General features: G+C 36.3%; 1 protein-coding gene and 3 non-coding genes across 4 annotated transcripts; all 4 read left to right on the plus strand.

Annotated features, from left to right (window-relative positions):
- The first annotated feature begins 14295 nt into the window (after nucleotides 1-14295).
- On the plus strand, nucleotides 14296-31100 carry LOC145113254 (uncharacterized). The gene is made up of 7 exons (XM_079049366.1): nucleotides 14296-15018; nucleotides 15113-15361; nucleotides 15479-15623; nucleotides 15888-16180; nucleotides 24057-24148; nucleotides 29954-30064; nucleotides 30944-31100. Exons 1-7 carry the CDS (start codon nucleotides 14296-14298, stop codon nucleotides 31098-31100), a joined length of 1770 nt encoding a protein of 589 aa, XP_078905492.1.
- Nucleotides 20100-20296, plus strand: LOC145118218 (U2 spliceosomal RNA). Its single transcript, XR_013713183.1, has one exon. It is a non-coding gene; the product is annotated as a U2 spliceosomal RNA (small nuclear RNA).
- Nucleotides 31101-47568: 16468 nt separating the features above from the next.
- LOC145118219 (U2 spliceosomal RNA) lies at nucleotides 47569-47765 on the plus strand. Its single transcript, XR_013713184.1, has one exon. It is a non-coding gene; the product is annotated as a U2 spliceosomal RNA (small nuclear RNA).
- Nucleotides 47766-66013: 18248 nt separating this feature from the next.
- On the plus strand, nucleotides 66014-66210 carry LOC145118220 (U2 spliceosomal RNA). The gene has a single exon (XR_013713185.1). It is a non-coding gene; the product is annotated as a U2 spliceosomal RNA (small nuclear RNA).
- Nucleotides 66211-72089: the final 5879 nt, after the last annotated feature.

A 72089-nucleotide genomic window follows, 5' to 3' on the forward strand; every position in this document is an offset into this window, starting at 1 on the left:
AGGAAAGTGTTGTAAGACTGCGGGGGTAGACGTAGCATTCACTAGCGGTCAGATGGTGTGGGAAGTGCTGTGAGGTTGTGAGATGATTTGTAGTATTCACGGATTCTTACAGACGATCAGGTCAGGGTGGGCCTGTTCGCAAGATTGTGGGTAGACCATAGCATAATCGGAATCAGGAAAACGGTAGGTCGTTGGAGACCAGACATGATGTAAGACTACAGTATTGTAGTAGCGTTCACTTTTCGTATATTATTGGATGGCGTCAGGTTGTTAGGTTTCTATGATCAATGGATCAAAAGGATTGATGGAGCCATGAGTGGCGATATAGTTAGGGCGGTTATTGCTAGATGAAGTTCCTTCGGGAGTCGCGTGCGGCGACTGTGAGATTACCATTGGCTCAGCAACCGGTCAGGACTTCGGTATTCCAGATAAGTTGGGACCGGGGAGGTCTCAGTGGACTTCGGAAGCAACCAGAAGACAGCCTACTGTTTCGGTCAGTTTCTGTGATCAGGGGACATTAACTACTTGGGTTTGCAGGTGTGCGAAAAGTATATGTAAGCGTTTGTAGATCTATGTGCGGGTATTAAGTATGCTGCTATGTTATAGCAATCAGTAGGCCTGTCCCCAAGTATTGAACATGCTGATGGAGTATGCTGAAGACTCTGTATGGGTTTTGTTAGTTATGTGATCAGGTTCTGAGAATATATGTGTTATGGAGTAGCAACTTGTTCTGCAAGTGTATAGTGTAGGGTGAGGTTTCGGCACTGTGACGTTTGTTGGTGTTGTGAAGGACATTGTTTAGGCCCTTTTGGGCAATGGAGGAGGTGAGTGCCTCCAGGATGGACTGCTGGGCATCTGAAGCGACGACAGCGGTGTCGATAGGTTATCGGAAGCATTCCAGTTATAAGCTGAGGGCCGGAGAGGGCGTACCAGGCTCATGTTGTGGGCTCAGAGGTAATCCAGACCTATGCTGAGGACCATGTAATGACATTCCAGTCATAGGCTGTGGGCATAAAGATTGTGTTGGTTATGTCGCTGGTAGGAGCGCGTTCGAATTGGATGTATTGTTGAGATTCGGGGGACTTGCACTCGGTTGTGACGAATCAGAGGATGGTGGATGAGACGTAAGGATAGATCCTTGGAACTCAAGTTATGAGTAGACCCGAGTCATGTCATAGAGGTATTTCAATCTAGGGTATTCCATCCTGAGGATGACCGGACCCTATGATTGATTGGACCTGATATGTTTGGTATTCCAACCCGGGGGTTGATTGGGCCAAACATGTGTGGGGATACGAGGGTATTCCATCCTAGGGATGTCTGGACCCGTCGTAGGCATGCCGGTATTCCAGACCGAGGCTGATTGGGCCAGGTATGAGTGTTTGTACTTGTTAGCTGGTTTATTATGTATGATATTTAGGGAGCTGAAGGACGCTTTATCCTGTCAGCACAAAGGGGTCGCTTCAGGAAGAGGGAAAGTTGGGTTTCCGATACTTTGGATCATCAGGATTTTGCCAGGTTGGCAAAGTGGCAAGTAGAATAGACCTTTGGACAAAGGGTCAGTTGGATTTCGCATCGCCTTTCACGTTTTGCAATTGCGGAAGTGCATGACGGATGAGGAGGCAATAGTATCATTGGATTACATTCAGGTTGATGAATGGTTGAATTATGTTGAGAGGCATGTGGCCATACTGGAGAGGAAGATGAAAGTTATGCGGAACAAGGAGATACCTTTGGTAAAGGTATAGTAGGAACATCGGAGGGGTTCCGAGTAGACATGGGAGCCGGAGGCTGAGATACGGGAGCACTATCCGGAGTTGTTCATCGCAGCGGACTTCGAGGACGAAGTCTAGTTCAAGTGGGGGAGAATTGTAACGCCCCGATTCTCAGGTATTAATATTGTGGCTTTAATTTTCAAGTTTCAAGGTCTACTCGATGAGTTGGATGCCCTGACTCGTCGAGTAGTAGCAGGTTTGGGACACGTGTTTAAGTGACCAACTCGCCGAGTCGGAAGAGTGACTCGACGAGTTGGAGCTGGAGGGTGAAACCCTAATTTCCGGGGTTTTGCACCCTATTTAAAGAATCATAAGCCTCCTTCAGCTAGGGGTGTAAGTGAGACAAGCCAACTCGTGAGAAACTCGAGACCGACTCGGAAAATACTCGAACTCGACTCGGCCTTAATCGAGCCGAGCTCGAGCTCGAGCTACTCGAGTACCTTATCGAGCCGAGCTCGAGTACTAAAATACTCATCTCGTAAGGCTCGCGAGCTTAGTCGAGCTTAGTGTAATTTACATATATGCCATTTCTTTATAATTGTTCATTTATAGCATACATGTCATTTCTTTATAATTATTCATTTATGACATATATGGTTGATGTTATATTGATATTAGGTGATTAATAGTGGTTTTTTTTTGTAGTTTGGACATTTGCATGTGGAATGCTTAATATTTCTTACTCAATTTAGTGATTTTGATTTTTTTTAAATATTAGTCGAGCCGAGCCGAGCCGAGCTCGAGACTGTCGAGTATTTCACGAGCCCGAGCTCGAGCTTAAAATCAAGGTTCAAGTCGAGTTCGAGCCGAGTTTCGAGCTCGAGTATTTTAGTCGAGCCGAGCTTCAAGCTTGGTAGTATTCGGCTCGACTCAACTCGTTTACACCCCTACCTTCAGCCTCTTTACAGTCCCTTGAGAGCTCAGCAAAACCCTAATGCGTGTGTGTGTGCTCCATTGTGTGTTTTAAGCTTTGGAAGAGGATTATTGGGGAGAAGAGCTTGGGGAAAACAAGTGGATTGAAGCAAGGAACTCGTGGGAATCAAGATCTACTTCAGTTGGTATATTTTGGGAAGGTATTAAGCAATTATCTTAACCCCCATTTCATTCTAGATCTCTTTTGGATGGATTTTAGGGCTTTTCTAGTATAATAAGAAGCCATTCATGGGTATAAGCTAAGATCTAAAGTTGTAACTTCAGATTTGGACTTTCTTTGGACTCTAAGTCCATAAAGTTTCAGCTTTGGCAAGCATGAACCTTCCCTCTAGTGTGAGACTTCTTTGCAAGCTTGGTTTTTGTCATTTTAAGGCTTTAGAGCTTTGCATGCATGTAAAGTTTGCAACTTTACATGATAAACATGACTTGGGAAGCTGGATCTGCAATTTGGAGCCTTAGCATGGCTTAAAAAGCCTCTGTATGGATGAAGGACTGAAGGAACTCGGCGAGTTGCATGAACAACTCGGCGAGTCCGATGAAGATTGCCTTGGGCTCGGCGAGTCAGTCGATTGCTCGGCGAGTCGGTTAGGGTTTTCCCGACCTTTGGACACGTATGAACCCGACGAGTTGTAAAGAGGAAACTCGACGAGTTGGCCAAGAGAGTTTGCGGCCACTGACATTAGGAACTCGACGAGTCGCTCAAGTAACTCGGCGAGTTAGCAAGTTATGCAAGGAACTCGGCGAGTGGTTGGTTGTACTCGACGAGTTGAGGTCAACATGGACTGTTGACCGTGACAGTTGACTTTGACTTTGACCAGGGTTGACTATTGGACTTCTGGGGCATTTTGGGAAATTGGAAATTTACAAGCATGGTTCTATGGTGCATTCAGGTGGTGGAGTTGGACCGGCAATCCAAGAGCTTGGGTTTATCTTTGAGTTGACAGTGCGAGGTGAGTTATCCTCACTATAATCAAGGGTCTAAGGCACCAAGGCCGACCCTTTGGATTGTTATCTGGTTATGTTATGCTGGTATGATCTGTTAGATCAGTATCCTAGAGGGTAGGATAATATTATGTGGTATGTGGTATGATATGTTAGATCAGTATCCTAGAGGGTAGGATAATATTATGTAGTATGTGGTATGATCTGTTAAATCGGTATCCTGGTAGATAGGATGGTATTATGTGATATGTGGTCTGATCCGTTAGATCAGTTGTCGTCTATGGACTGTTATGTGATTATCTTTTATATAAATGCGCACATAATTGTTTGGCGGTTGAGGCTTATCTGCTTTGTGCGAAAGCCAATAGACCTGGGCATTCCAACCTGTTGGTTGTGGGCCGTGAGTATTCCATCCTGAGGATGATTGGACTCATAGTATGTGGGCATTCCAACCTGTTGGTTGTGGGGCTGGGGTATTCCATCCCGAGGATGATTGGACCCATAGTATGTTGGCATTCCAACCTGTTGCTTGTAGGCCTGGGGTATTCCAACCCGATGGTTGACTGGACCCATAGTATGTTGTTTATGATTATATGTGTATTATTGTGGGTATGAGTATTTTGGGGGAACTCACTAAGCTTTCGAGCTTACAATTTCAGTTTATTGTTTCCGGTACATCAGGGGATCGCGGCAAGGCGAAGGCATGGTCATACAGCTCCTCATGAATTGTTTATGTTTCTGGGAAACTCTGATATTATACATTTTGAAAACAAAGTTGTAATGATTTTTAATGATTTGAAATGTTTTTAAAAGTTTTAAATTGGCCTGAATTTTATGGGTGTTACATTATTAGATGTTATAATACGATTTAAAATCGTCACAAATTTTTTATAAAAAATAAGTGGAAGAAAATATTGTTTCATTATTAATATCAATAACATAATTATCTTTAACATGTATTTTCCAAACTTTTAACTATGTAATTTTATTTTGTGCAAAGCGCGAATATTGACCTAGTAAATAATGTATGATTCAAAACTTTTACACCAAATCAATTGGGATATTTTTTTATTTCCTTGGTACGCAATGTTTATAAGGAACGAGAAAACGAAGTCAACCCATACGGATCAACCAAGACCACTAGTACATTTATATGGTAAGAAAACTCAAGTCGAGGAAGGGAATTCAAAATCTTTTGCCTCAATGTCGGTGGGGAGAAGGGGAGAAATGTAGTCAACATGAACATATAATGATTTTTGGATCAAAATTATCTCTTGATTGTGCTGGACTTTTCATGTATGGTTATTGGTTGTGTTCATAATGTGAAACTCATTGAAAACTTATATAAGGTGTGGAGTGAAGAATGATTTAATATGATTAAAGTTAACTATATTGGTGGCATGTTGGTGTGAATTGAATTTAAGTCTCAAAATCCTTGCATTAAGTTCAAAAAATATGAAGAGTATATTGGTACTTTAAGGAGATGAGTTTGTTAACAAATAACTTTTTGGTTGATTAAAGGATGGCGTGACTTGAAATTGAGGACCTTCCTTTGTGTGCTTATACATCTGTTGCGTTCAAGAAAATTGCAAGTTCTTAGGGCGAAGCTATGTTTATTGATGGGGATAAAAAAGAAAGACACATTTAATGGACGATTGTGTGTAAAAACCAACATAAAATCACAAAAATAGCAGAGTGTGTTACGGTGGTAATTGAAGAGATGAAGTATACAGTGTGCGTGAAATTGATTAGATGGTGTGTTCCAAACATTTAGAAGAATGTGGATGATATAAGTCTACAAGAAGAATACAATGACCCATTTGATGGTGAGGATGCGAGTGAAAATGAGGAGGAAGATGTTTTTGTCGAGGTTGTTTAACCTACATATAAGCAAACACTAACAGTTTGGATAAAATTTATAGAGGTGGATCAAAACAAGTAGGAAAAAAGGTATACATAAGAGGGATGCCATGTGTTTTGAGGATGATAATACTAATTCAGACTAGCAAATATCTTAGAAAGAGATGGTCATTGTGAAACACATAACTAACGATAAGGAAGGATAAATAAAGTCAAATAATATCAATGAAGATGGAAGCTCGTCTCAATCCATGTCGAAACCACAAGGATTTGATGGGGGTCTATTTCATTATGTTGTTGTCGAGGGATTCCAAAAGAAAACCGTAGTCGAGGAGCATGATTTTGTGTTGATAATTCATTGGATAAGCCGGTTAATTCATCCTTCTACTCAGCCACGTCCAGATTTATTTGAAATGGTGTAAATCATACATTCTATTATTGAGAGAAAACATGATGGATACATGAATATTATTTCTCTTTAAATGTTTGTGGATTAGGAGCACTTTTAAATGGAATAAATACATGAAGTTGTGTAAAAAGCATATTGTTATATTTTTGGGGATTCATAAACATGTATGGTCCCTTAGATCTTGTAAAATTAAAGATTATTTAAGGAAAGGGGTATTACTATGCATTTGGGATCCTTCGGTGGTTGTAAAGGACATAGTTACTTGTAAGGAATACATTATCATTATCGAGGTGGAGTGAGTGTTTCCTAAGTTATAATTCTTGATGATCAATGTGTACAATCCTCATGATGAAAAGGGAAAGAAGGCACTTTGGGATCTCATCTGGTCTTTCTAGAATCTTGGTGTATATTTTAATATTATTGGAGACTTTAATGAAGTTAGAGACCCATTCGACCGGGTAGGTTTGATTTTTTCATAAGCTATGATAATTCATTTAATGATTTCATTCATAATACGGGTCACTTAATGTTCCTATGAGTGGCTATAATTTTACCCAAATTAGTGATAATGATAAAAAGTGAGCAAATTGGAAAGATTTTTAGTGTTTGAGAATCCTATAGATGTTTCGGGTTTTATATCAATGGCATTGGAGAGATCAATTTCAGATTATAGACCCGTTCTTTTCAAACATGTGGAGGCAGATTACATACCATTCCTTTCAAGTTGTATAATTCTTGGATGAAATGGGATGATTTTGACGATGTTGTTATAAATTGTTAGAATCATCCCTTATATTCGGTTAACACAAGCAAACAGGTGTTGTTTGAAAAAAAAATGAAGGGTTACCGACATAAAAACACATTAAAGTTTCAGTTTTGGTTTTAAATGATCATTTACCTTTTTTTTGTACCCCTTAGACCATCAAACTCGAAATTTTACCCGTCTAAAACACTATTTTGCTTAAAATTACCAATTTATCGGTCATGATTGTTGAATATACATTGACTTCTGATACTTAAATCCTCCCCTTCCACCACCGTGTCCACCCTTCTATTTTCCCCTTTCTCTCTTTTCTGCGGTAAAGGGGCCCTAATTTCCTCTCACAATCTTCCATGGTTTGCATCAATCGAAAATCATCACCATCCACCTCTTCCCACTTCCACCGCCATTAAAAAGCATTCAAGTTTCCGATTTCATTTGATTATATGCTTGGATGATTTGCGATGGAATGTTCTCTCAAATCGATTTAGTGGGTTAAACTGATTGGTGTTGTAAAGGCGATGAAAACCACACACACAGAGTGTATGTGTGTGTTTCCGTTTTTTCATCCTCTCAGTTTATCAATTCAAGAAATTATGTTACAATAATTTAAGAAGTTACTTCTCCATTACCACACAAACTCAAAATCGATGAAACCCAACACACACATTGTATGTGTGTATTTCCGTTTTCATCCTCTCATTTACTCTCACCCTGTCGTTAAGAAAAGTTGAGATATTTAAGGAGCACATCTCCATTACCCGCCGGCCATAATGTGAATGAATTACGAATGCGACTCTTGACGATGTGCGTGGGGAGGGGGTGTGTTTGCCATTTCCTTCTGCTTATCTCTACATTTCCCTCCATCAGTTGATTACCAAGTCTTCAATGAAAGGAAATGGAAGAAAAAAAACAGGGGGTTGGAGTGTAAAGACGATGAACAGGCTTCATATTTTCGTGTTCGGTAAAAATTGAAGAACATGGCAACTTCAGTTCCCCCTTTCTCTAAACATCATGTGTGGATCAAAGAAAATAAGATGATACGCAGGTCAAAATCGATTTGCAGATGTAGCTTAAAGATCAAAGAACAAGGGCCAGATTTAGAATTAGAGGAGCAGAGAGGAGTAAAGAGTCAGTGCAATGGAGGAGAAGGGCGGCGTGAGGAAAAAGGGTGGCATGCAGAAGAAGAGGAGGCGGCGGCAGGAGGGTTGAAAAAGAAATATAGATTATGTAATACAAGTGGAATTGATTATAAGAAATAGATGATGAGCAGGTCAGAATCGATTTGCAGATGTAGCTTAAATATCAAAGAACAAGGGCCAGATTTAGAATTAGAGGAGCAGAGAGGAGTAAAGAGTCATTGCAATGGAGGAGAAGGGCGGCGTGAGGAAAAAGGGTGGCGTGTAGAAGAAGAAGAGGAGGCGGCGACAGGAGGGTTGAAAAAAGAAATAGAGATTATGTAATACAAGTGGAATTGATTATAAGAGAGTCAAAGGTCAACGTCTACGTGGCATAAAATATGCCATGTGATCTACGTTTTAGCTGAATTTATATGTTAACGCAGAACAAAAGGTGATCTTCCCCTTAATAACAGGTCAATTGTGAGTTTATACCTTTAAAAGGAACAAAAACTAGTTTAAGGACCTTTTAAAACCAAACACAAAACCTTGTTAGGTTTTTATCAAAATTTAGGGAAAAAAGACAAAAACAATGGAAAAGGATGGTGAAAAGAATTTGTTACAGGAAGACTTTGTGAGATTGATCAAGGATATTAGGGGTGAAGCCAGGATGTAAGAATAACAGGGCTGATGGTCTAACGTCCTAATAATATATTAAAATATAGTGTTATATCCCAATGAAAATATAGTCTAAAATTTTATAAGAGACATTAAATTGAAGAATTTTGAGAAATAACAAAAAATGAGGGGTGGTTTAAAGAAAATAACCAAGAAAAAATAGATTTCGGAAATTGACCAAATGATCCGCACAACACCCTCTGTGGATCGATTAAAGCTTCTACGGATCCCTCGCAGCTCTGCGGAATTGCGTGGAATCGAGTTTTATGCGGAATTACAGGGATAAATTTGTAAATTCACAAAAAATACCCCTTTACGTTACACAGCTCCGCAGAAGCAGGCTAGGGCAGTCGATTCGCGAAGGAACTAGTGCGGTCTTCGATTCCTGGACGTCGAACTGAAAATGTCGGGGCGATCTCGATTCCTGGAGCAGCTGCACTCCGATGTGTTATCCGATGGATATGGAACTCAAGTAATATTTCAATTTTTTTTCCTAATCTTTGTATAAACTCGGAAGTAGAAATTGATTATATGAATTTGAAATTGATAGGTTAAATGTTACATATAAACATGTATGTTTGTTAGGGTGTTAGGACTGGAATCGAAGAAATAAGAAATCAATTTTTCCACTGGTTTTCGTCAAGAACAGATCCACAGAGACCCTCTGCTCAAGAACAGATCCGCAGAGGAGCCCTCTGCGGAACGATAAACCCCACTGCAGAATCTTTTTTTTTCGATTTTCTATAATTATTATCTCTTAAAATGGATTATTATCTCTTAAAATGGACCATTGAATATTGAGATCATTTTATGTTGATTATATGTAAATTAATATTAAAATCGATTTCCAATTATTTCTATAATTTAAAAAAAACATTGAAAATTTCTATAATTATTATTAAAATGGACCATTTATGTAAAATTTATAATATATATGAGACCATTTCTATAAAAATTATGTAAATTTGTTATAAAAAAGGGACAGTTTATTTTGAAAGATAATTATTCACGTAGACCATTGTATAAAAAGTTATAGAATAAAAACATTATTTTTGTTGCATAAAATTGCTAAAAAACAATATATAAGTACAATGTTATAAAAATAAAAGTACAATGCTATTTAAAGTTACTTTTCAGTATAATTTTTGAAATTTTTGCATATATGTTTAATCTTTTGCAACATAGTTTGAGTGGATGGGCTGCATAATGTACTTTTAAAGGGGCGTTGGGGACTGTGTTGAAAAAGTACATCACAAAACTAAATAGTAGGCGGGTTGAATTATTTCGAGAGACAGCTTTTGGGATCTTCATTGGTATGCCAATCCCGAATGGTGACCCGATGCTCTCTTACTTGATGATGTTGCATGAGGTTCGTGATGTAGAGGTAGCCACGGCTGGGAGGTTTCAGTTCGAGTTACAAGACAGGGTGGTTGAATATGGTGAAACGGAATTTTGTTTGATTGGCGGTTTGAGATTTGGACCGTATGTTTATATAATAAATACAAAAGTCAGCACAAGTTCAACATTAAGGAATCGTTGTTCCCCAATGCGAGAGATGAAGATTTACGACCGAAAGATTTAGAAGACTACATAAAAGGGCTTGCATTCTCGACGTGTAGCAATAAGGATGTGGTAATGGTTATGCAAATGATGTTTTTGTTGAGAGGTCTCATAGGACGAGACAACAATACGTGCATTCCGCCGGCAGTGTATGAGCTAGCTGATAGTCAATATAATTGGAACATGTATTAAATTTATTATTTATTATTTATTTATAAATACTTGATGATTTATATTAATTATAATGAGTACGACAGGTTTGCATGGGGTACATATTTGTGGAGGTATAGTGAAACACAATTACAATTATGGTTTGGTAAAATCTATAGATATTTACTAGATAATGAGAGTGTGGGTTACGCGAAGAGGATGAAGTATACGGTGACCGGTTTTCAGCTTCCGTTTAAGGTTAGTTTTAGGTGTAATTACTTATATTTTTTAAGTGCTTATAAGTTTGGACAAAGCATAATTTTTTCTCGTAATACTAGGTATGGATTTTGAAGACATTTCCAGAATCTTTGAGGTTTGCACATCACACAGAAAATGAAATTCCAAGAATGAGGGCATGGAGAATAAAAACACAATTATCTCTCGAGCAATGTTTATGTATATTAGACGTTTCAGTGGTATAGTTATACATTCCTTATATTAATTATACATGTTTAAAAATTACAACAATTTCATATACTCAATTTTAATTTTTTAATTTTGCAGGAAAATAACATCCCACGTGTTTTTGAACCAACGCCTGTTGAGATCAATTTGCAATTCTTAATGCGTTATGTAAGTTGGACTCTAGACAAAGTGTAGTCGCCACCGCAACAACATAGTCCTCCTAAGGAGCGGTCTCCATCACCGCAACAACATTGTCTTCCTAAGCAGCGGTCTCCATCACCTCACCTGTCTCAGTTTCAGGGAGCAGACTACACCTCAGGCTCTCATTTTTGGGGAGCAGATTACACCTCAGCCTCTCATTTTCAGGAAACATACCACAAACCTCCGGAAGACAGTAAAATAGACAAGTTATTTGGCGTTGTTACTCAATTGAAAACCACAATCGAGCAGTTTGGGAAGAGAATGGATAAATGGGAAAAAGATAAATAATTTGGTGTGAACGATATGGAAAATGTGGATGCGGGGGAAGCATTTTATCATGGTTTGGATCCCGAGTCGGGCCATACGTATGTGCAGACGCCACCGCCTTTTGTTGAAGTTGAAGATAACACGGTTACACCGTTAAAAGGGCAGTTAAAAATGAAATCAAAATTTTGTAGGGAGCCTTACACACAGGTATAAAATTAAGTAATTTCTATTTATATAGTATATAATCATTCCAAATTAATTAACATATTCATTTTGTAGGTTCCGTCGACGGAACCATTGAAGAACAGAAAAGGGAAAAAACCGCAGAAGTCCAATAATGTAGAAAAAAGACCATTACTATTGGACGGTTATCTCGATAGTGATAATGAATTTTGGAAATTGTGGGGAAAGAAGATGGGAGTGATATTTTTGGAGCATAAACTTTTAAAAGGTATTGATATGAATTGGAAATTTTGGTCAAGTTTACTTGGTATTGGCTCTCGATACTTGCTCTCTGAGGCACCACACATCCCTTATTTTATATTACAAAAGTGTTGGATAATTAATTGTACGAAATGAAATGTTTTTTTTTCTAACACGCATCATTTGGTTATCTGGACGTCCCTACTCAAGGAAATAAAGTCGTCGGCTGGTAGGTGGACGATTATTAATCCTGAAGGCACGACTTTGGAACCTGGGAAACAACATTATTTGAGGCGTGTAGCAGCCAGGATGGTTAATGGACCACATTGGAAGGATATTGATCGGGTTAGTATATTTATTTATATATATCATATAATATTAAATTTGTATATATCTAATAACTTATCATTTTTTTGAAGGTTTTAATTCCCATCAACATACCGCACCTGCATTGGTATTTGGCTGATTTGGATCTCCTTACATGGAAAATGAGCATATATGATTCAGCCGAATGGTGTGGTTTTTTTAAAACATATGCGGGTGACGGTAGTTTCAAATTGTTGGGAGATAGTATATTAAGTGAACTAGACCACATATCATATTGGGCCCATTTTCCCAATAGACATAAACCTACTAAGATGGAATTCGTTAAAGCTAAACATGTGACGCAGCAGGAAAAAGTAAAAGAATGAGAAAAACGAGATTGTGGAGTTTATGTGTGCATGTTCATGGAAATGCTTACATCGGGTGTACCAGTGGAGACACATCAGTCCCCTAGAGATACGGAATTTAGTTACCGTAATAGGATGGCAGAAATTATTTGGAATAGTAGACTTTGATTGTATTATGATTATTGATTTAAGAATATTTTCTTATGTTTTGATTATGTTATTTGGAATAGTAGACTAGTATAGTAGAGGTTTGATTAAGTTAAAATACAAGATAATACATATAACAAAACAAACGTACAACAACAGCTACATTAAGGCTAATTACCAATTGTCATTGGGATTTTACAAAAGATACAAAATGCAGCACATTACCACTTTAGGCTGACTTTACAAAAGATACAAAAAAAACTTCACATCCCAATACATACACCTTACACTAACAGCTACACCAAAAGCTTCACATCCAACACTAATTAGCTAACTTAAAACAAAACAAACATACCCAACAACTAGAACAACTACAAACATCTTGTACATACGTATGCTCTTATTGGAATCACACATCCCCTTCTCCATGCTTGCTACTAGACTCTTCTCCTTACTCAGGAGAAACTCCAACTCAACATTCTTAGTCCTCAAGTTTTTTATGACACCAAGATCCTCTTTGGAATCCAACTGCTGCTTCATGGAATAGATGAGGTTTTTATAGTAACTATCTTCCAGTGCAACATCTTTCCATTCAAAGTAATCACATTTCCTCAGTCTTGTCTGTATGGAACCCACATGAATAAAACATCAAAACATAATCACTAATCACCAAATGCAATTTAAGAAGCCCTAAAAAATCTTGCATTAACAAATCAAACTAGATCGAAGCTTACCAAGTTGTTGTTGGAGTTCCAAAAACGTCTGCCGGGGTTAGTGAGCTTCCAGCATGTCTGATCCTTAGCTGGAACATCGCAATCATAGTTGTTAACATCGTCTTTAACAAACATACGAGCAACTTGGAGGCGATTTCTTGCATTAGGCGAGTTCGCAGACATTGTGTTGAAGAATCGAACAAGCTGATTATATAAAGGAGGGTGTTTGCTTTGACTTTTCACGAACGGGTTAGAAAGAAATGAATGAGGTACAAATCGGGATTTTAATTAATAGCATAATTGGGAAGATAACACGTCAGGTGCCACGTTGGAAGTCCAAGTAAGGGGTTTTTGACACATCACTTAGCCACGTAAGAAGGAAACCGGTAGTGTACACCTCTGTAGATCAGTTATAGAACTGTTTTCTGTGGATCAGTGTACAACTCTGCATAACTGTTACGGAATACGCAAAATTGTTTTCTGCAGATCAGTATACACCTCTGCGAATCTGTGTACACCTATGCGGTTCAGTGTACACCTCTACAGATCAGTTATAGAAGTTATAGACGTATTTAAGTGGTTTTTTGTGAGTTTGTGAGTTTCAATTACCAGTAGAAGTTGTTTTTTCATTGTGTTTGTGGATAGTGATTTGTAAAATGAGTTTTATTATCTTGTGTACGGGAGGTTGTGGCAGTTAGTTAATGGAGATGAGGTTTATGTTATAAATAATGTGAAAAACTATGGTTTAAAACTTCCTCCTAACATTGACCACGAAATGTTATTACAAATGGTGAGAAGTAAGGCAGGTGTGTTAAATAGTCACATATGTTTGTCTTTTAAACACCCGGAGTTAGGGTATGTCATGGAGCTTGGAGATGAAACTGATGTATTTCAATTGAGACATGTAATGTCTAAATCAAAGAAGGCGGTGCATTTATATTTAACGGTGGTAGGTGAAGAAGCTGAAGAGCAAGCAGTGGTTATCAACCAGTTTAATCCAACAAAAACTAATAGAGGTCGTAGAGAAAGCCAATGTGATAGAAACCATTCAAGGGGAAGAGGAAATGAAGTGTCAGTGGGTGATGAATAAAAAAGATTCGGTCACTGATAAATTTGTATCTAATAATGTTACTTTTGTATCAGATAATGATAAAGAAGCAAAGTGGGCATGACTGAATTACAACGTCAAAATTTGTTCGAGCTTGGAGAAGTTCCTGAAATTCATGATCGAAGATGTGAAGAAAAATCAAATGAAGGGTGGTCGGATGATGAGTACACGTAACAAAAAAAACTGCTTTAATCCATGGTATTGTATTCCTTCTATTCCTGATTGTCCAGAACCTATTCTTGAACCTGGACCATTTCATAGTTTAGGTCAGAATGATAAATTAATTGTCAATCAAACCTATAACACCAAAAAAGAGATAACATTTGTTGTTAAATTCAAAGCCGTTAGAGAAAAGTTTCAGATAAAGGTTGAAAATTCTTCAAAATCTCGGTACCAGGTTGTTTGTATGCAAGAAAACTATCATTGGCGTTTATACGCATCTCTTATTAAAGGAACAGAAATGTTTGAAATTAAGACGTTTAATGATGAGCATACATGTTCTTCATTGCTTATACACCCAACTCATAGGCAAGCAAATAGCGAAGTTGTGGGAACCATAATACATAACATTATGGGTCAAGGAAGTTTGAGAGTTTGGAAGCCTAATGCTATAATTAGAGATATGAATGCTTTGCTACAAATAAATATGAGTTATTCACAAGCGTGGCATGCTAGAGAATTTGCTCTGGGATTGATGATGGGGACCCCCGAAGAATGTTTCTCCAAACTTCCAGTTTATTTTCACAATCTGAAGAAACATAATCCTGGTACTGTGGCGTACATAAAAACTGATTCGGAGGATCGTTTTGAGTATTGCTTTTTCGCTATTGGATGCGCGGTAATATATTTTTAAATATGTTTGTTATTTTCTTAAATGTTTATAAACAAATTATATTGTTGATATATTAATGGTTTTTATATTGTTGTTGCAGATACGTGCTTTCAGAGAGTGTTGTAGAAAAGTTATTATTATGGATGGTGCTCATTTGAAGGGAAAGTACAAAGGCACCATATTGCATGCAGTAGCCATGGATGGAAACAATCAGATCTTGCCTATTGGGTATGGAATTTGCCCAAAAGAGACTACGGATTCTTGGACATGGTTTCTTGAAAAACTACATGAATGCATTGGTGATGTGGAAGGTCTGACAATGGTCACAGATAGAGCACCCACAATTGCTGTAAGTATTCAAAATGTTTTTCCAAATGCTCAACATGGATTGTGTGGTTTTCATCTAATAGGAAACATAGTCCACACCTTTGGAAAAAACAAAAAAACAACAATTTTGTTTTGGAAGCTGGTAAGAGCTTACAAAACCACTGAGTTTGAATTTTATTGGGGGAGACTTTGTAATATAAGAGATGATGTAGCAACATATCTCAGTCAAATTCCACTTGAGAAATGGACCAGAGCGTATTGCAAGCGTATTGCCCTACCACAAGGTATGATTATATGACCTCAAATAGTGTGCAGTCCATGGATGTTGTATCAAATAAAGCAAGGAAGTTGCCTATATTACCACTTCTTGAGTTCTTTCGCGCACTTATGCAGAAATTGTTTTACAAACGGCGGATAGCTGCAGGTATGATTATGTTTAATTTTAAATTATATGATAAGTGTCATATATATTAATATATGTTTGTTTTAACAGAAAAAATACAATAATACTTACAAAGTGGGCTGAAGATATGGTTAAAAAAATAAAGAGGAGATTCAAGGATGGTCGGTATCCGGTGTTGACAATACAACATATCAAGTGCATGACTTCAAAAGTGGCGTCACAGTGAATTTGAGGGAAAAGACTTGTTCTTGCAGATATTGGCAACTAACTGGTTTGCCATGTGGTCATGTGATAATGGTTTTAATGCACTTGAAAAGTGATCATTGTGGGCATATGGTTATAGATGCTTATAAAATTGAAACATATCGAAGAACGTACGAGCATGCCGTATACCCTCTTTCAGAACTTAGTGATTGGGAGGTTCTGGATGACCTTATGGTTTTTAACCCTCCTATGATGGAAATACGTCAAGCCGGTAGACCAAAAAACACCAATTGTATTCCCTCTCAAGGTGAGGAACCATAAATAAGAAGGTGTAGTAGATGCCATAGCACAACTCATAATGCAAGGACGTGTAAGTAAATCGTTCCAAAGAACCAAAGTAAAAGTAAAAAATGTACTGGGGCATCATGGAGTGGGACAAAAGCGACAAAAGAGGAACCGACGCAAGCGACCGAAAACCAATGGCAGCATGAGCCAGAGAACCAATGGACGCAACATACCGAACAATAATGGCAGCAACAACCAGACAACCAATAAACACAACAGACCGAACATCAATGGCAACAACAGCCACATAACCAATGGACGTAAGGGACCGAATACCAACCGCAGGAAGAGCCACAGAACCAATGGCAGGGTTGCACCGAGTACCAATGGCAGCAAGAGTCAGATAACCAATGGACGCAAGTGACAGTCAACTTAGGGACACAAGCAACAGAAAACCCATGGACGGAATACGAGAACAGATCAAAGTTTCCATGGTTCGATTTGAATGAATGAAGTTTATTTCAACGTATGTTTATTATGAAGGTTGTATGTTTATGTTTTCTAAAGTATGTTTTGTAACCTACTTAAAGTATGTTTATTATTCAGAATACCGGTGTGTGTAATTTTATAAAAAAACATGGAATATTTGTATAATTTTAATTATGTTATTTATATGCACCGGTTTGTATTACGTTATTTATATGTATTTGGTTTGTATTAGGTTATTAACGAAACCAGTTGAGTTAACTTCTACTTTATTTCATAGAACATAAAATACAAAACAGTACAAATACATGGAAAACATACATCAGTAACAAACGTATTATATAAAACATTTCATTATTTTTAACCTTTTTTTGTAAATTTTTTTACATAATAATCACATAAGGTATTGGTGTATTTAAAAAAAATTAATATTAATAAACGAAAATGAACGCAAAAAAAAAAAGGAAAAAACGACAAAAAAATTAAAAAAATTAAAAAACCCAAGTTCCGCAGAGCTGTAGAGGGATCCACAGAAGCTTTAATCGATCCGCAGAGGGTGCTCTGCAGATCCTTTGGTCAATTTCCGAAATCTGTTTTTTCTTGGTTATTTTCTTTAAACCACCCCTCATTTTTGGTTATTTCTCGAAAATCTTCCATTAAATTTATGGCTTTTTTATTATGATTGCCTTATGATTAAAAAAATCCAATTTACCAATCATAATAATATAATAATTAAATATTACAAAAGTTGTTAAGAATACAATTAAATTTAAAATATATCTTATCTTATTAATAAAAATTTGAAAGAAGCATTGTAACTCAAAGCTTTTATCATCATTTTCTTTTAACTGTGAATCGGTATTAATCGTATTGGATATAAGTATTCACGTCATATTATTTTAAGCTTATTAAAACATAAGGGGGTCAATGGGCTTTTCTCACAACCTATATGGACTTGTTATATAATTTATAATTCCACGGGTACATTCAATTAAAATGGTTGGAGGGGGCGCTGCATCCGGCAGCCCCCCCACGAACTCCGCCCCTGAAGGAGATGTCACTCCAAGAGTCACGGGGACCGTTTGAATATTTTGAGAAAAATTCATGATTATGAGAAAATGAAAACTTTAGATGTTATTCAAAAAGCTAAGATTTAATAGAGCATTGAAAGGGAGGGAAACACAAAGTACGTTAATCGTATTCTTAATTGAAAGACCATGCAACTTGTTATTTGTGGCATAAAAACAGTTTGTGATTACCAGGAGGATCCGCAAATTGGTGAGAAGTTTTTTTTTTCGTAATAAATTAAATTCAGCAGGTCCGAAGGTGGGAGAGTTCAAAAACGTAGCACACAGTGTACACTCTTGCTTCAAATCAAGACAATTGTTTGGAAGTTCCGTGCACGATTAAGGAAATTAAAAGTGTTGTTTATTCATGTAGAGGGGATAGAGTTCCGGGCCTGGATGGTTTTTCCTTTAGGTTTGTAAAAAAAATCATGGGATTTACTGAAAAATGATATTTTTGATGGTGTCACAGAATTCCTTCTTTCGGCTAATATTCCCCATTGTTGTAGTAGTTCTTTCTTCACTCTAATTCCAAAGGTGAGGAGCTCATTAATAGTAATACATTATCCACCAATTAGTTTTAGTGGGTTAAAATAAAAAATCATTGCTAAGAGGTTGGCTAATTGATGATTTAAGATGAAATCATTCAAAGGTAAAAGTTGATGAACGAGGATGTTTGAAGTACATTGCTACTTCAGATTTTCGGCGAAGATAAGTGTTGTGCCTATTTGGGCGTTGACGTTATCTGGGACTCAAGTTTATTTCACGATTATAAGTTAAATAGATTTTTTCCAATAAGTGGAACTTAAAGTATGCGTCTTGTACCTATTTAAACTCTTATGATGTCTTATATTTATAACTATGTGGCCGTAGGGATATAAAGGTAAAGTAATTAACAACCTCATATGTGAAATTAAGTCTGACCTGGGTAATACTAATATGAGATAAAAGCAATGTTAGGGGAACAAGTTATGAGTAAGAGGAATTCTTATGATGACGTAAGCACTTAAGATCTGCCCTATTGTTTATTAAAGAACAAGATATAGATAGAATGAGAGGAGAAGATTGAACTAATGGATGACATTTGGAGTTTGAAGCAAAGGGGGTTGATAGTAGTCAAGTTATTTCATGAATTACTCCCAGCAATCGGTTGAGTTACTCTTTTATTTTAGAAGCTTGTTTTGAGTTTCGAGTTCCATTAATGGAGACCCGACTCTTGATATCCACTACCTGAAAGTTGAAATGGACGGCTTAAATGATGCTGTGAGGCTGTTAGAACATGGATTATAGCACCTTATGTACATTCAATTGAGAAATAAACATCACAGATGGTAAAACAAGAGCGAGCATTGAGTTTCGATTGTTGAATATGGATTTTTCCTTTGCATCCATTAACTAAATTCGAATATAATGTTATTATTGAGCATTTTTTTTATTCTAAATATATTTGTTCAGTAAAAGTCATCCCCATAAATGTTAGAATCAAATTGGAAGTGATTGTAAGACGTTAGGAGGTGAAGATAGTGTGATACCAGCAATGACCAAATAGCAAGCCGATGAGAAGAGAAGGACATGTTGGTTGAAAAAGCGGATAGTATCTTGGAAAGGAATAGTGAACACTTACGGGAAGCATAATGTAAGGTTGAATGTTACCTGGTAACGGGACGACATAACGAAGAAACGGTTGCCCGGAAAATAATTTTTGTCAGGTATTTAAACGAGTAAGAAATGTGTTGGATATGATTATAAAATTATATGGTTTCAAGATATAATATGATTTTTATGAGCAAAACAAGTGAAAAGGATTATGTAGATTAAAAACACGTATTTTGATAGGATGGATTTTAACAAGTTGGACTTATCTGATTAGTTTGAGTCTGCCCATTAGTTATTGTGTTTAGTTATTAATTTACTTAATAGATATGTGATATAAAACTAAATGGACAAAAGAAAAGCATAGTAGGTACATGAGTGGAAGGAGTCATTCGTAATTGAGTAATTATCAACATGAAATGAATTTGTTTTGTTTGTTGGTGTTGAGTGAATTTAAACTACAGAAAAATAAGAAAAGAAAAGGCAATGCAATCATAAACACATATGCATATGCAGTAGTAGTCTAAGTTTGATCTGAATATATACAGAAAGTAAAGAAGCAAAAGAATAATATTTAAGTTGTTTTTGTTGTGAAGGAAGGAACCAGGAAGGGAGCTGGCAGTGAAAGTGAAAGAGTCTGCATCCCAATTCCCACATTGGGTGAATGAAGGAAGCAGGCAAGAGGGAGGCGAGTACAAAAGGGGAAGCCCACAGCTGTAAGAAGCATACCTTTCTCGGCCTTTTGGCTAAGATCAAGTGTAGTATCTGTTCTTATCAGTTTAATATCTGATATGTGGGCCATCGGCCCACTCGATATTAATCTTATTTTTTATGGGGGAAGGCCCGTTACAGTAGCTTGCTGCTGGGGTTCTTCATGCGTCGCCTTGGTCTTACACTACAGCCAAGGCCAGGCGCACCCCTCCAATACTCAGTTCAATGTTTAAAATTAGCTTAAAATAGGCTTAGAGATTTGAAAGTCTTTGCTGTCTGATGTTTTCATGTGAACGCACTCCCATAGTTCCAACCATGGACCTGGCTTTTTGTATACTATAAGGACCTTTGAAGGGTTTCATTCATGTTAACAATATGGGAAGTTCCAAGAGACTCAAAAATCAGGTGGTTTTAATGACATATTTTCATCAGGAGATGAAACAGGACAAGGTACGGTTATTATGTATGACTCATCACTGTGACAAAATGGACAAACAATAAATGTTTTGAGGTAAAAATTTTAAAAAGTGGGTGTCCATTTGAATCGGAATAGTCGGCAATATGGGCCTGAAGAGCCAAGACTTGTAATCCTACCACTGTCGGAAGCGAGGAGTTGTCGCAGCTCTGTGAAGCCAGCCTAACGCATTGCCCCCTTCTCTAGGTTCCAAGAGACCCAAAAGCCTTCGCTCAAGCCAGACCCAACCAAACTGGACCAAATCATAATCCAACCCACTTTGATACCCCCACTTGGGTTACAGGCAAACGTTACCAGGCCCGGTGACCAACTCTCTACAAGATAAATCTATAAAATCGTCTTGGAATCCTTCACACACCAATGTGGGAACACTCATCAATATATATACATAAACAAACTGCATTTTCTTATCTAAATTAACAGTTCAACCAACATATTGCAATTGGACTTCTCGTCATGTAAAACAAAACTATCTACGACGTTAACGACATTGAGGGATTTTCGTTCTTCGAAATCATCACATGGTTTTTTTTTTGTAGTCCAACTTATCAAGAACTTGTATGACTATCCTGGTACCCCACAAGCTTTGGATTCCAGTGGGTCGGAAAGACAATTAATGTGAAGATACGACGACAAGGTCCGTCTTACTTCTGAAAGCTTCAGGATATGTTGTCTATGTTGTCCCACCAAAACATAACACCAACGCCAAATAGAAGCTTCATCTCGCAATGCCAATACCACCTTGTTCAATTTTGCAAATCGATAAAACTTTGACACGTAGAGATCCAATGTGGGGTATCCGATAATTCTCATAAATGGGGACACTACATCACTAGATATTTTTATACGATTGATATGACTTCGACGCATAGAGGTACACACCATCACCGTTTCGTTTATTCCATTTCATGTCAGCGTTACATACTTACATGTGCAGAGCTAGTGCATCCGCTTCAACTCCCTCTAAATGGGAAACGATGAAGGTCATTAAACCACCACTAATAGACCCTCACCCAGGAAAATCGTAGCATTTATCTTTGTAGAATTGAATCGTTATTTAGATTTCATAGTGTCACACACCCGTCATGTGATTTACTTTTTATGTAATAGAACTTGGTGTTTCCGTAATTGAAAATGATCATACTTCACACATCATAATAATACATAATATGATACAACTAACTGAGTATTCAATTTATGTAGAACAAAACACAACACTCAGTAAACATCAAGCCTAAAATCTCATAGACTGCAACATACCCAATGGAACATTTATGGACCGATCGGCCGAAAATGTATAAGCAATGAGCATGTTTAACACCAAACCCTAATGTCTACCTTATGGTCCTTGGTAGGCGCACTAGGTCTAAGGTACAAGGGAATAAAAACACACCATTGACATGATGACTTGTGTAGAAATTTCTTTCTAAGCGATGCCTTTTTTTAGATTTTTCTTCGATAATTATGGGCATGTATCAACATATCAAAAGAAACCCTACATAACATCCTATGACCATTATCGGATTACAAATAGCTTATTCGAAATGGATTTTTGAAAGGCTACATTATATGGACATCCATCTAAGATGACTTATTTGTGTTAACCCCACCAAATATAACAAACATACAGGAACATGACCTTGTAGTGTTAGGGATTCTTGGAGGATAGAAGCTCAGGTTGAGGGTTGTGAGGAGGGCTTCCTTTTATGTTATTGTTTCAATCCAGGTTTGGGATTGTATGGAATGTGTGTAATGAAAAGACACATGTACCAAGGAGTCACAATCAATCCATCATGTATTTGTAGGGGCATTAAAATTAAAGGACTTATAAATCATAAAATATGCATGTTACATTTCATCGCAAGCAATTTCATGAAATAAGACGGTTTCTGTTGAATATGTCGTTTCTTATGACATAATTCACAATAATGTATTGTTAGGCTTACTGGTATGTTCATTTGAATTTAGGACCTTTACTCAATTTTATTTCTCAATTACATGAGCATTTTCATTCCTTTTTAAATATGTTTTTGCATATTCATTGCTCATTTAATTATCATCGTACAAAAGGATAATATAATTGTTTCCTCCCCGAGGCTCGAACTCGTGACCCCCACCCTTCTATATTGCCCGTCGACTTAACCACTTGAGCTAAAGTTATTCAAGTATCTTAATTAAATATATGCAAAGAAGAGAATAATATGATCTAATGGGATTAAAAATAGAACAAATTACTGAAATCGTCCCTGTGGTTTTACGAAAATTACGTGTTTGGTCCTAACTTTTTTTTTTGCACTCTGACGATCCCTACCATTTTAGTTTGTTGCGTTCTTCGTCCCTGACCAAGGTGAAAAGACTCTTTTGCCCTTTCTAATATATTTTCCCTTATTATTATTATTGATTGTATGTTTATTAATAATAAAAACAATAATTAGGCCCACTTTACAACCCCCCCTATAACCAGTTAACCCCACCATATTTTTGCCCTCACCCACTTCTTTCATCACCGGCAACCATTGCCGACGACCTCCAATTGCCGGACACCATCTCGGACTACCTCTTCTTTCCGATCATCACCATCATTCCCACCCTCACCCACCATACATGAAGATGAACAACTCCAATCGCCGGACACAATCTCTGACCACCTCTTCTTTCCGATCATAACCAAAACCTACAACTCTTTTGGAATCCATTTATCAAGAAAGAGAATCCATATACTGATAGAAGAAATCGATTTCATAAAGTGTATATAGAGATGTGAAACTGTAAGGAAAGAAAAAAATGGAAAAGGGTGTGTGTGTAGGGGGGTTGGTTGCGGTAGTGTTAGCTCCGGTGGATGGCGACGTAGACGGGTGAGGTCACCGGCGTAGGGAAACGAGAGGAACGATGGTGAAGAGGGAGGAGCGAGGAGGGAGCAGATATAATCGATGGTCAGACCTCTCGATGGATCAGATGGGGGAGACGATAAGAAAACAGACTAATTAACCAGATATCCTTCCGTCTTCAGCCCTAAACCTTTGTAACTCATCTTCTTCCATCTACCACGTCTTCTTCACCCACTGAATTCAAGAAACATTTCCTTCTACCGCAACCATTTTCAATGATTGCAGGTTTTCATCGATTCAACAACCAATCAAATTGGAAATGATGGTTTTCTTCTGCTCGATTATCTCATTCCCCTCCCAAATCGGTAAAAGAACAGAACACTTACGCTCTATCTCTCGATTGTCTTCTTTCTCGACTGTCTGTTGATGAACCAGGGGAAACATGCTTTCACATTCTTCTTCTGGTTCGATTTTTGGGTTTCCGTGAAAAAGGATATCGGGGTTGTCATATGTCTCCACCCATATGTGTTCAATAATTTCTTCTTTAATCTGCATTCCATTGTTGCTTTTCGGTGGTGATTTGGATTTCAGTTGTTTTTTTTTTGCAGGTTTTGTTTCTTGATTTGGTTTTGATTTGATTTTAGTTGATTTTGATTTGATTTCTGTAGGTGGAGAAGGATGTAGAAAAAAATAATGGGGTAGAGAGTGGATCTAAGGAGAGGAAGAATTTTGATGGTGAGGAGTTCAATGGTTGCCGACGGTATAAGAGAAGGAAGGCCCCCGAAGAATGTGGTAGTCGGAGAAGATGACCCAACGGTGGCTGATTTGGGGCAACAAGAAGCAAGATAATTGATAGTGTCCGTGGGTTTGAGATGTGGGCCCATAAATATTTTTTGTTAAACTTTTTTGTTAATAAGATAATATTAATAAGAATTTAAAATCAATTATAGAAAAATAGAAAAACAAATAAAAAATAAAAGAAAGGGTATCTTAGTCATTTCAGGTGTGATAGGGACTGAACGTGCAACAAATATAATCAATAGGGATGGTTCGAGTGCAAAAAAAAAAGTTAGGGACCCAACGCGCAATTTTACCCAAACCAAGGGACGATTTCAGTAATTTGTTCTTAAAAATAATTAAAGCACATCGGTACAACCTAATTAACACCAAAATAATAGGGCTAAAGGCTCTTATTCAACTGTTAGTTTCAATTTGGCTATACCCACAATTAAATATTATGGGGTCCAAAAATTATACTATGCTACATAAATATTGCAATAACCTTTGGGCATAAATACAATATTTTTGCATGTTATGCTTAAAATTCATTCTATGAATCGTTTTCCAATTAGCCTTTGGGTTCCTTGAATAACAACTCAAACAATTGCTTAACTACAATGTAAAGGCTAAGCAACCTTTCTTTAGTACAACCACTTAAACATTACATCAAACTTACCACTCATCATTTATAATTTTAAAATTAAAGGTTTATCCAATTTTATAGATAGTGAGCTAGTTTGATAAACACTTATAAAATCATAATTATAATATCATATGCCAACTAAATTATCTAGTTCCTGAGAAGTAACATTAAAAACCATACAATTTTAAACCCTTACATATGGTAAGTGAGACTTAAACAAATAAGATATTAGTTTATGATAACACCATATTGTCCACAAATAATAGCAAAAAAAAAGTAATTAATGGCCATTAGAAAAACAACAAAACAAAACAAAACAATCTTATGCGTCTTGTATGACGATGCCAAATTTTACTTAACAAGCCAAATTATTTTTTTCATGTTGAAAAAAAAAATATGTCACCAAATGCTCCATTTTTTAAATTTATCTTTTCTGAAACAAATATATATATATATAAATATATATATATATATATATATATATATATATATATATATATATATATATATATATATATATAGATATATATATACTAGATGTGTTCCCGCGCAAAGCGGCGGCGAAAAATATCTTTTTTGGCGAATAGATTTCTTACGGGGAAATAATTATTAAATTTTAGACAAAACTGCAAATTTGGTCCTTGTGGTTTTCAAAAACTTTTGGATGGGGTCCAAAAAGTTTCCAACTTGCATAAAAGGTCCAAAATCAACGTTTTTCTGGGTGTTTGGTCCAAAAAAACTTAAAACGACGATTATGCCCTTTTATTTTCTTTTTTGTATTTTTTATAATTATTCTAACACTGTTTTAATTAAAAAATAAAGAAAAAAGAAAAAAAGTATCCCCCACCTACTGCTCTCTCTCTCTCTCTCTCTCTCTCTCTCTCTCTCTCTCTTCGTCTTCTCAAAAATCTCATGGACTTCATCTTTGATATCCCCAAATTGATGAACAAAAGCCAAAATAAGCAATAGAAAGAAATTGAAACCCAAACACACAGACACACACATTCTAACGCAAAGCACCCACATCGATTGGAAACAATCTCATCACAGTGAGTCTCTTGTCTCGATCAGACGAAGCAAATAAAAAGGGGAAGGCAATCACCTTCAAATTAGAGTGGTGGATGGACAGAGAGGGTCGACGGAAGCAACATTAGGAGGTGGCGATGGTTCACAGCAGTGGCAGCAACGAGGTGGTGGTCGGTGACGGGTGGCTAGCGATAGCAGCTCCGCTGCCTCGTTCCCTTTGCGTCTGGCAGCACACGACGGGAAGACGAGGGAGGAGGGGAGAATTTGGTGGTGGTCAAAAATTATGGTGGTAGGAGGGTAATGACGACCGCAAGCAGTGGCGGCCGTGGGTGGCAGAGGTTGCTCTGACAGCCTCCTGCTGTTGTGTCCGGGTTTCTGCTTGACGAGAATGACAAGAGGCGTATATGGGGAGGTGACAGGGGGTCGGAGTAGGGCAGGAGATACAAAGGAGAGGGTGTTTGGATTGTTGTTGTCTTGGTGGTCGGAAAACGGCTCCACCTTCGGTGGATTTTCTTGGCCATGAATGAAGAAGAAGGAGGAGGGGTAGTATTTTTATGGTAAGATGCAAACCAGAGGGGGAAGAGATGGTATCAGAGAGAGAGAGAGAGAGAGAGAGAGAGAGAGAGAGAGAGAGAGAGAGAGAGAGAGAGAGAGAGATTTTAGTTTTTTTTAATTATTTACATACCAAAATAAATAAAGAAAATAGAAAAGTAAAATGAAAAGGGTAAATACGTCTTTTCAAGTGTATCGGGGACCAAAACCCCAGAAAAACTTTGATTTTGGATCTTCGATGCAAGTTGGAAACTTTTTGGACCCCATCCAAAGGTTTTTGAAAACCACAGGGACTAAATTTGCAGTTTTGTCTAAATTTTATTATTAGTTATTATGTAAAAAAGTTACCAGTTTTAAATAAAATATTTATGTTTAGACCTTATACTTATATTGTATTTTATATAGTTAATGTAAAGTAACTAATATTGGTGTCTTTTTTTTAACAGTAAAAAATTAATACCGGTGTGTATTTTAAAAAATTTAAATTAATTTATATAAATGAATTTAATATTTTAATATTATCATTTTGTTCGAAATTAAATTTCTTAATAACTTTCCTTAATTCAAGTCTTCAAATATGCATAATTGATTTATACAAAAAAACTTTCTAATTTATACCTCTTAAAATTGAAAATATGATTAATATGTTTTATATATATATATATATATATATATATATATATATATATATATATATATATATATATATATATATATATATATATATATATATATATATATATATATATATATATAGGTTTAGGTTCTATGGAAAATAAAAAACCCTAAACATCATAAAAATGCATAAAAAAAATACTTAGAGATCACAGGTTTTTTTTTTTGAATTTTTTTATAAATAATCGCAGCTTTTAATTAAAATTCGCTGAAAAAAAAATAAAAAATCAAAATTTTTTTTATAAAAATAAAAAAATTCAAAATTTTTTTTAGCGAATTTGTATAGAATGTTGCGATTTTTTCAAAAAAAAATTCAAAAAAAAGTTTTGTGATCTCCAGGTATTTTTTTACTGTTGAAAAAAAAAGACACCAATATTAATTACTTTACATTAACTATATAAAATACAATATAAGTATAAGGTCTAAACATAAATATTAATTACTTTATGAAGTGTGGATGTTTTTCTAGGTAAGTTCAATTGAGAAAAAATAAAAAGTTGAGAATGGAGGAATCAATCTCAGCCAATCATTTTTATATATGTAAAATACATTTAGATTAAGTCATTAACGTACGATGTTCTTATGGATCGTTCATATGTTCTTCATCAACATCATCTGTTTTTCATTCATCTGGATCGTTCCTGTGTTCTTCATCAATATCATTTGTTCTTCATCAACATCATATGTTCTACTACTTGTTTGTCATCAACGTCTTCATCAACATCATATGTTCTACTACTTGTTTGTCATCAACGTCACATGTTCTTCATAGAAAAACATCGACACTTCATAAAAACATTAATTCTTCATCAAAATTCTTCGTTTATTCATCAAAACGTTGTGATTCATCATCAAAAACATTTATTCATACTATTAAATGTAAGTCGTGATTTAATCTTGTCCAGTTTCGTTGATGTCAAGCAAAATCGTTAAACATAATCCATATTTATTGATGTCACGTCATTTAGCGAACACCAGTCATCGAAATTTCATCAATCGAACATCACCAATATCAAACAACAGATAGCAATCGAAACTTCATCAACATAACCATATATTTGAAGAATTTTAAAAAAAATCATTTTCCAGGTTTGAAAAAATTCGATTTTCATACATTTTTTCACAATTTTTGATCTCAACGTATTGATTATTGATCGATTTTGATAGAATTTGATTTGTGTTGTAATTATTGGCTTCAATTATTGATTTTTTTACCATAATTATATAAGATAATTTATTTGCACGCAAACTGTTCGATGAAATGCTTAAACTAGATATATCACGTAATATTCACAAGTGAATATGTCTTTACACGAGAACCAATGTATGTCTTTTAAAAACACAAACTAAGTATGTAATTCATGTGTGAATAACATACAAAAATTATATTCACATGTGAATATATGTAATATTCACAAATGAATACATGTAATATTTATAAATGATAACGCATTTTTTTTGTAAAATTAAAAAAATGAAAATACTTCGTTTTGAGGTATAAAGCAAGTTTGTAATTCATATGTGAATAACATATATAAACTATATCCACATGTGAATATATGTAATATTCACAAATGAATATATGTAATAATCAAATGTGAATATATATGTATTATTCACAAATGAATAAAACTGTTAATAAAACCAAGAAGTACAAAATATATAAAATTAAAGATAAAAAAAGTATCCGATCAGAATATATATTTATTCACATATAATTAAGCTTTTTATGGTTAATAAAATAATCATATAAGCATATTTTTTTTATTACTGTTATATTCATTTGTGAATAAATGATAACTTTTTTTTTTTCAGAAAATTATAAAAACAGAAAAACGTCATTTTGAGGCCCTAAACAGTCCTGAATAACCGAAAAACAGCGTACGTCACGGCAAAGCTGTGAGTTTTGTAAATCACACCATTTTACATCAAATATGTGAATTTCGTCCAATTCCGAGACTAAAATTCATTGCGGCAATTTTTTTGATGATGTCACTAAATTTTCATTCCTACTAGTGATGACATCATTATGACAGGTTATTCTATTCATATATTAATAAAATTTAGAAATCATTACGACATATTTACTAATAATGTCACTAACTTCAATCCTACTACTAAAAACATCATTATAATCTATTATTTTTATTTATGTGAATAAACTATACATGTTGATTTATTCATTTGTGAATATAACCTTTATATATAAAAATAAATAATACACTATAAGAATTGGTTTGTGAATAAGTTTTTTTTGTATATTGTAACAATATTATTTTACATGTAAATTTTACATTATACTTAGACAAACAACATTGTATTGGTTAATAATATTATTTACATTTGAATTTAACACGATCAAAATGAAGAATATATTACATTGTATAACATTTACACATTAATATAAAAATATATTGTCTTCGTTAATGATATCTTCTCATTTACATTAACCAATCGTCAACCATTGGGATATGAACCAACCATTGATTGAAATGTAATTCATCTATTGAGTTATAACAAATCCTGACAAACATATGAATACACATAAAAAATGTTAATAAAAATATATTGTTAGTTTATCATAATAGCATTTTATCACATGATATATTCATATATGAATGTATAAGCATATGTGGATATTATGTGATATTTGTTGTTTATATTATATATTCATACATAGTATATTCATATGCGTACGCCGTGCGTACACCCTGTACGCCCAACGTACACTCCACCCCAAAATCTCACATTTCATAATTAAGACTTGAATAAAAACAAATATAATACCTGATAAATCCCGGATGTTACACCCATTCGAGAGGGTAGGTTTGGTTTTTTCTTAAGCTATGATAATTCATTTAATGAGTTCATTCATAATTCATAATACAGGTCACTTAATGTTCCTATGAGTGGATATAATTTTACCCAAATTAGTGATAATGATGAAAGTGAGCAAATTGGAAATATTTTTAGTGTTCGAGAATCTTGTAGATGTTTCAGGTTTTATATCGAGAGATCAACTTCAGATTATATAGACCCGTTCTTTTCAAACATGTGGTGCCAGATTACATACCATTCCTTTCAAGTTGTATAATTATTGGATGAAATGGGATAATTTTGACGATGTTGTTATAAAGACTTAGAATCATCCCTTAGATTTGGTTATCACAAGCAAACATGTGTTGTTTGAAAAAAAAATGAAGGGTTACCGACATAAAAAGACATTAAAATTTCAGTTTTGGTTTTAAATGACCATTTACCCTTTTTTATTTTGTACCCCTTAGACCATCCAACTCGAAATTTTACCCGTATAAAACACTATTTTGCTTAAAATTACCAGTTTCTCGGTCATAATTGTTGAATATACATTGACTTCTGATACTTAAAGCCTCCCCTTCCACCACCGTGTCCACCCTTCTATTTTCCCCTTTCTCTCTTTTCTGCGGTAAAGGGGCCCTAATTTCCTCTCACAATCTTCCAAGGTTTGCATCAATCGAAAATCACCACCGTCCACCTCTTCCCACTTCCACCGCCATTAAAATGCATTCAAGTTTCCGATTTCATTTGATTATGTGCTTGGATGATTTGCGATGGAATGTTCTCTCAAATCGATTTAGTGGTTAAAATGATCGGGCTGGGAGTTTGCCATTTCCTTCTGCTTATCTCTACATTTCCCTCCATCAGTTGATTACCAAGGATTCAATGAAAGGAAATAGAAGAAAAAAACAGGGGGTTGGAGCGTAAAGACGATGAACAGGCTTCATATTTTCGTGTCCGGTAAAAATTGAAGAACATGGAAACTTCAGTTCCCCCTCTCTTTAAACATCATGTGTGAGTAAAAGAAAATAAGATGATGAGCAGGTCAGAATTGATTTGCAGATGTAGCTTAAAGATCAAAGAACAAGGGCCAGATTTAGAATTAGAGGAACAGAGAGGAGTAGAGAGTCAGTGCAATGGAGGAGAAGGGTGGCGTGAGGGAAAAGGGTGGCGTGCAGAAGAAGAGGAGGCGGCGGCAGGAGGGTTGAAAAAGAAATAGAGATTATGTAATACAAGTGGAATTGATTATAAGAGTCAAAGGTCAACGTCTAAGTGGCATAAAATATGCCATGTCGTCTACGTTTTAGCTGAATTTATATGTTAACGCATAACAAAAGGTGATATTCCCCTTAATAACAGGTCAATTGTGAGTTTATACCTTTAAAAGGAACAAAAACTAGTTTAAGGACCTTTTAAAACCAAACACAAAACCTTGTTGGGTTTTTATGACAATAACCCAAAAATGAATGAATTTATCAAAATTTAGGGGAAAAAAGACAAAAAGAATGGAAAAGGATGGTGAAAAGAATGTGTTACAGGAAGACTTTGTGAGATTGATCAAGGAGATGCCACTCCAAGAGTCACGGGGACCGTTTGAATATTTTGAGAAAAATTCATGATTATGAGAAATTGGAAACTTTAGATGTTATTCAAAAGCTAAGATTTAATAGAGCATTGAAAGGGACGGAAACACAAAGTACGTTAATGGTATTCTTAATTGAAAGGCCATGCAACTAGTTATTTGTGGCATAAAAGCAGTTTGTGATTACCAGGAGGATCCGCAAATTGGTGAGAATATTTTTTTTTCGTAATAAATTAAATTCAGCAGGTTCGAAGGTGGGAGAGTTCAAAAACGTAGCACACAGTGTACAACTCTTGCTTCAGATGAAGACAATTGTTTGGAAGTTCTGTGCACGATCTAGGAAATTAACAGTGTTGTTTATTCATGTAGAGGGGATAGAGTTCCGGGTCCGGATGGTTTTTCCTTTAGGTTTGTAAAAAAAATCATGGTTTTTACTGAAAAATGATATTTGTGATGGTGTCACGGAATTCTTTCTTTCGGCTAATATTCCCCATGGCTGTAGTAGTTCTTCACTCTGATTCCAAATGTGAGGAGCTCTTTAATAGTAATACATTATCCACCAATTAGTTTTAGTGGGTTAAAATACAAAATCATTGCTAAGTGGTTGGCTAATTGATGATTTAAGATGAAATCATTCAAAGGTAAAAGTTAATGAACGAGGATGTTTGAAGTACATTGCTACTTCAGATTTTCGGCGAAGATAAGTGTTGTGCCTATTTGGGCGTTGAAGTTATCTGAGACTCAAGTTTATTTCACGATTATAAGTTAAATAGATTTTTTCCAATAAGTGGAACTTAAAGTATGTGTCTTGTACCTATTTAAACTCCTCTTATGATGTCTTATATTGATAACTATGTGGCCGTAGGGATATAAAGGTAAAGTAACTAAAGACCTCGTATGTGAAATTAAGTCTGACCTGGGTAATACTAATATGAGATGAAAAGCAATGTTAGGGGAACAAGTTATGAGTAAGAGGAATTCTTATGATGACGTAAGCACTTAAGATTAGCCTTATTGTTTATTAAAGAACAAGATATAGATAGAATGAGAGGAGAAGATTGAACTAATGGATGACATTTGGAGTTTGAAGCAAAGGAGGTTGATAGTAGTCAAGTTACATCATGAATTACATCCCAGCAATCAGTTGAGTTACTCTTTTATTTTAGAAGCTTGTTTTGAGTTTTGAAAGTCTTTGCTGTCTGATGTTTTCATGTGAACCCACTCCCATAGTTCCAACCATGGACCTGGCTTTTTATACTATAAGGACCTTTGAAGGGTTTTATTCATGTTAACAATATGGGAAGTTCCAAGAGACTCAAAAATCAGTTGGTTTTAATGATATATTTTCATCCGGAGATGAAACAAGAGACTCAAAAATCAGTTGGTTTCAATGATATATTTTCATCAGGAGATGAAACAGAACAAGATACGGTTATTATGTATGACTCATCATTGTGACAAAATGGACAAACAAGAAATTTTTGAGGTAAAAAATTTAAAAAGTGGGTGTCCATTTGAGTCGGACTAGTCGGCAATATAGGCCAGAAGAGCCAAGACTTGTTATCCTACCACTGTCGGAAGCAAGGAGTTGTCGCAGCTCTGTGAAGCCAGCCTAACGCATTGCCCCCTTCTCTAGGTTCCAAGAGACCCAAAGCCTTCGCTCAAGCCACTTGAACCAACTCTCGACTTGGAACGGGCAAGTCAAATTACACACCACCAGATCCAACCAAACTGGACCAAATCATAATCCAACCCACTTTGATACCCCCACTTGGGTTACAGGCAAACGTTACCAGGCCCGGTGACCAACTCTCTACAAGATAAATCTATAAAATCGTCTTGGAATCCTTCACACACCAATGTGGGAACATTCATCAATATATATACATAAACAAACTACATTTTCTTGTCTAAATTATTAACAGTTCAAGTTATTTTGAAAGAGTATCAGCATAAAAGTGGTGAGTTCATAAGTATTTTATGAAAAATGGATGTTGTTTCCTTAAAGTTTGTTACAAGTTTGTTTCCAGAAAATCCAATATTTTCTAAAAGGTTTGTTGTAGTCTTAACTGAAACAAGGCTTAGTATGTAAGTAAATCGTCATACTTATGTGTGTGTTTTATATTTAAATAAAACTCGTTTGTATAAAGCCTTAGAATTTTCGTGAATTGTATGTTTTGTTAATACCCCATGTGAGATGTTATAACCATACTAAAGACTAGAAGGCCTTATATGCGACGTTCTTCAGGCATCGGAATGTTATGACACTTGTCACCCCATACCTGTCGGTCTAGCTGTTGCAAGCAGCTTAGGTGCGGGTTTGTCAGACCCAGTATAGATCTATACACAACTATCATGTTCTCCCTCCAGGAGATTCTGATTATAACTAAAGGACTTTTCTATGGTACCTAGAGTACCCCGAAGGAGAATGTCTCACAAATTTATTCATTAACAAGTTCACATAGTGTGTAGTGAAATACTCGTTTGTAACGATAGTGTTACTGTTTTCTTTGTTAAATGTAGTGTTCAAAACTATACCTATTATAGTTTATCAAAAGTGTTGTATGATAGTATGAAACCTTGTTATGCATGTCTATGTATTTCAATAAAATGACATTAAAAATACTAAGTATAAATCTTACACACCTTGCTCAACATGTTACAAGGTGTGAATAACCCCTTTTTTGTTTGTTTTGACAGTTTTATCCTTAACTGTCACTATTTTAGAGTATTTATAGAAAAATAATCGTAAGTCAAAAACTACATCTGTAAACTCGGAGAGTTTGTAAAAAGAGTCTATTGTGTTCATAAATTTTCCCATAATTTTTGGTGGTCTCAAACCAGTGTGAAAATGTTCATCTTCACAACCTGGTCCGATTTTGTTGCTGCAGTGATAGGCAGTTTTGTAAAAATCACCATAAATTTTATAAAAATCGTATGGAGATGTGCAAGTAGTCCTTTTAAAGGTATAAACGTGAACTATTTTCATATTAAAAAGTTTTGAAAAATATTAAGTTTAACTTGGGTAAAACAGTTCGTGAACAGGTCACAACTTTTCTGTTGTAAGCTGTCAAGTTAAGTTTTGAATATGTTTTGGTGTTTTAACTTGTATCCCCCCCCCCCTGAAAACTGAAGAAAACTAGAAAATGTAGGGGTATGAACTCACATTGAGTGATTTCTATAGGAGTGGAAAGTTGAAGTCGAGGAGTATCAAGTCAAGAACACTTGATGAACACACGGAAGCTTGGATGATCCTAAGAACGATTTTTGGTATTAAGATATGAGTCGATGATCCAAGAGTGTTATGAAATTATGGAATAATACTTGAGTTTAGATGGAATGTTTACCAAAAAGTTCAGTAGTAGCTCAAGAACACTTTCACAAAGTGGTGAGAAGTAGAGAGAAAATGAGGCTCTCTTGGTGTTTTGAGAAGTATAAGTGTTTGGAATGATCAAGTAAGCCAAGAAGTTCTCCAAGGATTTCTATATATATATTGAAGGTTGTTGGAGCAACTTGTAAGTTTGAAGTGATGTTTACCTTGGTTTGTGTGATGTGGATAAGGTTGGCTAATAAGGAGATGACACATGGAAGGCAAGTGGGCACACTTGACCCACTTGTGGTGTAAACATTCTTAGATATTTCTTTTAATATAAAATATTGATTTATAATTAATAAATCCTTGATAAATGAATAAAATATGATTTTTGGGGGTTTAAAATGGTAAAAATATGAATTTGGTGAAAAATCCCCGTCAAAAATGTCAAAAACGGGCTTAAGAAGCGAAAGTAGTCGAAAACCGGGCATTAAGGAGCGAACCTGCGAGGTTCGGCTCTTGGAAGTGCTGAGGAACGAAGGTAGTGAAGGAACCGAGAGAAGGGAGAAGGGACCGAAGGTGGGGGTCTCGGTCCGAAATGTGAGGGAAGCGAAATAGACCGAGCCCTCGGTCTATTTCGGCTGTATCAAGGTTCGATCCTGCTGAGGTTCGGTCCGAGGAGGGCAGTTCGCTTCTGACAAGTTCGGTTCTGACAGCTTCGGTTCCGAGAGGCTTCGGCTCTAAGAGGTTAGGTTCCTAAGAGGTTCGGTTCCTCAGAGGTTCGGTTCCTAAGAGGGGTTTCGGTCCTATTTAGCTGTTTTTCAATATAACTTACCGTTTTGAGCGGTTTTTGGCCAAGTTAAGGGTCGGGATGACCCGGATGACTATAAAAAGTTGAGAGAGATTTTGAGAGAGATTTTGGGAGAGATTTGGGAGAGATTTGTTTTTAGATATTATTATTGTATAATCTCGTAATGCAAGGTTCGTGAACCTCGTTATGCTTCGTTTATGATTGTTTTAAGTCCCCGAAAGGGTCCTTAGTCGTGTTTTGAAGCGTTTAACTCCCTTTTTAGGGTTTTACATTGCTAAACACATAGAATATTTGAAACACTTGAATTCTTGGCATACCAATACACATTTTATAGAATAACTTTTCACATACAAGTATTGGTTAAGTTTGACCGGTTTGACTTGTTGACTTTGACTTTGACTTGTTGACTTTGACTTTGACTTGTTGACTTTGACTTTGACTTGAATTTGACGGTTGTCACATGTGTGGAGAGAGAGCATGTGCAACGGGATTCCAAAAAGAATCAGATATGCTTTCACTGTCACCAGCCAGGTCATTTCAGGTCCAGCTGTCCTGCGTTGAGGACGGAAGGAATTCAGATTCCAGCGATCTTCGTTCCTCAGGAGGTCAAGGTCAAGCCGCAAGAAGTCTCTAGTATGTAATTGGAAAACACCATTCTATAATAATATTGTGGTCAAGTCGTCTATGATCGGTATTTATTTTGTCTTGGAATATTGTTGAGTATGGATAAGCAGTAATTTCGGGTTAGTTGCCTGTTCTGATCTATGTGTTGTGAAGTTTCATGACTTGTTAGGACATTGGAGGTGTCAGGAGAAATTTATTATCAAAGGATTGTAGGTGATTAGAGTTCATGAATTCATTAGAGGATGGGAAGTAGAGTGGTTGATTAGAATTTTATCACCTATGGCAAGGGTTGTGCCCTTTCAGTTTTTCTAGCTCGAAGGAGTGAGCAGGCTTGTCACCCCAAGATCGGGTTGTATTCCAGCTCGGGGTCAGTTGGTTGCAGGGATTGGCGATATTATTTCAGCGCAGGTGGGTCGATGTGGCATAAGTATTTTGTGAGGTCCGGTTTGCCTTGGATCTCTTGTATCAGGTGGTAAGGATTGATTGTGCGAACTATTGCAATTTTGGGATTATAGACTATGTCTTGGGAATATTTTGTAGCCGATTTAGGGAAGAGGTTGCTTCAGCTACTGCAGTTCAGCTGTGAACGTTTAAGCGGGAAACTTGTTTGGAACACCTTTGGAAAAAGGGGTAGCGTGTGGGAGGTCTGCGGTTAGGGTCCCACAGAAGGGTTATTCAGCATTGTCAGGGATCAGTGGTTTTGGCAACCGTTCGTGATTGACGGACGAAAGCACCAAGGGAAGTAGCTCGTTGTCGAGGTATTAGTTGGAGTATCTATCTTTTGGTCTTCAGGACTTGAGTGTGGGCTCATTCAAACATTTGTGACAGTTGGTTTCACTGGGATTCTGGAAGTGTTCATTTGGTTCTTGAAGTGTGTGGCCAATTGGGATTGGCTAGTAATGGAGCACTAGTTAGAAGGGTTGGTTGTTATCAGATCGATCGTTGGATAGTGAGAAGGATTGGCAATTCTCCAGTTTTAATGTATTGTGAAGACTTAGTCGAATCTAAGTGGGGGAGAATCACCCCGGGATACAGAAGCACGAGCGGTGTCGAAAATTAGGTTAAGTTCCGTATCGTGGTCAGGAAGAAAGGCGGCCCAAGTGGCTATTTGGTTTGAGGGTTGTGGGAGTTGGGAGTTCGGTAAACTTCCCAGCATGTGTATCGCGTCTTCTCGGTGCTTGATAGCAGAATTTGGGGAATCAGTTTGGCGTTCCAGTCATGAATTGAGTTCATTTCGGATGTTCAGTCGGGTGTGTGATAGACTCTGAGGCTAAGTGGATTGATAGATTGAGGATAAGGTATCATACTGCGTTAGTGTTATAACGAAAGTGTTGTAAGACTACGGGGGTAGACGTAGCATTCACTAGCGGTCAGATGGTGTGGGAAGTGCTGTGAGGTTGTGAGATGATTTGTAGTATTCACGGATTCTTACAGACGATCAGGTCAGGGTGAGCCTGTTCGCAAGATTGTGGGTAGACCATAGCATAATCGGAATCAGGAAAACGGTAGGTCGTTGGAGACCAGACATGATGTAAGACTACAGTATTGTGGTAGCGTTCACTTTTCGTATATGATTTGATGGCGTCAGGTTGTTAGGTTTCTATGATCAATGGATCAGAAGGATTGATGGAGCCATGCGTGGCGATATAGTTAGGGCGGTTATTGCTAGACGAAGTTCCTTCGGGAGTCACGTGCGGCGTAGTTAGGGCGGTTATTGCTAGACGAAGTTCCTTCGGGAGTCACGTGCGGCGACTGTGAGATTACCATTGGCTCAGGAACCGGTCAGGACTTCGGTATTCCAGATAAGTTGGGACCGGGGAGGTCTCAGTGGACTTCGGAAGCAACCAGAAGACAGCCTACTGTTTCGGTCAGTTTCTGTGATCAGGGGACATTAACTACTTGGGTTTGCAGGTGTGCGAAAAGTATATGTAAGCGTTTGTAGATCTATGTACGGGTATTGAGTATGCTGCTATGTTATAGCAATCAGTAGGTTTGTCCCCAAGTATTGAACATGCTGATGGAGTATGCTGAAGACTCTGTATGGGTTTTGTTAGTTATGTGATCAGGTTCTGAGAATATATGTGTTATGGAGTAGCAACTTGTTCTGCAAGTGTACAGTGTAGGGTGAGGTTTCGGCACTGTGACGTTTGTTGGTGTTGTGAAGGACATTGTTTAGGCCCTTTTGGGCAATGGAGGAGGTGAGTGCCCCCAGGATGGAGTGTTGGGCATCTGAAGCGACGACAGCGGTGTCGATAGGTTATCGGAAGCATTCCAGTCATAAGCTGAGGGCCGGAGAGGGCGTACCAGGCTCATGTTGTGGGCTCAGAGGTAATCCAGACCTATGCTGAGGACCATGTAATGACATTCCAGTCATAGGCTGTGGGCATAAAGATTGTGTTGGTTATGTCGCTGGTAGGAGCGCGTTCGGATTGGATGTATTGTTGAGATTCGGGGGACTTGCACTCGGTTGTGACGAATCAGAGGATGGTGGATGAGACGTAAGGATAGATCCTTGGATCTCAAGTTATGAGTAGACCCGAGTCATGTCATAGAGGTATTCCAATCTAGGGTATTCCATCATGAGGATAACCGGACCCTATGATTGATTGGACCTGATATGTTTGGTATTCCAACCCGGGGGTTGATTGGGCCAAACATGTGTGGGGATACGAGGGTATTCCATCCTAGGGATGTCTGGACCCGTCGTAGGTATGCCTGGTATTCCAGACCGAGGCTGATTGGGCCAGGTATGAGTGTTTGTACTTGTTAGCTGGTTTATTATGTATGATATTTAGGGAGCTGAATGACGCTTTATCCTGTCAGCACAAAGGGTTCGCTTCAGGAAGAGGGAAAGTTGGGTTTCCGATACTTTGGATCATCAGGATTTTGCCAGGTTGGCAAAGTGGCAAGTAGAATAGACCTTTGGAAAAAGAGTCAGTTGGATTTCACATCGCCTTTCACGTTTTGCAATTGCGGAAGTGCATGCCGGATGAGGAGGCAGTAGTATCATTGGATGACATTCAGGTTGATGAACGGTTGAATTATGTTGAGAGGCATGTGGCCATACTGGAGAGGAAGATGAAAGTTATGCGGAACAAGGAGATACCTTTGGTAAAGGTATAGTAGGAACATCGGAGGGGTTCCGAGTGGACTTGGGAGCCGGAGGCTGAGATACGGGAGCACTATCCGGAATTGTTCATCGCAGCGGACTTCGAGGACGAAGTCTAGTTCAAGTGGGGGAGAATTGTAACGCCCCGATTCTCAGGTATTAATATTGTGGCTTTAATTTTCAAGTTTCAAGGTCTACTCGACGAGTTGGATGCCCTGACTCGTCGAGTAGTAGCAGGTTTGGGACACGTGTTTAAGTGACCAACTCGCCGAGTCGGAAGAGTGACTCGACGAGTTGGAGCTGGAGGGTGAAACCCTAATTTCCGGGGTTTTGCACCCTATTTAAAGAATCATAAGCCTCCTTCAGCTAGGGGTGTAAGTGAGACAAGCCAACTCGTGAGAAACTCGAGACCGACTCAGAAAATACTCGAACTCGACTCGGCCTTAATCGAGCCGAGCTCGAGCTCGAGCTACTCGAGTACCTTATCGAGCCGAGCTCGAGTACTAAAATACTCAGCTCGTAAGGCTCGCGAGCTTAGTCGAGCTTAGTGTAATTTACATATAATTGTTCATTTATAGCATACATGTCATTTCTTTATAATTATTCATTTATGACATATATGGTTGATGTTATATTGATATTAGGTGATTAATAGTGGTTTTTTTTTTGTAGTTTGGACATTTGCATGTGGAATGCTTAATATTTCTTACTCAATTTAGTGATTTTGATTTTTTTTAAATATTAGTCGAGTCGCGCCGAGTCGAGCTCGAGACTGTCGAGTATTTCACGAGCCCGAGCTCGAGCTTAAAATCAAGGTTCGAGTCGAGTTCGAGCCGAGTTTCGAGCTCGAGTATTTTAGTCGAGCCGAGCTTCAAGCTTGGTAGTATTCGGCTCGACTCGGCTCGTTTACACCCCTACCTTCAGCCTCTTTACAGTCCCTTGAGAGCTCAGCAAAACCCTAATGCGTGTGTGTGTGCTCCATTGTGTGTTTTAAGCTTTGAAAGAGGATTATTGGGGAGAAGAGCTTGGGGAAAACAAGTGGATTGAAGCAAGGAACTCGTGGGAATCAAGATCTACTTCAGTTGGTATATTTTGGGAAGGTATTAAGCAATTATCTTAACCCCCATTTCATTCTAGATCTCTTTTGGATGGATTTTAGGGCTTTTCTAGTATAATAAGAAGCCATTCATGGGTATAAGCTAAGATCTAAAGTTGTAACTTCAGATTTGGACTTTCTTTGGACTCTAAGTCCATAAAGTTTCAGCTTTGGCAAGCATGAACCTTCCCTCTAGTGTGAGACTTCTTTGCAAGCTTGGTTTTTGTCATTTTAAGGCTTTAGAGCTTTGCATGCATATAAAGTTTGCAACTTTACATGATAAACATGACTTGGGAAGTTGGACCTGCAATTTGGAGCCTTAGCATGGCTTAAAAAGCCTCTGTATGGATGAAGGACTGAAGGAACTCGGCGAGTTGCATGAACAACTCGGCGAGTCCGATGAAGATTGCCTTGGGCTCGGCGAGTCGGTTAGGGTTTTCCCGACCTTTGGACACGTATGAACCCGACGAGTTGTAAAGGGGAAACTCGACGAGTTGGCCAAGAGAGTTTGCGGCCACTGACATTAGGAACTCGACGAGTCGCTCAAGTGACTCGGTGAGTTAGCAAGTTATGCAAGGAACTCAGCGAGTGGTTGGTTGTACTCGACGAGTTGAGGTCAACATGGACTGTTGACCTTGACAGTTGACTTTGACTTTGACCAGGGTTGACTATTGGACTTCTGGGGCATTTTGGGAAATTGGAAATTTACAAGCATGGTTCTATGGTGCATTCAGGTGGTGGAGTTGTACCGGCAATCCAAGAGCTTGGGTTTATCTTTGAGTTGACAGTGCGAGGTGAGTTATCCTCACTATAATCAAGGGTCTAAGGCACCAAGGCCGACCCTTTGGATTGTTATCTGGTTATGTTATGCTGGTATGATCTGTTAGATCAGTATCCTAGAGGGTAGGATAATATTATGTGGTATGTGGTATGATATGTTAGATCAGTATCCTAGAGGGTAGGATAATATTATGTAGTATGTGGTATGATCTGTTAAATCGGTATCCTGGTAGATAGGATGGTATTATGTGCTATGTGGTCTGATCCGTTAGATCAGTTGTCGTCTATGGACTGTTATGTGATTATCTGTTATATAAATGCGTACATAATTGTTTGGCGGTTGAGGCTTATCTGCTTTGTGCGAAAGCCAATAGACCTGGGCATTCCAACCTGTTGGTTGTGGGCCGTGAGTATTCCATCCCGAGGATGATTGGACTCATAGTATGTGGGCATTCCAACCTGTTGGTTGTGGGGCTGGGGTATTCCATCCCGAGGATGATTGGACCCATAGTATGTTGGCATTCCAACCTGTTGCTTGTAGGCCTGGGGTATTCCAACCCGATGGTTGACTGGACCCATAGTATGTTGTTTATGATTATATGTGTATTATTGTGGGTATGGGTATTTTGGGGGAACTCGCTAAGCTTTCGAGCTTACAACTTCAGTTTATTGTTTCCGGTACATCAGGGGATCGCGGCAAGGCGAAGGCATGGTCATACAGCTCCTCATGAATTGTTTATGTTTTTGGGAAACTCTGATATTATACATTTTGAAAACAAAGTTGTAATGATTTTTAATGATTTGAAATGTTTTTAAAAGTTTTAAATTGGCCTGAATTTTATGGGTGTTACATTATTAGATGTTATAATACGATTTAAAATCGTCACAAATTTTTTATAAAAAATAAGTGGAAGAAAATATTGTTTCATTGTTAATATCAATAACATAATTATCTTTAACATGTATTTTCCAAACTTTTAACTATGTAATTTTATTTTGTGCAAAGCGTGAATATTGACCTAGTAAATAATGTATGATTCAAAACTTTTGCACCAAATCAATTGGGATATTTTTTTATTTCCTTGGTACGCAATGTTTATAAGGAACGAGAAAACGAAGTCAACCCATACGGATCAACCAAGACCACTAGTACATTTATATGGTAAGAAAACTCAAGTCGAGGAAGGGAATTCAAAATCTTTTGCCTCAATGTCGGTGGGGAGAAGGGGAGAAATGTAGTCAACATGAACATATAATGATTTTTGGATCAAAATTATCTCTTGATTGTGCTGGACTTTTCATGTATGGTTATTGGTTGTGTTCATAATGTGAAACTCATTGAAAACTTATATAAGGTGTGCAGTGAAGAATGATTTAATATGATTAAAGTTAACTATATTGGTGGCATGTTGGTGTGAATTGAATTTAAGTCTCAAAATCCTTGCATTAAGTTCAAAAAATATGAAGAGTATATTGGTACTTTAAGGAGATGAGTTTGTTAACAAATAACTTTTTGGTTGATTAAAGGATGGCGTGACTTGAAATTGAGGACCTTCCTTTGTGTGCTTATACATCTGTTGCGTTCAAGAAAATTGCAAGTTCTTAGGGTGAAGCTATGTTTATTGATGGGGATAAAAAAGAAAGACATATTTAATGGACGATTGTGTGTAAAAACCAACATAAAATCACAAAAATAGCAGAGTGTGTTACGGTGGTAATTGAAGAGGTGAAGTACACAGTGTGCGTGAAATTGATTAGATGGTGTGTTCCAAACATTTAGAAGAATGTGGATGATATAAGTCTACAAGAAGAATACAATGACCCATTTGATGGTGAGGATGCGAGTGAAAATGAGGAGGAGGATGTTTTTGTCGAGGTTGTTTAACCTACATATAAGCAAACACTAACAGTTTGGATAAAATTTATAGAGGTGGATCAAAACAAGTAGGAAAAAAAGGTATACATAAGAGGGATGCCATGTGTTTTGAGGATGATAATACTAATTCAGACTAACAAATATCTTAGAAAGAGATGGTCATTGTGAAACACATAACTAACAATAAGGAAGGATAAATAAAGTCAAATAATATCAATGAAGATGGAAGCTCGTCTCAATCCATGTCGAAACCATAAGGATTTGATGGGGGTCTATTTCATTATGTTGTTGTCGAGGGATTCCAAAAGAAAACCATTGTCGAGGAGCATGATTTTTTGTTGATAATTCATTGGATAAGCCGGTTAATTCATCCTTCTACTTATCCACGTCCAGATGCACTCGAAATGGTGTAAATCATACATTCTTATATTATTGAGAGAGAACATGATGTATACATGAATATTCTTTCTCTTTAAATGTTTGTGGGATTAAGAGCACTTTTAAATGGAATAAATACATGAAGTTGTGTAAAAAGCATATTGTTATATTTTTGGGGATTCATAAACATGTATGGTCCCTTATATCTTGTAAAATTAAAGATTATTTAAGGAAAGGGGTATTACTATGCATTTGGGATCCTTCGGTGGTTGTAAAGGACATAGTTTCTTGTAAGGAATACATTATCATTATCGAGGTGGAGTGAGTGTTTCCTAAGTTATAATTCTTGATGATCAATATGTACAATCCTCGTGATGAAAAGGGAAAGAAGGCACTTTGGGAGCTCATCTGGTCTTTCTAGAATCTTGGTGTATATTTCATTATTATTGGAGACTTTAATTCATTTAGAGACTTTATTATTGGAAAGAAGTTAGAGACCCATTCGAGAGGGTAGGTTTGATTTTTGCATAAGCTATGATAATTCATTTAATGATTTCATTCATAATACGGGTCACTTAATGTTCCTATGAGTGGCTATAATTTTACCCAAATTAGTGATAATGATGAAAAGTGAGCAAATTGGAAAGATTTTTAATGTTTGAGAATCCTATAGATGTTTCGGGTTTTATATCAATGGCATTGGAGAGATCAATTTCAGATTATAGACCCGTTCTTTTCAAACATGTGGAGGCAGATTACATACCATTCCTTTCAAGTTGTATAATTCTTGGATGAAATGGGATGATTTTGACGATGTTGTTATAAATTCTTAGAATCATCCCTTATATTCGGTTAACACAAGCAAACAGGTGTTGTTTGAAAAAAAAATGAAGGGTTACCGACATAAAAACACATTAAAGTTTCAGTTTTGGTTTTAAATGATCATTTACCTTTTTTTTTGTACCCCTTAGACCATCAAACTCGAAATTTTACCCGTCTAAAACACTATTTTGCTTAAAATTACTAGTTTCTCGGTCATAATTGTTGAATATACATTGACTTCTGATACTTAAAGCCTCCCCTTCCACCACCACCGTGTCCACCCTTCTATTTTCCCCTTTCTCTCTTTTCTGCGGTAAAGGGGCCCTAATTTCTTCTCACAATCTTCCAAGGTTTGCATCAATCGAAAATCACCACCGTCCACCTCTTCCCACTTCCACCGCCATTAAAAAGCATTCAAGTTTCCGATTTCATTTGATTATGTGCTTGGATGATTTGCGATGGAATGTTCTCTCAAATCGATTTAGTGGTTAAAATGATCGGTGTTGTAAAGGCGATGAAAACCACACACACAGAGAGTGTATGTGTGTGTTTCAATTTTTTCATCCTCTCAGTTTATCAATTCAAGAAATTAAGTTACAATAATTTAAGAATTTACTTCTCCATTGCCACACAAACTGTAAAATGATGAAACCCAACACAAACATTGTATTTGTGTGTTGCCGTTTTCATCCCCTCATTTACTCTCACCCTGTCGTTAAGAAAACTTGAGGTATTTAAGGAGCACATCTCCATTAAAAGAGGTAAAATACCCGTCGGCCATAATGAGAATGAATTACGAAAGCGACTCTTCAAAAATAACCAAACACAAAAGCTTGTTGGGTTTTTATGACAATAACCCAAAAATGAATGAATTTATCAAAAATTAGGGAAAAAAGACAAAAAGAATGGAAAAGGATGGTGAAAAGAATGTGTTACATGAAGACTTTATGAGATTGATCAAGGAGATGTCACTCAAAGAGTCACGGGGACCGTTTGAATATTTTGAGAAAAATTCATGATTATGAGAAATTGGAAACTTTAGATGTTATTCAAAAGCTAAGATTTATTAGAGCATTGAAAGGGACGGAAACACAAAGTACGTTAATGGTATTCTTAATTGAAAGAACATGCAACTTGTTATTTGTGGCATAAAAGCAATTTGTGATTACCAGGAGGATCCGCAAATTGGTGAGAAGATTTTTTTTTCGTAATAAATTAAATTCAGCAGGTTCGAAGGTGGGAGAGTTCAAAAACGTAGCACACAGTGTACAACTCTTGCTTCAGATGAAGACAATTGTTTGGAAGTTCCATGCACGATCAAGGAAATCAACAGTGTTGTTTATTCATGTAGAGGGGATAGAGTTCCGGGTTCGGATGGTTTTTCCTTTAGGTTTGTAAAAAAAATCATGGTTTTTACTGAAAAATGATATTTGTGATGGTGTTACGAAATTCTTTCTTTCGGCAAATATTCCCCATGACTGTAGTAGTTCTTCACTCTCATTCCAAAGGTGAGGAGCTCATTAATAGTAATACATTATCCACCAATTAGTTTTAGTGGGTTAAAATAAAAAATCATTGCTAAGTGGTTGGCTAATTGATGATTTAAGATGAAATCATTCAAAGGTAAAAGTTGATGAACGAGGATGTTTGAAGTACATTGCTACTTCAGATTTTCGGCGATGATAAGTGTTGTGCCTATTTGGGCGTTGACGTTATCTGGGACTCAAGTTTATTTCACGATTATAAGTTAAATAGATTTTTTCCAATAAGTGGAACTTAAAGTATGCGTCTTGTACCTATTTAAACTCCTCTTATGATGTCTTATATTTATAACTATGTGGCCGTAGGGATATAAAGGTAAAGTAATTAACAACCTCATATGTGAAATTAAGTCTGACCTGGGTAATACTAATATGAGATAAAAGCAATGTTAGGGGAACAAGTTATGAGTAAGAGGAATTCTTATGATGACGTAAGCACTTAAGATCTGCCCTATTGTTTATTAAAGAACAAGATATAGATAGAATGAGAGGAGAAGATTGAACTAATGGATGACATTTGGAGTTTGAAGCAAAGGGGGTTGATAGTAGTCAAGTTATTTCATGAATTACTACATCCCAGCAATCGGTTGAGTTACTCTTTTATTTTAGAAGCTTGTTTTGAGTTTCGAGTTCCATTAATGGAGACCCGACTCTTGATATCCACTACCTGAAAGTTGAAATGGACGGCTTAAATGATGCTGTGAGGCTGTTAGAACATGGATTATAGCACCTTATGTACATTCAATTGAGAAATAAACATCACAGATGGTAAAACAAGAGCGAGCATTGAGTTTCGATTGTTGAATATGGATTTTTCCTTTGCATCCATTAACTAAATTCGAATATAATGTTATTATTGAGCATTTTTTTTATTCTAAATATATTTGTTCAGTAAAAGTCATCCCCATAAATGTTAGAATCAAATTGGAAGTGATTGTAAGATGTTAGGAGGTGAAGATAGTGTGATACCAGCAATGACCAAATAGCAAGCCGATGAGAAGAGAAGGACATGTTGGTTGAAAAAGCGGATAGTATCTTGGAAAGGAATAGTGAACACTTACGGGAAGCATAATGTAAGGTTGAATGTTACCTGGTAACGGGACGACATAACGAAGAAACGGTTGCCCGGAAAATAATTTTTGTCAGGTATTTAAACGAGTAAGAAATGTGTTGGATATGATTATAAAATTATATGGTTTCAAGATATAATATGATTTTTATGAGCAAAACAAGTGAAAAGGATTATGTAGATTAAAAACACGTATTTTGATAGGATGGATTTTAACAAGTTGGACTTATCTGATTAGTTTGAGTCTGCCCATTAGTTATTGTGTTTAGTTATTAATTTACTTAATAGATATGTGATATAAAACTAAATGGACAAAAGAAAAGCATAGTAGGTACATGAGTGGAAGGAGTCATTCGTAATTGAGTAATTATCAACATGAAATGAATTTGTTTTGTTTGTTGGTGTTGAGTGAATTTAAACTACAGAAAAATAAGAAAAGAAAAGGCAATGCAATCATAAACACATATGCATATGCAGTAGTAGTCTAAGTTTGATCTGAATATATACAGAAAGTAAAGAAGCAAAAGAATAATATTTAAGTTGTTTTTGTTGTGAAGGAAGGAACCAGGAAGGGAGCTGGCAGTGAAAGTGAAAGAGTCTGCATCCCAATTCCCACATTGGGTGAATGAAGGAAGCAGGCAAGAGGGAGGCGAGTACAAAAGGGGAAGCCCACAGCTGTAAGAAGCATACCTTTCTCGGCCTTTTGGCTAAGATCAAGTGTAGTATCTGTTCTTATCAGTTTAATATCTGATATGTGGGCCATCGGCCCACTCGATATTAATCTTATTTTTTATGGGGGAAGGCCCGTTACAGTAGCTTGCTGCTGGGGTTCTTCATGCGTCGCCTTGGTCTTACACTACAGCCAAGGCCAGGCGCACCCCTCCAATACTCAGTTCAATGTTTAAAATTAGCTTAAAATAGGCTTAGAGATTTGAAAGTCTTTGCTGTCTGATGTTTTCATGTGAACGCACTCCCATAGTTCCAACCATGGACCTGGCTTTTTGTATACTATAAGGACCTTTGAAGGGTTTCATTCATGTTAACAATATGGGAAGTTCCAAGAGACTCAAAAATCAGGTGGTTTTAATGACATATTTTCATCAGGAGATGAAACAGGACAAGGTACGGTTATTATGTATGACTCATCACTGTGACAAAATGGACAAACAATAAATGTTTTGAGGTAAAAATTTTAAAAAGTGGGGTGTCCATTTGAATCGGAATAGTCGGCAATATGGGCCTGAAGAGCCAAGACTTGTAATCCTACCACTGTCGGAAGCGAGGAGTTGTCGCAGCTCTGTGAAGCCAGCCTAACGCATTGCCCCCTTCTCTAGGTTCCAAGAGCAAGAGACCCAAAGCCTTCGCTCAAGCCACTTGAACCAGCTCTCGACTTGGAACGGGCAAGTCAAATTACACACCACCAGACCCAACCAAACTGGACCAAATCATAATCCAACCCACTTTGATACCCCCACTTGGGTTACAGGCAAACGTTACCAGGCCCGGTGACCAACTCTCTACAAGATAAATCTATAAAATCGTCTTGGAATCCTTCACACACCAATGTGGGAACACTCATCAATATATATACATAAACAAACTGCATTTTCTTATCTAAATTAACAGTTCAACCAACATATTGCAATTGGACTTCTTGTCATGTAAAACAAAACTATCTACGACGTTAACGACATTGAGGGATTTTCGTTCTTCGAAACCATCACATGGTTTTTTTTTTCTAGTCCAACTTATCAAGAACTTGTATGACTATTAATGTGAAGAGATGACGACAAGGTCCCTCTTACTTCTAAAAGCTTCGGGAGAAGTCGTCTATGTTGCCCCACCAAAACATAACACCAACGCCAAATACAAGCTTCACCTCGCAATGTCGATTTACTTTATATGTAATCTGATTTATTGTTTATGTTATTGAAAATAATTATACTTCACACACCATACCTTTTATTTAAATAATACAAAATAGAACACAATTAATTATGAGAAACTTTGCACTTCAACTTATATAGAACATTTTTATATGTAAACATCTCGGAGGCACTCGTCGAGATATAGTATTTTCAAGTGTTAGATGGAAATGAAAGATGATTGCGGTTCAAAATGGTAAAGCACATACAATGTTAATTGTGCAACGTTTTGAAAAAAATAGCGTTGACCTAACCTATAGCGTTTTGATGTGGTGGGGGAGGGGGGATTGTTAGCTGCATTCGAGGTGGATTCAGTGCGAAGGTCAACGAGAATCGTGTCGGATAATCCTAATGCATGCTTCCTGCAACGACCATTCCTGGTAACACGCAGGGTTGACAAAGATAGGTTAGAAAGCTATACCGGGGAGGGACCCCGGTATTACTCTCTGATGCCAAAGTTAGAAGTCATGTTCGATGATAAATTTTGGGTGGAGTCAATTTGCTTGAGATTACTTACCCTTTATGAACAGATGGAGCCTCGTTTTATAGTCATGACTAAAACCAGTCCAATGCCTCTCATCCCGAGTCTTGCCTTGGTCCTTAGGTTGCAACGGTGACACCCTTTTAAGTAAAATATGCTTGACCCCTTTTCCGTGTTTCCTAGGATGTTACTTTATAGGTTGAATAGGTTGAATACCGTTTTTGTGGTTTTTTACCGGGATGTTTTTTTTGGCAGCCTGATATTGCTTGAGTTGGCTTGATATTACTTGGGTTGACGCCCATACCCCATTAGGTAAGATATGTAGATTGTCAATGGATGTTTGGAAAGAAAACAGAATCAAATGAGAAGGCTAATTTAAAGAAGTTTGGAAATTTGCCTTTCATGAATTCTATTAAAAATTTTCATGGGGATTTGGAAATGAAGGGTATGTGGAAGATATGTGAAAAATACGGTGTAGTGGTTGATGCTTCTATGGCTAAGAAGTTGTCAGGGAGTAACTTACTTTTGTCATATTCTTGCACATTGATAATCTATCTATATATCTATAATAATATATGCATATTTTCAAGCACAACATGCATTTGAACCACCCAAAACTCTTCCAATTTCAACCTAATATATCTAATATATTAGCTTAAATATATTATTAAATGTGAAATATGATCATATTAATGGTAGATTTTTTTGAATTATCAATATAATATACTTAAAATGTTAAATCCAAAATATAAATAAAATAACATTTAAATATCATATCAAATCCAAAATATAAATAAAAAATTTGAATAAACTTAAAAATATTAAATTACTACTTTTTTAATTTATTTTAAATTTTCCAAATGTAAAACCTAAATTGACATGTCAATTTAACTAAAAGTATTTAAAATTATTATTTAAGATAATATTTTTTCCCTAATAAGTGACTTTTGATTAATTTACAATAATACTAGTTATAAATAACATAAAGTTATTTATGACATTACATTACAAAGGTCAAAAACTAATATCTAAATTAAATAATGACTTTTGATTAATTTACAATAATACTAGTTATAAATAACATAAAGTTATTTATGACATTACATTACAAAGGTCAAAAACTAATATCTAAATTAAATAATGATACTGCTCAAAAGCAACACTAAATCTAACTTCATATTTTATTTTGTTCAAAAATCAGTCGCGAGTAGCGGCAATTAATAAATATGATTTTATTAGATGTTATAATATGATTTAAAATTGTCACAAATATGTTATAAAAATCAAGTGTAAGAAAATTTTGTTTCATTGTTACTATCAATAACATAATTATCTTTAACATGTATTTTCCAAACTTTTAACTATGTAATTTTATTTTGTACAACGCGCGGATATTCACCTAATAAATAATGTATGATTCAAAACTTTTGCACCAAATCAATTGGGATATTTTTTTTATTTCCTTGGTCCGCAATGTTTATAAGGAAATAGAAAACGAAGTCAACCCATACAGGTCAACCAAGACTACTAGTACATTTATATGGTAAGAAAACTCAAGTCGAGGAAAGGAATTCAAAATCTTTTGCCTCAATGTCGGTGGGGAGAAGGGGAGACATGTAGTCAACATGAACATATAATGATTTTTGGATCAAAATTATCTCTTAATTGTTCTTGACTTGTCATGTATGGTTATTGGTTGTGTTCGAAATGTGAAACTCATTGAAAACTTATATAAGGTGTGGAGTGAAGAATGATTTAATATGATTAAAGTTAACTATATTGGTGGCATGTTGGTGTGAATTGAATTTAAGTCTCAAAATCCTTGCATTAAGTTCAAAAAATATGAAGAGTATATTGGTACTTTAAGGAGATGAGTTTGTTATCAAATAACTTTTTGGTTGATTAAAGGATGGCGTGACTTGAAATTGAGGACCTTCCTTTGTGTGCTTATACATCTGTTGTGTTCAAGAAAATTGCAAGTTCTTAGGGTGAAGCTATATTTATTGATGGGGATAAAAAAGAAAGACACATTTAATGGACGATTGTGTGTAAAAACCAACATAAAATCACAAAAATAGCAAAGTGTGTTACGGTGGTAATTGAAGTGGTGAAGTATACAGTGTGCGTGAAATTGATTAGATGGTGTGTTCCAAACATTTAGAAGAATGTGGATGATATAAGTCTACAAGAAGAATACAATGACCCATTTGATGGTGAGGATGCGAGTGAAAATGAGGAGGATGTTTTTGTCGAGGTTGTTTAACCTACATATAAGCAAACACTAACAGTTTGGATAAAATTTATAGAGGTGGATCAAAACAAGTAGGAAAAAAAGGTATACATAAGAGGGATGCCATGTGTTTTGAGGATGATAATACTAATTCAGACTAGCAAATATCTTAGAAAGAGATGGTCATTCTGAAACACGTAACTAACAATAAGGAAGGATAAATAAAGTCAAATAATATCAATGAAGATGGAAGCTTATCTCAATCCATGTCGAAACCACAAGGATTTGATGGGGGTCTATTTCATTATGTTGTTGTCGAGGGGTTCCAAAAGCAATCCACAATCGAGGAGCATGATTTTGTGTTGATAATTCATTGGATAAGCCGGTTAATTCATCCTTCTACTCAGCCACGTCCAGATTTATTTGAAATGGTGTAAATCATACATTCTTATATTCTTGAGAGAAAACATGATGGATACATGAATATTATTTCTCTTTAAATGTTTGTGGATTAGGAGCACTTTTAAATGGAATAAATACATGAAGTTGTGTAAAGAGCATATTGTTATATTTTTGGGGATTCATAAACATGTATGGTCCCTTAGATCTTGTAAAATTAAAGATTATTTAAGGAAAGGGGTATTACTATGCATTTGGGATCCTTCGGTGGTTGTAAAGGACATAGTTACTTGTAAGGAATACATTATCATTATCGAGGTGGAGTGAGTGTTTCCTAAGTTATAATTCTTGATGATCAATGTGTACAATCCTCGTGATGAAAAGGGAAAGAAGGCACTGTGGGAGCTCATCTGGTCTTTCTAGAATCTTGGTGTATATTTTAATATTATTGGAGACTTTAATGAAGTTAGAGACCCATTCGACAGGGTAGGTTTGGTTTTTTCTTAAGCTATGATAATTCATTTAATGATTTCATTCATAATACGGGTCACTTAATGTTTCTATGAGTGGGTATAATTTTACCCAAATTAGTGATAATGATGAAAAGTTAGCAAATTGAAAAGATTTTTAGTGTTTGAGAATCATGTAGATGTTTCGGGTTTTATATCAATGGCATTGGAGAGATCAATTTCAGATTATAGACCCGTTCTTTTCAAACATGTGGTGGCAGATTACATACCATTCCTTTCAAGTTGTATAATTCTTGGATGAAATGGGATGATTTTGACGATGTTGTTATAAATTCTTAGAATCATCCCTTATATTCGGTTAACACAAGCAAACAGGTGTTGTTTGAAAAAAAAATGAAGGGTTACCGATATAAAAACACATTAAAGTTTCAGTTTTGGTTTTAAATGATCATTTACCTTTTTTTTGTACCCCTTAGACCATAAACTTGAAATTTTACCCGTCTAAAACACTATTTTGCTTAAAATTACCAATTTATCGGTCATGATTGTTGAATATACATTGACTTCTTATACTTAAATCCTCCCCTTCCACCACCGTGTCCACCCTTCTATTTTCCCCTTTCTCCCTTTTCTGCGGTAAAGGGGCCCTAATTTCCTCTCACAATCTTCCATGGTTTGCATCAATTGAAAATCATCACCATTCACCTCTTCCCACTTCCACCGCCATTAAAAAGCATTCAAGTTTCCGATTTCATTTGATTATATGCTTGGATGATTTGTGATGGAATGTTCTCTCAAATCGATTTAGTGGGTTAAACTGATTGGTGTTGTAAAGTCGATGAAAACCACACACACAGTGTATGTGTATGTGTGTGTGTCCGTTTTTTCATCCTCTCAGTTTATCAATTCAAGAAATTATGTTACAATAATTTAAGAATTTACTTCTCCATTACCACACAAACTCAAAATCGATGAAACCCAACACACACATTGTATGTGTGTATTTCCGTTTTCATCCTCTCATTTACTCTCACCCTGTCCTTAAGAAAAGTTGAGATATTTAAGGAGCACATCTCCATTAAAAGAGGTAAAATACCCGCCGGCCATAATGTGAATGAATTACGAATGTGACTCTTCAAATTTCAAGAACCGTGACGATGTGCGTGGGGAGGGGGTGTGTTTGCCATTTCCTTCTGCTTATCTCTACATTTCCCTCCATCAGTTGATTACCAAGTCTTCAATGAAAGGAAATGGAAGAAAAAAAAACAGGGGGTTGGAGTGTAAAGACGATGAACAGGCTTCATATTTTCGTGTTCGGTAAAAATTGAAAAACATGGCAACTTCAGTTCCCCCTTTCTCTAAACATCATGTGTGGATCAAAGAAAATAAGATGATACGCATGTCAAAATCGATTTGCAGATGTAGCTTAAAGATCAAAGAACAAGGGCCAGATTTAGAATTAGAGGAGCAGAGAGGAGTAAAGAGTCAGTGCAATGGAGGAGAAGGGCGGCGTGAGGAAAAAGGGTGGCATGCAGAAGAAGAGGAGGCGGCGGCAGGAGGGTTGAAAAAGAAATAGAGATTATGTAATACAAGTGGAATTGATTATAAGAAATAGATGATGAGCAGGTCAGAATCGATTTGCAGATGTAGCTTAAAGATCAAAGAACAAGGGCCAGATTTAGAATTAGAGGAGCAGAGAGGAGTAAAGAGTCATTGCAATGGAGGAGAAGGGCGGCATGAGGAAAAAGGGTGGCGTGTAGAAGAAGAAGAGGAGGCGGCCATGTGATCTACGTTTTAGCTGAATTTATATGTTAACGCGGAACAAAAGGTGATCTTCCCCTTAATAACAGGTCAATTGTGAGTTTATATCTTTAAAAGGAACAAAAACTAGTTTAAGGACCTTTTAAAACCAAACACAAAACCTTGTTAGGTTTTTATCAAAATTTAGGGAAAAAAGACAAAAACAATGGAAAAGGATGGTGAAAAGAATTTGTTACAGGAAGACTTTGTGAGATTGATCAAGGATATTAGGGGTGAAGCCAGGATCTAAGAATAACAGGGCTGATGGTCTAACGTCCTAATAATATATTAAAATATAGTGTTATATCCCAATGAAAATATAGTCTAAAATTTTATAAGAGACATTAAATTGAAGAATTTCGAGAAATAACAAAAAATGAGGGGTGGTTTAAAGAAAATAACCAAGAAAAAATATATTTCGGAAATTGACCAAATGATCCGCACAGCACCCTCTGTGGATCGATTAAAGCTTCTACGGATCCCTCGCAGCTCTGCGGAATTGCGTGGAATCGAGTTTTATGCGGAATTACAGGGATAAATTTGTAAATTCACAAAAAATACCCCTTTACGTTACACAGCTCCGCAGAAGCAGGCTAGGGCAGTCGATTCGCGAAGGAACTAGTGCGGTCTTCGATTCCTGGACGTCGAACTGAAAATGTCGGGGCGATCTCGATTCCTGGAGCAGCTGCACTCCGATGTGTTATCCGATGGATATGGAACTCAAGTAATATTTCAATTTTTTTTCCTAATCTTTGTATAAACTCGGAAGTAGAAATTGATTATATGAATTTGAAATTGATAGGTTAAATGTTACATATAAACATGTATGTTTGTTAGGGTGTTAGGACTGGAATCGAAGAAATAAGAAATCAATTTTTCCACTGGTTTTCGTCAAGAACAGATCCACAGAGACCCTCTGCTCAAGAACAGATCCGCAGAGGAGCCCTCTGCGGAACGATAAACCCCACTGCAGAATCTTTTTTTTTTTCGATTTTCTATAATTATTATCTCTTAAAATGGATTATTATCTCTTAAAATGGACCATTGAATATTGAGATCATTTTATGTTGATTATATGTAAATTAATATTAAAATCGATTTCCAATTATTTCTATAATTTAAAAAAAACATTGAAAATTTCTATAATTATTATTAAAATGGACCATTTATGTAAAATTTATAATATATATGAGACCATTTCTATAAAAATTATGTAAATTTGTTATAAAAAAGGGACAGTTTATTTTGAAAGATAATTATTCACGTAGACCATTGTATAAAAAGTTATAGAATAAAAACATTATTTTTGTTGCATAAAATTGCTAAAAAACAATATATAAGTACAATGTTATAAAAATAAAAGTACAATGCTATTTAAAGTTACTTTTCAGTATAATTTTTGAAATTTTTGCATATATGTTTAATCTTTTGCAACATAGTTTGAGTGGATGGGCTGCATAATGTACTTTTAAAGGGGCGTTGGGGACTGTGTTGAAAAAGTACATCACAAAACTAAATAGTAGGCGGGTTGAATTATTTCGAGAGACAGCTTTTGGGATCTTCATTGGTATGCCAATCCCGAATGGTGACCCGATGCTCTCTTACTTGATGATGTTGCATGAGGTTCGTGATGTAGAGGTAGCCACGGCTGGGAGGTTTCAGTTCGAGTTACAAGACAGGGTGGTTGAATATGGTGAAACGGAATTTTGTTTGATTGGCGGTTTGAGATTTGGACCGTATGTTTATATAATAAATACAAAAGTCAGCACAAGTTCAACATTAAGGAATCGTTGTTCCCCAATGCGAGAGATGAAGATTTACGACCGAAAGATTTAGAAGACTACATAAAAGGGCTTGCATTCTCGACGTGTAGCGATAAGGATGTGGTAATGGTTATGCAAATGATGTTTTTGTTGAGAGGTCTCATAGGACGAGACAACAATACGTGCATTCCGCCGGCAGTGTATGAGCTAGCTGATAGTCAATATAATTGGAACATGTATTAAATTTATTATTTATTATTTATTTATAAATACTTGATGATTTATATTAATTATAATGAGTACGACAGGTTTGCATGGGGTACGTATTTGTGGAGGTATAGTGAAACACAATTACAATTATGGTTTGGTAAAATCTATAGATATTTACGAGATAATGAGAGTGTGGGTTACGCGAAGAGGATGAAGTATACGGTGACCGGTTTTCAGCTTCCGTTTAAGGTTAGTTTTAGGTGTAATTACTTATATTTTTTAAGTGCTTATAAGTTTGGACAAAGCATAATTTTTTCTCGTAATACTAGGTATGGATTTTGAAGACATTTCCAGAATCTTTGAGGTTTGCGCATCACACAGAAAATGAAATTCCAAGAATGAGGGCATGGAGAATAAAAACACAATTATCTCTCGAGCAATGTTTACGTATATTAGACGTTTCAGTGGTATAGTTATACATTCCTTATATTAATTATACATGTTTAAAAATTACAACAATTTCATATACTCAATTTTAATTTTTTAATTTTGCAGGAAAATAACATCCCACGTGTTTTTGAACCAACGCCTGTTGAGATCAATTTGCAATTCTTAATGCGTTATGTAAGTTGGACTCTAGACAAAGTGCAGTCGCCACCGCAACAACATAGTCCTCCTAAGGAGCGGTCTCCATCACCGCAACAACAATGTCTTCCTAAGCAGCGGTCTCCATCACCTCACTTGTCTCAGTTTCAGGGAGCAGACTACACCTCAGGCTCTCATTTTTGGGGAGGAGATTACACCTCAGCCTCTCATTTTCAGGAAACATACCACAAACCTCCGGAAGACAGTAAAATAGACAAGTTATTTGGCGTTGTTACTCAATTGAAAAAGATAAATAATTTGGTGTGAACGATATGGAAAATGTGGATGCGGGGGAAGCATTTTATCATGGTTTGGATCCCGAGTCGGGCCATACGTAGGTGCAGACGCCACCGCCTTTTGTTGAAGTTGAAGATAACACGGTTACACCGTTAAAAGGGCAGTTAAAAATGAAATCAAAATTTTGTAGGGAGCCTTACACACAGGTATAAAATTAAGTAATTTCTATTTATATAGTATATAATCGTTCCAAATTAATTAACATATTCATTTTGTAGGTTCCGTCGACGGAACCATTGAAGAACAGAAAAGGGAAAAAACCGCAGAAGTCCAATAATGTAGAAAAAAGACCATTACTATTGGACGGTTATCTCGATAGTGATAATGAATTTTGGAAATTGTGGGGAAAGAAGATGGGAGTGATATTTTTGGAGCATAAACTTTTAAAAGGTATTTATATGAATTGGGAATTTTGGTCAAGTTTACTTGGTATTGGCTCTCGATACTTGCTCCCTGAGGCACCACACATCCCTTATTTTATATTACAAAAGTGTTGGATAATTAATTGTACGAAATGAAATGTTTTTTTTCTAACACGCATCATTTGGTTATCTGGACGTCCCTACTCAAGGAAATAAAGTCGTCGGCTGGTAGGTGGACGATGATTAATCCTGAAGGCACGACTTTGGAACCTGGGAAACAACATTATTTGAGGCGTGTAGCAGCCAGGATGGTTGATGGACCACATTGGAAGGATATTGATCGGGTTAGTATATTTATTTATATATATATATATCATATAATATTAAATTTGTATATATCTAATAACTTATCATTTTTTTGAAGGTTTTAATTCCCATCAACATACCGCACCTGCATTGGTATTTGGCTGATTTGGATCTCCTTACATGGAAAATGAGCATATATGATTCAGCCGAATGGTGTGGTTTTTTTTAAAACATATGCAGGTGACGATAGTTTCAAATTGTTGGGAGATAGTATATTAAGTGAACTAGACCACATATCATATTGGGCCCATTTTCCCAATAGACATAAACCTACTAAGATGGAATTCGTTAAAGCTAAACATGTGACGCAGCAGGAAAAAGTAAAAGAATGAGAAAAACGAGATTGTGGAGTTTATGTGTGCATGTTCATGGAAATGCTTACATCGGGTGTGCCAGTAGAGACACATCAGTCCCCTAGAGATACGGAATTTAGTTACCGTAATAGGATGGCAGAAATTATTTGGAATAGTAGACTTTGATTGTATTATGATTATTGATTTAAGAATATTTTCTTATGTTTTGATTATGTTATTTGGAATAGTAGACTAGTATAGTAGAGGTTTGATTAAGTTAAAATACAAGATAATACATATAACAAAACAAACGTACAACAACAGCTACATTAAGGCTAATTACCAATTGTCATTGGGATTCTACAAAAGATACAAAATGCAGCACATTACCACTTTAGGCTGACTTTACAAAAGATACAAAAAAACTTCACATCCCAATACATACACCTTACACTAACAGCTACACCAAAAGCTTCACATCCAACACTAATTAGCTAACTTAAAACAAAACAAACATACCCAACAACCAGAACAACTACGAACATCTTGTACATAGGTATGCTCTTATTGGAATCACACATCCCCTTCTCCATGCTTGCTACTAGACTCTTCTCCTTACTCAGGAGAAACTCCAACTCAACATTCTTAGTCCTCAAGTTTTTTATGACACCAAGATCCTCTTTGGAATCCAACTGCTGCTTCATGGAATAGATGAGGTTTTTATAGTAACTATCTTCCAGTGCAACATCTTTCCATTCAAAGTAATCACATTTCCTCAGTCTTGTCTGTATGGAACCCACATGAATAAAACATCAAAACATAATCACTAATCACCAAATGCAATTTAAGAAGCCCTAAAAAATCTTGCATTAACAAATCAAACTAGATCGAAGCTTACCAAGTTGTTGTTGGAGTTCCAAAAACGTCTGTCGGGGTTAGTGAGCTTCCAGCATGTCCGATCCTTAGCTGGAACATCGCAATCATAGTTGTTAACATCGTCTTTAACAAACACACGAGCAACTTGGAGGCGATTTCTTGCATTAGGCGAGCTCGCAGACATTGTGTTGAAGAATCGAACAAGCTGATTATATAAAGGAGGGTGTTTGCTTCGACTTTTCACGAAGGGGTTAGAAAGAAATGAATGAGGTACAAATCGGGATTTTAGTTAATAGCATAATTGGGAAGATAACACGTCAGGTGCCACGTTGGAAGTCCAAGTAAGGGGTTTTTGACACATCACTTAGCGGAAATCGGTAGTGTACACCTCTGCAGATCAGTTATAGAACTGTTTTCTGTGGATCAGTGTACAGCTCTGCATAACTGTTACGGAATACGCAAAATTGTTTTCTGCAGATCAGTATACACCTCTGCGAATCTGTGTACACCTATGCGGATCAGTGTACACCTCTACAGATCAGTTATACAAGTTATAGACGTATTTAAGTGGTTTTTTGTGAGTTTGTGAGTTTCAATTACCAGTAGAAGTTGTTTTTTCATTGTGTTTGTGGAGAGTGATTTGTAAAATGAGTTTTATTATCTTGTGTACGGGAGGTTGTGGCAGTTAGTTAATGAAGAAGAGGTTTATGTTATAAATAATGTGAAAAACTATGTTTTAAAACTTCCTCCTAACATTGACCACAAAATGTTATTACAAATGGTGAGAAGTAAGGCATGTGTGTTAAATAGTCACATATGTTTGTCTTTTAAACACCCGGAGTTAGGGTATGTCATGGAGCTTGGAGATGAAACTGATGTATTTCAATTGAGACATGTAATGTCTAAATCAAAGAAGGCGGTGCATTTGTATTTAACGGTGGTAGGTGAAGAAGCTGAAGAGCAAGCGGTGGTTATCAACCAGTTTAATCCAACAAAAACTAATAGAGGTCGTTGAGAAAGCCAATGTGATGGAAACCGTTCAAGGGGAAGAGGAAATGAAGTGTCAGTGGGTGATGAAAAAAAAAGTTTCGGTTACTGATAAATTTGTATCTGATAATGTTACTTTTGTATCAGATAATGATAAAGAAGCAAAAGTGGGCATGACTGAATTACAACGTCAAAATTTGTTCGAGCTTGGAGAAGTTCCTGAAATTCATGATCGAAGATGTGAAGAAAAATCAAATGAAGGGTGGTCGGATGATGAGTACACGTAAAGAAAAAACTGCTTTAATCCATGGTATTGTATTCCTTCTATTCCTGATTGTCCAGAACCTATTCTTGAACCTGGACCATTTCATAGTTTAGGTCATAATGATAAATTAATTGTCAATCAAACCTATAACACCAAAAAAGAGATAACATTTGCTGTTAAATTCAAAGCCGTTAGAGAAAAGTTTTAGATAAAGGTTGAAAATTCTTCAAAATCTCGGTACCAGGTTGTTTGTATGCAAGAAAACTGTCATTGGCATTTATACGCATCTCTTATTAAAGGAACAGAAATGTTTGAAATTAAGACGTTTAATGATGAGCATACATGTTCTTCATTGCTTATACACCCAACTCATAGGCAAGCAAATAGCGAAGTTGTGGGAACCATAATACATAACATTATGGGTCAAGGAAGTTTGAGAGTTTGGAAGCCTAATGCTATAATTAGAGATATGAATGCTTTGCTACAAATAAATATGAGTTATTCACAAGCGTGGCATGCTAGAGAATTTGCTCTGGGATTGATGATGGGGACCCCCGAAGAATGTTTCTCCAAACTTCCAGTTTATTTTCACAATCTGAAGAAACATAATCCTGGTACTGTGGCGTACATAAAAACTGATTCGGAGGATCGTTTTGAGTATTGCTTTTTCGCTATTGGATGCGCGGTAATATATTTTTAAATATGTTTGTTATTTTCTTAAATGTTTATAAACAAATTATATTGTTGATATATTAATGGTTTTTATATTGTTGTTGCAAATACGTGCTTTCAGAGAGTGTTGTAGAAAAGTTATTATTATGGATGGTGCTCATTTGAAGGGAAAGTACAAAGGCACCATATTGCATGCAGTAGCCATGGATGGAAACAATCAGATCTTGCCTATTGGGTATGGAATTTGCCCAAAAGAGACTACGGATTCTTGGACATGGTTTCTTGAAAAACTACATGAATGCATTGGTGATGTGGAAGGTCTGACAATGGTCACAGATAGAGCACCCACAATTGCTGTAAGTATTCAAAATGTTTTTCCAAATGCTCAACATGGATTGTGTGGTTTTCATCTAATAGGAAACATAGTCCACACCTTTGGAAAAAACAAAAAAACAACAATTTTGTTTTGGAAGCTGGTAAGAGCTTACAAAACCACTGAGTTTGAATTTTATTGGGGGAGACTTTGTAATATAAGAGATGATGTAGCGACATATCTCAGTCAAATTCCACTTGAGAAATGGACCAGAGCGTATTGCCCTACCACAAGGTATGATTATATGACCTCAAATAGTGTGCAGTCCATGGATGTTGTATCAAATAAAGCAAGGAAGTTGCCTATATTACCACTTCTTGAGTTCTTTCGCGCACTTATGCAGAAATTGTTTTACAAACGGCGGATAGCTGCAGGAATGATTATGTTTAATTTTAAATTATATGATAAGTGTCATATATATTAATATATGTTTGTTTTAACAGAAAAAGTACAACAATACTTACAAAGTGGGCTGAAGATATGGTTAAAAAAATAAAGAGGAGATTCAAGGATGGTCGGTATCCGGTGTTGACAATACAACATATCAAGTGCATGACTTCAAAAGTGGCGTCACAGTGAATTTGAGGGAAAAGACTTGTTCTTGTAGATATTGGCAACTAACTGGTTTGCCATGTGGTCATGTGATAATGGTTTTAATGCACTTGAAAAGTGATCATTGTGGGCATATGGCTATAGATGCTAATAAAATTGAAACATATCGAAGAACGTACGAGCATGCCGTATACCCTCTTTCAGAACTTAGTGATTGGGAGGTTCTGGATGACCTTATGGTTTTTAACCCTCCTATGATGGAAATACGTCAAGCCGGTAGACCAAAAAACACCAATTGTATTCCCTCTCAAGGTGAGGAACCATAAATAAAAAGGTGTAGTAGATGCCATAGCACAACTCATAATGCAAGGACGTGTAAGTAAATCGTTCCAAAGAACCAAAGTAAAAGTAAAAAATGTACTGGGGCGTCATGGAGTGGGACAAAAGCGACAAAAGAGGAACCGACGCAAGCGACCGAAAACCAATGGCAGCATGAGCCAGAGAACCAATGGACGCAACATACCGAACAATAATGGCAGCAACAACCAGACAACCAATGGACACAACAGACCGAACATCAATGGCAGCAACAGCCACATAACCAATGGACGTAAGGGACCGAATACCAACCGCAGGAAGAGCCACAGAACCAATGGCAGGGTTGCACCGAGTACCAATGGCAGCAAGAGTCAGATAACCAATGGACGCAAGTGACAGTCAACTTAGGGACACAAGCAACAGAAAACCCATGGACGGAATACGAGAACAGATCAAAGTTTCCGTGGTTCGATTTGAATGAATGAAGTTTATTTCAACGTATGTTTATTATGAAGGTTGTATGTTTATGTTTTCTAAAGTATGTTTTGTAACCTACTTAAAGTATGTTTATTATTCAGAATACCGGTGTGTGTAATTTTATAAAAAAACATGGAATATTTGTATAATTTTAATTATGTTATTTATATGCACCGGTTTGTATTACGTTATTTATATGTATTTGGTTTGTATTAGGTTATTAACGAAACCAGTTGAGTTAACTTCTACTTTATTTCATTGAACATAAAATACAAAACAGTACAAATACATGGAAAACATACATCAGTAACAAACGTATTATATAAAACATTTCATTATTTTTAACCTTTTTTTGTAAATTTTTTTACATAATAATCACATAAGGTATTGGTGTATTTAAAAAAAATTAATATTAATAAACGAAAATGAACGCAAAAAAAAACGCAAAAAATGACAAAAAAATTTAAAAAATTAAAAAACCCAATTTCCGCAGAGCTGTAGAGGGATCCATAGAAGCTTTAATCGATCCGCAGAGGGTGCTCTGCAGATCCTTTGGTCAATTTCCGAAATCTGTTTTTTCTTGGTTATTTTCTTTAAACCACCCCTCATTTTTGGTTATTTCTCGAAAATCTTCCATTAAATTTATGGCTTTTTTATTATGATTGCCTTATGATTAAAAAATCCAATTTACCAATCATAATAATATAATAATTAAATATTACAAAAGTTGTTAAGAATACAATTAAATTTAAAATATATCTTATCTTATTAATAAAAATTTGAAAGAAGCATTGTAACTCAAAGCTTTTATCATCATTTTCTTTTAACTGTGAATCGGTATTAATCTAATTGGAATGGGTATAAGTATTCACGTCATATTATTTTAAGCTTATTAAAACATAAGGGGGTCAATGGGCTTTTCTCACAACCTATATGGACTTGTTATATAATTTATAATTCCATGGGTACATTCAATTAAAATGGTTGGAGGGGGCGCTGCATCCGGCAGCCCCCCCACGAACTCCGCCCCTGAAGGAGATGCCACTCCAAGAGTCACGGGGACCGTTTGAATATTTTGAGAAAAATTCATGATTATGAGAAAATGAAAACTTTAGATGTTATTCAAAAAGCTAAGATTTAATAGAGCATTGAAAGGGAGGGAAACACAAAGTACGTTAATCGTATTCTTAATTGAAAGACCATGCAACTTGTTATTTGTGGCATAAAAACAGTTTGTGATTACCAGGAGGATCCGCAAATTGGTGAGAAGTTTTTTTTTCGTAATAAATTAAATTCAGCAGGTCCGAAGGTGGGAGAGTTCAAAAACGTAGCACACAGTGTACACTCTTGCTTCAAATCAAGACAATTGTTTGGAAGTTCCGTGCACGATTAAGGAAATTAAAAGTGTTGTTTATTCATGTAGAGGGGATAGAGTTCCGGGCCTGGATGGTTTTTCCTTTAGGTTTGTAAAAAAAATCATGGGATTTACTGAAAAATGATATTTTTGATGGTGTCACAGAATTCCTTCTTTCGGCTAATATTCCCCATTGTTGTAGTAGTTCTTTCTTCACTCTAATTTCAAAGGTGAGGAGCTCATTAATAGTAATACATTATCCACCAATTAGTTTTAGTGGGTTAAAATAAAAAATCATTGCTAAGTGGTTGGCTAATTGATGATTTAAGATGAAATCATTCAAAGGTAAAAGTTGATGAACGAGGATGTTTGAAGTACATTGCTACTTCAGATTTTCGGCGAAGATAAGTGTTGTGCCTATTTGGGCGTTGACGTTATCTGAGACTCAAGTTTATTTCACGATTATAAGTTAAATAGATTTTCCAATAAGTGGAACTTAAAGTATGCGTCTTGTACCTATTTAAACTCCTCTTATGATGTCTTATATTTATAACTATGTGGCCGTAGGGATATAAAGGTAAAGTAATTAACAACCTCATATGTGAAATTAAGTCTGACCTGGGTAATACTAATATGAGATAAAAGCAATGTTAGGGGAACAAGTTATGAGTAAGAGGAATTCTTATGATGACGTAAGCACTTAAGATCTGCCCTATTGTTTATTAAAGAACAAGATATAGATAGAATGAGAGGAGAAGATTGAACTAATGGATGACATTTGGAGTTTGAAGCAAAGGGGGTTGATAGTAGTCAAGTTATTTCATGAATTACTACATCCCAGCAATCGGTTGAGTTACTCTTTTATTTTAGAAGCTTGTTTTGAGTTTCGAGTTCCATTAATGGAGACCCGACTCTTGATATCCACTACCTGAAAGTTGAAATGGACGGCTTAAATGATGCTGTGAGGCTGTTAGAACATGGATTATAGCACCCTATGTACATTCAATTGAGAAATAAACATCACAGATGGTAAAACAAGAGCGAGCATTGAGTTTCGATTGTTGAATATGGATTTTTCCTTTGCATCCATTAACTAAATTCGAATATAATGTTATTATTGAGCATTTTTTTTATTCTAAATATATTTGTTCAGTAAAAGTCATCCCCATAAATGTTAGAATCAAATTGGAAGTGATTGTAAGATGTTAGGAGGTGAAGATAGTGTGATACCAGCAATGACCAAATAGCAAGCCGATGAGAAGAGAAGGACATGTTGGTTGAAAAAGCGGATAGTATCTTGGAAAGGAATAGTGAACACTTACGGGAAGCATAATGTAAGGTTGAATGTTACCTGGTAACGGGACGACATAACGAAGAAACGGTTGCCCGGAAAATAATTTTTGTCAGGTATTTAAACGAGTAAGAAATGTGTTGGATATGATTATAAAATTATATGGTTTCAAGATATAATATGATTTTTATGAGCAAAACAAGTGAAAAGGATTATGTAGATTAAAAACACGTATTTTGATAGGATGGATTTTAACAAGTTGGACTTATCTGATTAGTTTGAGTCTGCCCATTAGTTATTGTGTTTAGTTATTAATTTACTTAATAGATATGTGATATAAAACTAAATGGACAAAAGAAAAGCATAGTAGGTACATGAGTGGAAGGAGTCATTCGTAATTGAGTAATTATCAACATGAAATGAATTTGTTTTGTTTGTTGGTGTTGAGTGAATTTAAACTACAGAAAAATAAGAAAAGAAAAGGCAATGCAATCATAAACACATATGCATATGCAGTAGTAGTCTAAGTTTGATCTGAATATATACAGAAAGTAAAGAAGCAAAAGAATAATATTTAAGTTGTTTTTGTTGTGAAGGAAGGAACCAGGAAGGGAGCTGGCAGTGAAAGTGAAAGAATCTGCATCCCAATTCCCACATTGGGTGAATGAAGGAAGCAGGCAAGAGGGAGGCGAGTACAAAAGGGGAAGCCCACAGCTGTAAGAAGCATACCTTTCTCGGCCTTTTGGCTAAGATCAAGTGTAGTATCTGTTCTTATCAGTTTAATATCTGATATGTGGGCCATCGGCCCACTCGATATTAATCTTATTTTTTATGGGGGAAGGCCCGTTACAGTAGCTTGCTGCTGGGGTTCTTCATGCGTCGCCTTGGTCTTACACTACAGCCAAGGCCAGGCGCACCCCTCCAATACTCAGTTCAATGTTTAAAATTAGCTTAAAATAGGCTTAGAGATTTGAAAGTCTTTGCTGTCTGATGTTTTCATGTGAACGCACTCCCATAGTTCCAACCATGGACCTGGCTTTTTGTACTATAAGGACCTTTGAAGGGTTTCATTCATGTTAACAATACGGGAAGTTCCAAGAGACTCAAAAATCAGGTGGTTTTAATGACATATTTTCATCAGGAGATGAAACAGGACAAGGTACGGTTATTATGTATGACTCATCACTGTGACAAAATAGACAAACAATAAATGTTTTGAGGTAAAAATTTTAAAAAGTGGGTGTCCATTTGAATCGGACTAGTCGGCAATATGGGCCTGAAGAGCCAAGACTTGTAATCCTACCACTGTCGGAAGCGAGGAGTTGTCGCAGCTCTGTGAAGCCAGCCTAACGCATTGCCCCCTTCTCTAGGTTCCAAGAGACCCAAAAATCAGGTGGTTTTAATGACATATTTTCATCAGGAGATGAAACAGGACAAGGTACGGTTATTATGTATGACTCATCACTGTGACAAAATGGACAAACAATAAATGTTTTGAGGTAAAAATTTTAAAAAGTGGGTGTCCATTTGAATCGGACTAGTCGGCAATATGGGCCTGAAGAGCCAAGACTTGTAATCCTACCACTGTCGGAAGCGAGGAGTTGTCGCAGCTCTGTGAAGCCAGCCTAACGCATTGCCCCCTTCTCTAGGTTCCAAGAGACCCAAAGCCTTCGCTCAAGCCACTTGAACCAGCTCTCGACTTGGAACGGGCAAGTCAAATTACACACCACCAGACCCAACCAAACTGGACCAAATCATAATCCAACCCACTTTGATACCCCCACTTGGGTTACAGGCAAACGTTACCAGGCCCGGTGACCAACTCTCTACAAGATAAATCTATAAAATCGTCTTGGAATCCTTCACACACCAATGTGGGAACACTCATCAATATATATACATAAACAAACTGCATTTTCTTATCTAAATTAACAGTTCAACCAACATATTGCAATTGGACTTCTCGTCATGTAAAACAAAACTATCTACGACGTTAACGACATTGAGGGATTTTCGTTCTTCGAAACCATCACATGGTTTTTTTTTTCTAGTCCAACTTATCAAGAACTTGTATGACTATCCTGGTACCCCACAAGCTTTGGATTCCAGTGGGTCGGAAAGACAATTAATGTGAAGATACGACGACAAGGTCCGTCTTACTTCTGAAAGCTTCAGGATATGTTGTCTATGTTGTCCCACCAAAACATAACACCAACGCCAAATAGAAGCTTCATCTCGCAATGCCAATACCACCTTGTTCAATTTTGCAAATCGATCAAACTTTGACACGTAGAGATCCAATGTAGGGTATCCGATAATTCTCATAAATGGGGCCACTACGTCACTAGATATTTTTATACGATTGATATGACTTCGACGCATAGAGGTACACACCATCACCGTTTCGTTTATTCCATTTCATGTCAGCGTTACATACTTACATGTGCAGAGCTAGTGCATCCGCTTCAACTCCCGCTAAATGGGAAACGATGAAGGTCATTAAACCACCACTAATAGACCCTCACCCAGGAAAATCGTAGCATTTGTCTATGTAGAATTGAATCGTTATTTAGATTTCATAGTGTCACACACCCGTCATGTGATTTACTTTTTATGTAATAGAACTTGGTGTTTCCGTAATTGAAAATGATCATACTTCACACATCATAATAATACATAATATGATACAACTAACTGAGTATTCAATTTATGTAGAACAAAACACAACACTCAGTAAACATCAAGCCTAAAATCTCATAGACTACAACATACCCAATGGAACATTTATGGACCGATCGGCCGAAAATGTATAAGCAATGAGCATGTTTAACACCAAACCCTAATGTCTACCTTATGGTCCTTGGTAAGCGCACTAGGTCTAAGGTACAAGGGAATGAAAACACACCATTGACATGATGACTTGTGTAGAAATCTCTTTCTAAACGATGCCTTTTTTTAGATTTTTCTTCGATAATTATGGGCATGTATCAACATATCAAAAGAAACCCTACGTAACATCCTATGACCATTATCGGATTACAAATAGCTTATTCGAAATGGATTTTTGAAAGGCTACATTATATGGACATCCATGTAAGATGACTTATTTGTGTTAACCCCACCAAATATAACAAACATACAGGAACATGACCTTGTAGTGTTAGGGATTCTTGGAGGATAGAAGCCCAGGTTGAGGGTTGTGAGGAGGGCTTCCTTGTATGTTATTGTTTCAATCCAGGTTTGGGATTGTATGGAATGTGTGTAATGAAAAGACACATGCACCAAGGAGTCACAATCAATCCATCATGTATTTGTAGGGGCATTAAAATTAAAGGACTTATAAATCATAAAATATGCATGTTACATTTCATCGCAAGCAATTTCATGAATATAAGACGGTTTCTGTTGAATATGTCGTTTCTTATGACATAATTCACAATAATGTATTGTTAGGCTTACTGGTATGTTCATTTGAATTTAGGACCTTTACTCAAATTTATTTCTCAATTACATGAGCATTTTCATTCCTTTTTAAATATGTTTTTGCATATTCATTGCTCATTTAATTATCATCGTACAAAAGGATAATATAATTGTTTCCTCCCCGAGGCTCGAACTCGTGACCCCCACCCTTCTATATTGCCCATCGACTTAACCACTTGAGCTAAAGTTATTCAAGTATCTTAATTAAATATATGCAAAGAAGAGAATAATATGATCTAATGGGATTAAAAATAGAACAAATTACTGAAATCGTCCCTGTGGTTTTACGAAAATTACGTGTTTGGTCCTAACTTTTTTTTTGCACTCTGACGATCCCTACCATTTTAGTTTGTTGCGTTCTTCGTCCCTGACCAAGGTGAAAAGACTCTTTTGCCCTTTCTAATATATTTTCCCTTATTATTATTATTGATTGTATGTTTATTAATAATAAAAACAATAATTAGGCCCACTTTACAACTCCCCCCCCCCCCCCACCATAACCAGTTAACCCCACCATATTTTTGCCCCCACCCACTTCTTTCATCACCGGCAACCATTGCCGACGACCTCCAATTGCCGGACACCATCTCCGACTACCTCTTCTTTCCGATCATCACCATCATTCCCACCCTCACCCACCATACATGAAGATGAACAACTCCAATCGCCGGACACAATCTCTAACCACCTCTTCTTTCCGATCATAACCAAAACCTACAACTCTTTTGGAATCCATTTATCAAGAAAGAGAATCCATATACTGATAGAAGAAATCGATTTCATAAAGTGTATATAGAGACGTGAAACTGTAAGGAAAGAAAAAAAATGGAAAAGGGTGTGTGTGTAGGGGGGTTAGTTGCGGTAGTGTTAGCTCCGGTGGATGGCGACGTAGACAGGTGAGGTCACCGGCGTAGGGAAACGAGAGGAACAATGGTGAAGAGGGAGGAGCGAGGAGGGAGCAGATATAATCGATGGTCAGACCTCTCGATGGATCAGATGGGGGAGACGATAAGAAAACAGACTAATTAACCAGATATCCTTCCGTCTTCAGCCCTAAACCTTTGTAACTCATCTTCTTCCATCTACCACGTCTTCTTCACCCACTGAATTCAAGAAACATTTCCTTCTACCGCAACCAATTTCAATGATTGTAGGTTTTCATCGATTCAACAACCAATCAAATTGGAAATGATGGTTTTCTTCTGCTCGATTATCTCATTCCCCTCCCAAATCGGTAAAAGAACAGAACACTTACGCTCTATCTCTCGATTGTCTTCTTTCTCGACTGTCTGTTGATGAACCAGGGGAAACATGCTTTCACATTCTTCTTCTGGTTCGATTTTTGGGTTTCCGTGAAAAAGGATATCGGGGTTGTCATCTGTCTCCACCCATATGTGTTCAATAATTTCTTCTTTAATCTGCATTCCATTGTTGCTTTTCGGTGGTGATTTGGATTTCAGTTGTTTTTTTTTTGCTGGTTTTGTTTCTTGATTTGGTTTTGATTTGATTTTAGTTGATTTTGATTTGATTTCGGTAGGTGGAGAATGATGTAGAAAGAAATAATGGGGTAGAGAGTGGATCTAGGGAGAGGAAGAATTTTGATGGTGAGGGGTTCAATGGTTGCGGACGGTATAAGAGAAGGAAGGCCCCCGAAGAATGTGGCAGTCGGAGAAGATGACCCAACGGTGGCTGATTTGGGGCAACAAGAAGCAAGATAATTGATAGTGTCCGTGGGTTTGAGATGTGGGCCCATAAATAATTTTTGTTAAACTTTTTTGTTAATAAGATAATATTAATAAGAATTTAAAATCAATTATAGAAAAATAGAAAAACAAATAAAAAATAAAAGAAAGGGTATCTTAGTCATTTCAGGTGTGATAGGGACTGAACGTGCAACAAATATAATCAATAGGGATGGTCCGAGTGCAAAAAAAAAAGTTAGGGACCCAACACGCAATTTTACCCAAACCACAGGGACGATTTCAGTAATTTGTTCTTAAAAATAATTAAAGCACATCGGTATAACCTAATTAACACCAAAATAATAGGGCTAAAGGCTCTTATTCAACTGTTAGTTTCACTTTGGCTATACCCACAATTAAATATTATGGGGTCCAAAAATTATACTATGCTACATAAATATTGCAATAACCTTTGGGCATAAATACAATATTTTTGCATGTTATGCTTAAAATTCATTATATGAATCGTTATCCAATTAGCCCTTGGGTTCCTTGAATAACAACTCAAACAATTGCTTAACTACAATGTAAAGGCTAAGCAACCTTTCTTTAGTACAACCACTTAAACATTACATCAAACTTACCACTCATCATTTATAATTTTAAAATTAAAGGTTTATCCAATTTTATAGATAGTGAGCTAGTTTGATAAACACTTATAAAATCATAATTATAATATCATATGCCAACTAAATTATCTAGTTCCTGAGAAGTAACATTAAAAACCATACAATTTTAAACCCTTACATATGGTAAGTGAGACTTAAACAAATAAGATATTAGTTTATGATAACACCATATTGTACACAAATAATAGCAAAAAAAAAGTAATTAATGGCCATTAGAAAAACAACAAAACAAAACAAAACAATCTTATGCGTCTTGTATGACGATGCCATATTTTACTTAACAAGCCAAATTATTTTTTTCATGTTGAAAAAAAAATACGTCACCAAATGCTCCATTTTTTAAATTTATCTTTTCCAAAACAATATATATATATATATATATATATATATATATATATATATATATATATATATATATATACTAGATGTGTTCCCGCGCAAAGCGGCAGCGAAAAATATATTTTTTGGCGAATAGATTTCTTACGGGGAAATAATTATTAAATTTTAGACAAAACTGCAAATTTGGTCCTTGTGGTTTTCAAAAACTTTTGGATGGGGTCCAAAAAGTTTCCAGCTTGCATAAAAGGTCCAAAATCAAGGTTTTTCTGGGTTTTTGGTCCAAAAAAACTTAAAAAGACGATTATGCCCTTTTATTTTCTTTTTTGTATTTTTTATAATTATTCTAACACTGTTTTAATTAAAAAATAAAGAAAAAAGAAAAAAAGTATCCCCCACCTACTGTTCTCTCTCTCTCTCTCTCTCTCTCTCTCTCTCTCTCTCTGTCTCTCTCTCTCTCTCTCTCTCTTTTCATCTTCTCAAAAATCTCATGGACTTCATCTTTGATATCCCCAAATTGATGAACAAAAGCCAAAATCAAGCAATAGAAAGAAATTGAAACCCAAACACACAGACACACACATTCTAACGCAAAGCACCCACATCGATTG

The sequence above is a fragment of the Lactuca virosa genome, chromosome 5 (genome assembly GCF_052849685.1).
Source record: "Lactuca virosa cultivar CGN04683 chromosome 5, Lactuca_virosa_CGN04683_v6, whole genome shotgun sequence".
In the NCBI taxonomy this organism is placed as follows: domain Eukaryota; kingdom Viridiplantae; phylum Streptophyta; class Magnoliopsida; order Asterales; family Asteraceae; genus Lactuca; species Lactuca virosa.

Bases quoted from the DNA above. Each gene is read 5' to 3' on its own strand.
- LOC145113254 (XM_079049366.1), top strand. From the start codon at position 14,296: ATGATCGAAGATGTGAAGAAAAATCAAATGAAGGGTGGTCGGATGATG. The intron at 15,624-15,887 runs GTATGATTATAT...AAAAAAATAAAG, and splicing joins GCGTATTGCCCTACCACAAG to AGGAGATTCAAGGATGGTCG. The intron at 24,149-29,953 runs GTATAAGAGAAG...TTCATAATACAG, and splicing joins GAGTTCAATGGTTGCCGACG to GTCACTTAATGTTCCTATGA.